Source organism: Pelmatolapia mariae, linkage group LG8 (genome assembly GCF_036321145.2).
Source record: "Pelmatolapia mariae isolate MD_Pm_ZW linkage group LG8, Pm_UMD_F_2, whole genome shotgun sequence".
Lineage (NCBI taxonomy): Eukaryota > Metazoa > Chordata > Actinopteri > Cichliformes > Cichlidae > Pelmatolapia > Pelmatolapia mariae.
In genome coordinates, this window is record NC_086234.1 from 22,722,034 (window position 1) to 22,782,230 (window position 60,197).

The 60,197-nt window shown below is 40.1% G+C and overlaps 5 protein-coding genes across 10 annotated transcripts; 3 read left to right on the plus strand and 2 right to left on the minus strand.

Annotated features, from left to right (window-relative positions):
- Positions 1-211: 211 nt before the first annotated feature.
- On the plus strand, positions 212-17,662 carry gucy2cb (guanylate cyclase 2Cb). The gene is made up of 27 exons (XM_063482141.1): positions 212-413; positions 1,547-1,659; positions 3,617-3,684; positions 3,851-4,066; positions 4,215-4,333; positions 4,984-5,086; positions 6,502-6,616; positions 6,925-7,066; positions 7,520-7,602; positions 7,771-7,879; positions 8,489-8,570; positions 10,274-10,376; positions 10,454-10,510; positions 10,628-10,699; positions 10,826-10,930; positions 11,054-11,140; positions 12,697-12,829; positions 12,920-13,057; positions 13,197-13,273; positions 13,363-13,454; positions 13,604-13,762; positions 16,195-16,387; positions 16,468-16,642; positions 16,754-16,852; positions 17,043-17,137; positions 17,262-17,338; positions 17,422-17,662. Exons 1-27 carry the CDS (start codon positions 212-214, stop codon positions 17,633-17,635), a joined length of 3,228 nt encoding a protein of 1,075 aa, XP_063338211.1. The 3' UTR covers positions 17,636-17,662.
- A 1,698-nt stretch (positions 17,663-19,360) lies between these two features.
- kctd17 (potassium channel tetramerization domain containing 17) lies at positions 19,361-39,792 on the minus strand. Of its 5 annotated transcripts, none has more exons than XM_063481588.1 (7): positions 39,367-39,792; positions 29,138-29,246; positions 27,123-27,214; positions 26,375-26,470; positions 24,641-24,766; positions 24,022-24,163; positions 19,361-22,495 (listed from the first exon to the last, which is right to left on the minus strand). In XM_063481588.1, exons 1-6 carry the CDS (start codon positions 39,721-39,723, stop codon positions 24,062-24,064), a joined length of 882 nt encoding a protein of 293 aa, XP_063337658.1. In that variant the 5' UTR covers positions 39,724-39,792; the 3' UTR covers positions 19,361-22,495; positions 24,022-24,061. The 5 variants fall into 5 exon arrangements, with proteins under 5 accessions (XP_063337658.1, XP_063337656.1, XP_063337657.1 ...); XM_063481586.1 differs by having other exon boundaries at positions 26,327-26,470; XM_063481587.1 differs by having other exon boundaries at positions 26,375-26,473.
- A 612-nt stretch (positions 39,793-40,404) lies between these two features.
- plbd1b (phospholipase B domain containing 1b) lies at positions 40,405-50,518 on the minus strand. 2 transcript variants are annotated; one of them, XM_063481591.1, is made up of 11 exons: positions 49,896-50,518; positions 49,167-49,389; positions 48,837-48,920; positions 47,967-48,108; positions 47,733-47,879; positions 47,237-47,381; positions 44,128-44,328; positions 43,001-43,141; positions 42,732-42,917; positions 42,475-42,581; positions 40,405-41,122 (listed from the first exon to the last, which is right to left on the minus strand). In XM_063481591.1, exons 1-11 carry the CDS (start codon positions 49,999-50,001, stop codon positions 40,946-40,948), a joined length of 1,659 nt encoding a protein of 552 aa, XP_063337661.1. In that variant the 5' UTR covers positions 50,002-50,518; the 3' UTR covers positions 40,405-40,945. The 2 variants fall into 2 exon arrangements, with proteins under 2 accessions (XP_063337661.1, XP_063337660.1); XM_063481590.1 differs by lacking the exon at positions 42,732-42,917.
- A 123-nt stretch (positions 50,519-50,641) lies between these two features.
- Positions 50,642-52,319, plus strand: cby1 (chibby 1, beta catenin antagonist). The gene is made up of 5 exons (XM_063481592.1): positions 50,642-50,752; positions 50,979-51,077; positions 51,226-51,331; positions 51,452-51,564; positions 51,943-52,319. Exons 1-5 carry the CDS (start codon positions 50,747-50,749, stop codon positions 52,021-52,023), a joined length of 405 nt encoding a protein of 134 aa, XP_063337662.1. The 5' UTR covers positions 50,642-50,746; the 3' UTR covers positions 52,024-52,319.
- A 785-nt stretch (positions 52,320-53,104) lies between these two features.
- pdap1a (pdgfa associated protein 1a) lies at positions 53,105-58,354 on the plus strand. Its single transcript, XM_063482142.1, has 6 exons — positions 53,105-53,275; positions 54,191-54,273; positions 54,363-54,437; positions 54,786-54,910; positions 54,998-55,149; positions 55,782-58,354. Exons 1-6 carry the CDS (start codon positions 53,263-53,265, stop codon positions 55,814-55,816), a joined length of 483 nt encoding a protein of 160 aa, XP_063338212.1. The 5' UTR covers positions 53,105-53,262; the 3' UTR covers positions 55,817-58,354.
- The last annotated feature ends 1,843 nt before the right edge of the window (positions 58,355-60,197 follow it).

Sequence of the window (60,197 nt, forward strand, 5' to 3'; positions counted from 1 at the left end):
AAGACTTTCGCACAGGATTTATTTTTTCTTCAAGGCAAACCTTTCAGCAAAGCCTTGGTGGATCAGGCAAAGCTTTATTCAAGGTGATCGTAAGTTAAGAGGGAGTTTTCCAAGTGTTTTGGTGACTTTACTGAACTGGATTCAGGATCGGTGGATACCATGGACTCTCTTTAACGGCTAAAAAACACAAGCACTCACCTGGGAGCTGAGAATGGGCTCGGGAAGCTGGTTACTGTGTTTGTTCATCTTTGGAATTCTTGTGGCATCGTGTCCTGGTGTTGGACAATGTGGGAGTGGGATTACAATCAACGTTATACTGTTGGATGATGAGGACTCTCCCTGGAGCCTCCAGTATGTGGAAGGACAAATACTGAAGGCCATAGAGAAAGATTCAGCCATTAATGCTGCCCAGGGTAATGAAATTAAAAACTAAAACAAACAAACCACATGACAAATCTGCACAAAATCAGACATTTTGATCTCTAGTGCAACAGCACTCTCTATATACAGTATGTATATTGGTACACTCATGTTTATAGATACTGATAATTACACATATGTCACTGGCTATTATTGTTAATTTATATTTACTGCTTTGCATACTGTTGCCAACCTTCAACGCCAGTCCTATTTTCAGATTTTTATGTTGCTTTTCCCAAAAGTAACAATTTTAAAGCTGTTTTAGGAATTATTTAGGGATTTCACTATTAAAGACTAAAAAAGTATACAAGAAAAGTAAAGCTGCTACTGTTAACAGATATTCTTTAGTTAGTTTCATAAACTAGCAGATTAAAGATCGTTTTCCTATTAACTACAAGGAAGCTACCTGCAACGCTTATTAGCTTACTAGCATAAAACGCTTGTTCTACTAAGCTAGGATACTGATCTTATATCAGTTTAGCCTGACTTTTGGTCAACATGACAACAGTACAGTTTGGTGTTAGTTTTGACTCACCCACAGTCTGCAATGATGCCATTATGCAAAAAGTATTTGCTATCGATACCTATTATTTAAGATAATTAAACATAAAAGGGTTTGTTTTTTTTTGGCTAGCAGGATTTTTTTTATCTAGCCAAGTTTTTATTAAGTGGCTGTTAGGAGAGCCCTGGACGGGTTTATTTATAAACATTATCAGTAAAACTTAAACAGAATGTCCCAGTTTATGACACAGGTAATCAAAAGTAGTTGTCTTGTTTGCCAGCTGAAATTTGTTGGTGTTTTTTTATTAGCAACTGTGATTCTTCAGCTGTAGCTAGCTATTTAAGCTAACATGGTTCTGTGTCTTTTACTGTTGTGGAGTGTAAACTTCCAAAATTAATAGATTTTGCATATATGGTAGAATTCAGGGCCTACTTCCAAGCTCTAGTACATCCCTCCCCCCACACACACACACACAGACACACACACACACACACACAGACACACACACATTTTATTTCTCTTTAAAACAAATCTAATATCCACATACACACTGCGGTTCAAAATGGAGAGAAAGTCAAAACTAACATCTGGAACTGTCTTTCTTTCCACACACCCAAGATCCAGCTGTGACTTTTAACCTAACTGCAAATTTCAGTGGGTTTGACACAACCTTATACTGGCACCGAGGCTGCCGGAGCAGTTCATGTGAAGCAGTTGCAGAGCTAAACAGCCTGACGGTAAGTAGCTACAGTTTTACATGAAAAAAATAAATAAATAAATAAAATAAAAATCAGCATGTTGGATGCACATATACATGAGCCTGTGTAACCCTGAGATCTTGCTTCCACAGGACATTCATTTATGGCTTGGATGCAGTTTTTAGTTCGTAGACCTGCTCTCCTCATTAATGCCATAGACACTTTTTTGTGCAAGACCACAAATCAAAACAAGACTATACCAGTCTCAGTAAATCTCTGTAAAAACTTAACAGAATCACTGCTAAGCCAACGAAAACTATTATTTCACTTCCTTTCTGAACTCTTTAAACACCACAGTTTTCCTTCAACTACTGTCAAAGACATGCCTTGCTTGGCCTGCTGGTATTTGCTGTCTACTGCCGAAGTCCCACACGACAGCCAAGCTTGAGTCGACTCCTGCTCCAGTTTGCCCCCATTGCAGGCATGGGACACCTTAAAGCCACAGCCCCTTGCAACTGCCTCAGCTAAGGAGGTTCAGAATATGTGTCACCCCTCACACTCAGAATCCCTTCTAAGCTTTTCCAGAGGTAGGAGCTGAAGATCTCCTGGACTAGGGGCCTCTGCCCGATGCTTCCAGCGTACCTTTACTGTACCACTAGGTAGTTACTTGACAGCTCAACTCACTACCTAGCCAAGACATCTGGTCCAGATGTGATGATGGGATTACAAAATCAAATATCAGTACCGAGTGCACTTATGAATACCCTATGCAGGCCATTTCCCAGCCTTCAGCCCTCCAAGTTTAACTGTTATTAGCATGCAACATAAGAATGTGAATAATGAAAACTCCCAGCTGGAGTCCACAGCTGGGCCATCTTCCTCCCCCCACTCATGCGTTCGGTGCATAAGCGCAAATGGCGGTCAGGACCCGTCCCCCGACTTGAGAGCAATCCTCTTGTCCACTGGGCGAAACCCAAACAAACAGGCACATTGAGGGCATCTCAAAGCTCAGACCGTGCAATGCTCAGAGAAACTGCAAAAAACCCAAGAGCTACAACCAAACACACCTTATTAGCACAAAACCCTCATACTAACTGTCAAACACAGTGGTGGAGGGGTTCTGTTTGGGGCTTGTTTTGCATCCACAGGATCTAGGATCGTTGCAGTCACTGAGTTGACCATGAATTCCTTTTAAGATGTGAGGCCATCTATCCAACAGCTTAAAAATGGTTCATGCAACAATAATCAAAGCACAGCGGCAAATCTACAACATAATTTCTGTGAAATAAAAGGATCTAAGTGCTGCAAAGGCCCAAAGTTCAGCTTGCCTGAAATTCTGTGGCAGGACCATAAGAGAACTGTGCATAAATGAGTGCTTAAAATCTCAATAAGTTAAAGCAACGTTGTAAAGAAGAGTGGGGCAAAATTCCATAAGAATGATGACAAAATCATACAGAAAACTTCAAGGTATTCCTGCTGAAGGCTTGGGTCTCAGTTTAACACAAAGTCTTTCACATGAGTGTATAAGGTCCTATATAAATACCAAGTAATGTCTTATTATGAACCACACCTGACATTTTGCACAGTTCTATGGCGTATTGAGTTTTTCTGAGTAGTGTAGTAAACAGATGTTTGCTTGTTTGTTTTTTGCCTTGGTGCATGCTTCAAGTTTGGAATATGGAGCATGTAAAATGATCCATTTACAAGGCTTTTGGATATGTTGCATCATTTGCAATTTTGTCTGAGCAAGTGTTGTAAAAAAATATTTTAGACTTTGCTACACCCTGATGATTTTATTATGTTATATAGTAAAATAAACCTGCTGTCCCACAGTGAGAACATTTTTCCACAAACTACTTCTAGTGCAAGGAAAACAGGTCGATTTTCCAAGAAACCTGAAAGAAAACAAGGGTTTGGGTCTCAGGAGTTTAAAGATCAGGCAAAATTTGCATAAAATTCTGTCAATTGTTCGCTGTATATGTTTTTATTTTTGCAGGAATCAGGAAATCTGGGATGTGCTGTGCTTGGACCCACGTGCACCTATGTTACTTTCCCAATAGTGGAGTAAGTTCCAAATTTTCCAAGGACATGATTCTGCCAATAAACTTGAAAAAGACACTTCAGATTTTCAAACAGGTTTTGCCTGTGTTGCACTATGCTTATCATTCATCAGTTTATCATAATTAGTCGATACCATTGTCTCCCTGTCTTTTTTATTCTCTTCTTCCAGTAAGGAAGCCGGCATGAGTCTCAGTAGACCCATTTTGTCAGCAGGAAGCTTTGGTCGCTCGTGCGACTACACCTTTAACTTGCAGCGACTCCTGCCACCTGCACGCAAGATCGCTGACTTTGTTACCCACTTCTGGAAAGAAAACAATGAGCTCAAACCTTCATGGAAGGCAGCGTATATTTATAAAAGAACGAACCCCACAGAGGAATGCTTTTGGTGAGTAACCCATCTTTAAAGAGAGACTCATATGTTGTGAGCTATTACAAAATCTGATAAATGATATTTTTAATTATATTCTAGATACATTTTTAAATTAAAATTTCTTTTAATTTAAATTATGCATTATATTCATTTTCATCTTCAGGTATGTAAGTGCAATTGAAGCGACGGTGGAACCGCTTGCCTTAAATATTTCAATAATGCCTCTACGCAGTCCCGCAGAACTGCACAGCGCGCTTACATCACCCAACAGGACATGCAACTGTAAGAATTTGATGTATTTTTTCCTCAAACAAGATCGAAAACCTCTGTTTTCACAGCGAGACATAACAATGGCGTTCAGTTTGCTGGGACAACACACACAGACAGCTAGGATGCTATTTTCCCAAGAGAGCCCAGGGCCAGGTTCTACAAAGCACATTTAATGAAAACTATTGAGTTTGTTAACGCTGTCATCATGAGGGAGACTCTGAATTTTCTGTTTCAGAAGGAGAGCTAGCTCGAGGGCCATAATAGCTTTTCTTTGAACTTCCTGCTGCATATTTTTACGCCACATTACGAAGGGTGAATAAAAAAAAAACACCAACAGTATCAAGCTATGCTTTTACAAGTATGTACTTGTAAAACATTTCTAAGTTTGACTTTTGATAATGACAGCTTTCACGCTTCAAAGAATGACCTTAATTTAACAATTTGTGTCCCAGAGCTTACGGACACACAGCCTCCCCTTTGTTTCATGTTGATGTCACCATAAAAGAGGGCTTTAGGTTTTGGTATTAACTGTGGTTTCAAGGTTGAAGAAGTAATTTAAATGGAAATCAAGTTTGTATTTGAGTCCCAAGGCCAACTAGGCAAAAAAAAGAAGAAAAAAGTAACTATAGGACTGTGCTGTTACAAATACTTCTCTGCTGCAGTGTTCATCATGTGTGGCTCACCAGTGGACCTAGTGGAAATTAAAAATGGCTCTAAGGCTGCAGACAGCAGTGATATCGTCTTCATCCTCATTGATCTTTACAGGTTAGTGCTGTTGAATCATTTCACCTTTGTTCCTCTTTATTCCACTTGTTTTCTTATTTTGTAGTCTTTTTCTCTAACCCCACAGCAGTGATTCACAATCAGAAGTACCTTCCTAACTGGTGAATGGGTACCTGGAGATTGTAAAGTAGTGACTGACTGATTGAGTGATTTCATGGAGTCAGTTACTGTGTGTCATCATAAGATGAGACTAAGTGTGGGAAGAATGAAGAAGCAGACATAGATGGAATAAAAAATTCAATCAGGACAGCTCGAGCCAACATAATATAATTTCCATCATCTATGACTGCTCAACCATCCAATGTACACACTTAAAACGCCTCAGGAGGGGAGAGGAGCAGCAAAGCAGGGAGTGGCAACAAACATGACATTAAGTCACCATGAAAACTGAAAGTTGGGATGGAGCTGGGTTGCAAAATGGCTTGCAGAGGTAGCGGTTATGGTCAGGCTAAAGCTCCTTTGGGATCCAATGTACTATTACTTGATGCCCTGACTAAACACTTGATGTTTTTTGTCAAAAGCCGAACACAGCAGAAGTAGTAAGCCTAATTCAATTTCCGGAAGAAAGATTTTTAAAAATTGGACAAAACTTGCTAAGCTAAATGGCTAACTTAGAAAGCAAAAATGCGCAAAATAGCACAAACTAGGCTAAGTCTATTGAGTTTTCAACAGTATTATTATTGAATGATAATATCCATCTTTATACCATTAAAATTTGGTAAAGCATGGTAAGCAAAGATCTATACCAAGTAAACTGAGTGTATAGAGTAGAAATGAATAACTAAGCAATCAAATGCAGCTAAATTACTGAATATAATAGAATAATATATAATAACTGTGTAGGGTAATTTCCAATAAACCAAGTTCAAAAAGGGAGTCTATGGCTGACGCGTGTTCCTGGTTTCCAAAAGAAATGCTTCCAGTTGCATTTTGATTTGAAGACTGTTTATTTATTACAAACTGAGGATGTAACAATGAACTCCTTCCTAAAAAAGCATGAAAGTTCCAAAATATGGCAGTTATCCAGAAGTACCTGTGCACACGGTCAGAAAACCGTGAGACTCCTAACCTCTCTGTCCATGCTCCTCCCCTTCCCTCTCGCACAGGGTTTCATGCTATTATTGCACTTACATACTTAAAGTGAGAGGTACCCCCTTTAGGTTCCAATCCCAAAACAGTGACTTAAAATTACTTTATGTAAACACATATATTTTCACATTTATTAATCCTGAAAAGATGACTTATGTAATGAATCTATGAATTATAAAACAAACATGAACTCAATCGTAAATAAAAATATAAAGCAGACGTCTGGCGCTTACAAACTGAATGAAACTGAAGGAAATTTCTGCACATGTAGAATTTTTCATCAGACCTCTGCTGATTCCTCTACACAGTGATGTATACTACACCAACACATCGTCGCTGCCAGAAATGAAGAACGTGTTGGTGCTTACCATGCCGAACACCCGAAGCTACAGAATCAACCCAAACCTTAAAGACAACAACACGGTGAGCAAACCAGAAATACACAATGGCTGTTTTTGTTCCGCTCACTCTGAATAATCAACTTGTAGGGTTTTAAGGGAAAATAAGGGATTAACAACACAGGACCATGCCAACTAGAAATGGACCTCTGAAGAGTTAATAATAAATGTTCAATGAAATATCATTAAATAAAGTCTTCACTGAGTATAAAATATATAAAATAATTAATCGCCTGTATAGTGAAGGATGCATCTTAGATCTCCTTCACACAAATCTAAGGGCTATACTGAGAAAGTAGTTTCAACCATCTGTCTCTGTCTGTTCCTCTGCAGATGAACGACTACATGGCTGCATACCATGACGCAGTGCTCTTTATTGGCCAAGTGATGAGAACAATTTCTAAACAAAATAAGTCTCAGCTTCACAGGACGGAATATGTGAATGTAAATTACTTCAGAAACACCAAATTTACTGGTAAGGCAGGTGGAAGATAACAGCGAGGAGGGGGAAGTACTTGCATACAAGCTGCAAGTATCTGTATTAGCAAATACACAAGAATTTACGCAAGTTAGCATTTAATACTTTTTTGGCGGCTGCAGATAGTTGCAGTTAAGCATACTGAGCAAAACTGAAACAAATACTAAAATTAGCTTGTGAAAAGTGGGAAAACACCATCCACCAAAACACTCGTGAGCTGATCTCAGAGCAGACATGGCTACTGTGAGGTCGAACAGATGGAGGCTGTCAACTGCTATCACTTCTTTGTGTTTTCATTGACACAACGAGAGTTGGTATAACAGCCCGCAGCTGTAAGCAGCCGGTTGTGAGTGCAAGTTTGACTGAGAGACGCATTAAAGGTTTACAGCTGACACACATGGTGAAATGAAGTGAACAGAAGTTTAAAAACTTTTGTGTGATTCTGCTCAGGGATTGCTGGGAATTATACGCTGGACGAGTACGGGGACAGAGACGTGGCTTACTCAATCATCTACACCACTACTGACAGCAAGGTATCTTTTTCTCCTGTTTTCTTTTTTGACATTTAGCAGTGAATACATGAAGAAAATACGCTGTGCTTTCAATCAGAATAAAACCTTACTGTGCTGCATCTCTTGCTTTTGGTTTGATGCTGAAATGTGTCTTTTTGTTTTTTTCCTCCCCTCTTGTGTCACATCCAGTACGATATTTTATTCACATTTGACACGGAGCGCAACAAAACCACAGTGGTGGAGGAGGCTCCTAAATTCATCTGGGGGAAAAGACTTCCCAATAACACGCCAGACAGCGGTACATCCAAAGACACACACACACACATACACACGTTTAGCTTTCATCATTGAGTTCAGTGGGCACAACCTCAAAATATGTCTTCACCTTAATATTTTAAAGATTTATATTAAGAGAACTTCCTTTTTTGTCCTCTAGAAAGAAGGCATGTCCACCATAATGATTTAGATCTCCACAACAAGGCCTGATCAGTTTGCATCCGCTCAGTCAGGTCGTTTTCAAAGACTTGCACTAATCCAAGGTTCCGGTGAATTATATGTAAGGCTTCAGCTGTGGTTTAAGCACCTCTCTGTTTTATCTCAATTAGTGTGGATTTGTGTCCCTGTTTTCATTTAATAAGCATTAATGGTAGGTATGCACAGGAGGAAAAGTTATAGCAACCATAAACTGCTCCACATACATCAACTTTTGCATGTTTTATATGAAGTGGTTTTATGGCTCAGTTCTTCTTTTGTTTCCTGTAGATGACCTCCTCACAGCCCTATCTGAGATAAGCTTAAATATTATGGCACTTGAACGCTCGGCCCATGTTTATCTTTTGTCCTCTGTGTGTCAGAAGCATCGGCTTGGAACTGAAGTGGTGCTTCTTTTTTGTCTTTATTACTGTAGGCCCTGCAATTCACAACATCATTGTGATTGTGTTGGCTGTTACTGTGGTCGTAGTGGCCACGATCGCCTTTATTTTCTACAGGTATGCCATAGCACATAGAACATGAGAATAACAGAGAGTTATTAAGTGTGTGGCAGATTTCAATTAAATGTTTGCATTCTCTGTAAAAGGTCATGAATTTACATAAATGATTTTAGCCCCATCATATAATGGCATATATAGTAGTACGGTAGATACACTGCTCCAAAAATTGCAGGAAAACTTTGAAAACACGACAGCTTTTAATGGGAAAAAAAATCACAGTGGATATCTACACTGATAGGGACTTGGTAATGTGTTAGGAGTGAAAAAGTGCCCCATAATTTAATGGAAATGTAATGATCAACCTACAAAGGGCTGAATTCAAAGACACCCCAAAAATCAAATTGAAGAAAAGAAGCAGCAGGCTAGGCCACTTTACTGAAATTTCATTGCAACAACTCAAAATGGTGCTGCATGCACGCCTGACAATGTCAGCAACATGCTCCTGATGAGATAATGGATGGTGTCCTGGGGGACCTACTCCCAGATCTGGACCTGGGTGTCACTGAGCTCCTGACAGCTTCAGATGGGCTGAAACTGAAAGTCCCAAAGGTGTCAGGCAAGTGTGGAGGCCAGACATCGGTATCATCGTCCAGAAACTTCCTGCATACTCTCAGCACATAAGGCCGGGCATTGCTGTGTATTCAGAGGAAGATTTCATCCTGATACCCGATTGCCAGTCAGGGTGCCGTTGTCTGTAGACATCTCTGCGTCCCTCTATGTATAGGCCTCCCCAGTGCATCACTGACCCACCACCAAACCAGTCATGCTGAAGGATGTTACAGACAGCATTGCATTCTCCACGGGTTCTCCAAACCCTTTCACTTCTGTCACATGTGCTCAAATGAACCTGCTCTCATCTGTGCAATGCACAGGGCTCCAGTGGTGGACCTGCCTGTTTTGGTATTCTGTGGGAATGTGAATCAGGCTGCACAGTGCTGGGCAGTGAGCACAGGGCCCACTGGAACACGCTGGGCCCTAAATCAGCTTCATGAAGTCTGTTCTGATTGTCTGGTCAGAGACATTAACACTAGTGTCCTGCTGGAGCTTTGACAGTTCTCATTTTGCACAAAAAAGCAGATAGTGGTCCTGATGATGGGTTAAAGCCTTCTCCGGGCCTGTCCAGAGTAACTGCCTGTGTCCTGAAATCTCCTCTGTGCTCTTGAGACTGTCCCGGGAGACACAGCAAACCTTTTGTAAATGGCACGTATTAATGTGCCAACATGGAGGAGTTGGACTACCTGTGGAGCCTCTGTAGGGTCAAGGTATCACGTCATGCCACCAGCAGTGACACTGACCCCAGAAAAATGCAAAAGTAGTAAAAAAATGGTCAGAAAAGATGAAGAGGGAAGAAAATGTCAGCGACCTCCAACTGAAACTGAACTAACCTCCTCTAAACTGACCAGATTAGTGTCCCAGACGTGTAACTGGCTTGGTGCTACACTCTGATTAAAAGGTGCTACAATTATCTTTTAGAGCTGTGTATATACGGACTTTCAGGTTACATGGAAAACAATCTGAAAGTCTGTATGTACTATACAGGTTACAGCTCTATTACACTCTTTTCATGAAATTCAAAACATGGACTCATGACATGAAATTAAAATTGAAAGCTGCCTTTTATAAACATAGGAGTCAGATGCTTTTCGTGCAACCAACCTTTACCAATAATCTCCTGATGCAGTTTTTCCTTTCCCGCATAGACAGAACAGAAGAGATCGACTGCTCAGGAAGCGCTGGTCCCACATTAACTCTGATCTCATCACGCTGATGGAAAATGATGACATCAACGTCATCTCCCTTAATGTAAGTGAGGTGTAAACACCTCAGTCAAGTCAGCTTTAAGAATGCTGTGACAGCGACCTTCCTCTAACCCCCATTAGATTGAGAGTAAGAAGAAAAAGAAGTTCAAGATCCGCTGCGTGCTCTACGATAAGAAGGTAGATGGACAGCATCCTGCAGTGTTTTCCAAATCAGTCAGCATCTAGTGCTTTTGCACTGATGAAAGTGAGTTAGCAGATGTAATCTGGTTGGTGCTTCTGCAATATTTCTTTCAGATTGTGATCTTGAAGGAGCTGAAGAACTCGGATGGGAACTTTGATAAAACCCAGAAAAGGGAGCTCAATGCGGTAAGACGCACACAAGCAGGTTTTCTGGATTTGATGTCTTATCACACTGAAATTATTTTATTGCCAGCCCTCTTTGTTAATGTTTATCCAAACTCACTAGCACTCCACATTTTTGCCCCCCCGCAGCTACTGCACATCGACTACTACAACCTCACAAAGTTTTACGGCACAGTCAAGTTAGATCATGGTGTCTTTGGCGTGTTTGAGTATGGCGAGCGAGGCTCGCTCAGGGTACGTATAGCAAAACTTTCAATTTGAGTCCATCTTCAGGTCTCAGTTTAAACACAGCCGTCAAGAAGTGTGAAGAATAAGAGTGCATTAATGCAGAACGTGGGCGTCTTTTTCTTTTTCAAGTATGTGCTGAATGACAAGATTTCATACCCAGAGGAGACCTTCATGGACTGGGAGTTCAAGATCTCTGTCATGTACGACATCGCCAAGGTGAGAGAGAAGTGCTCGACTCTGCCCGTGAGCAGAACAATTATCGAACTTAAGCATTTGCAAGCATCACATGCGGTGTGTGGCATGATAAGAGACCACACAAGTGTAGATTGACTCGTGACTCGCCGCCCTGAGCGGAAAAACGGTCACGTGTATCTGCCATAAAGCAGCACCATTCACTAAACACCAGAAATCATTACAGAGTCAAGGACAATGTAATGAATGACAGGATCAGTTTTTGTACTGAGAGCTTGACATAGTTAGTATCAATCTGTCTTAATACATAACTGAAAAATGGTTATGAAACTTAGTGTTACTCAATATTACTCTCCATTCATGCAGTGTGACATAAAAGTTCCCTTAATAACTGGTAATAAACTTTTGTACCTGATGTAAACTGCAATGGGATCACTTCACCTGTTACCGTATAATAAACTGAACCCAGAACTCGTTCATCATCAAAAAGAAAGGAAGGTTCGCTCAATCCTGACACTTATTTCACGTGAGTAATAATCGTTTACTAAAACTTTAGAAGTTCTATCAAAAGCCAAACGGACAAACTGAGTGTAATATGACTGCCAGGATTATACAGCGCTGTGCAAAGGTCCCCTCATGTCTTCATAGTTTGCTTCCAAGGAGCTAGATTTTGTTGCTTTGTTCAAACGGCTCCTGAGCAATAGTTTTGCAGGCTTTCTGAAAATCTTTTAAAGTTTTTATTTAGACATTGGCTGCTTTTTCACTCATTTTTAGTCCAGTAGACTATGCAAGCATAAAAAAGGCTCCTGACTCAAGAGATGAACCAGTGTTGTATCTACACATAAACAACTTTGCAAAGAACCCATTTTTAAACTCTATCTAAGTATAAAGAAAATGGATTTATAGTTTCAATAAGAAGTACATATAGTGAAGAGGCCTCCTTATCTGTAACAACTGTGATCAAAACAAAGCCATTAAAAGACTGTGCCTCTAAAGTTTGATCAGTTTGATCGATGTCACAGTGCGATAAACAGTGATTAATTTTTAACTTGGCAACTTACCAGAAAGACTCAATATTATCCCACTAGTTAATAAATAAATGATTAAACATTTAAAATGTAACATTTAAGTGTTGGTGGGGTTTTTTGTTCTAAGCTTGTTGTTTGATAAGTCAGACCCTGTGAAGGCACAGTAAGCTTTTATATAAGTAGATTTTTACTCACTGAAACGAGGAAAAATATTTTAAAAATTCAATTTCGTCAGGTTTTCTTAACTCATGTTTTTAGTTTAATGTAAACTCCTCATGTTTTGCAAAAACAAACTGTACATAATGGAGGGAAATGGAGATCATTTTTGGATTCAGCACCCTAAAAAACATAACATTTATCAAAAATATCCCATGAGACTGAAAAAATAAATTGTTTTTGCAGACCTGTGTTATGGGAGCTGCTGTTGCACTTGCCTCTGCCTGCCAGCAGAGGTCATTAAACACCAGATTACTCACCGCCTCTTTGATTTTTCATAAATCTCATTACTTCCACCAGTGGAAGGTGTAATGTTGCTCTGAATCCTCTGTGCAGGGCATGTCTTACCTCCATGCCAGTGACATTCAGGTTCACGGTCGCCTCAAATCCACCAACTGTGTGGTGGACAACCGCATGGTGGTGAAGATCACAGACTTTGGCTGCAATGCTTTTCTTAGCCCCTTCCAAGGTGACACCACAATCAAAAATCCTCCTGAAATATCTTTTAGTTCTCTTCTTTACCTGCTAACGTTTGTCTGTCTCCACATCATCCTGTCAGACTTGTGGACAGCTCCGGAGCATCTGAGGAACCAGGGCACGTCTCAGAAAGGAGACGTCTACAGTTTTGCCATCATTGCGCAAGAGATTGTTCTCAGGAAGAACACCTTCTACACGGAATCCTGCTCTGACCGATCAGGTTTCCAACACTCAAATACAATACGTGACAGTTACAGTCATTTTCTTTGCACCACCAAGTTCAGAGTGAAAGAAAGAAGGCCTGTTTGATCCAGAGCTACACTACAATGGCATCTGCGTCTCTGTGTGTTTCTCAACAGAAAAACTGTCCAGGCTCATGTCATCCTACTTCAGACCTGATCTTAACTTTGAGACGGCTTCAGAGAAAGAATTAGAGGTTTTTTTTTCATTCATGTGCCAGCTTTATTTTATTTTCAGTGTCTGTTTTGTCTGTTATGCATTCAAATTGTTCTTTCCTCCTGTAAGGTGTACACGTTGATAAAAAGCTGCTGGGATGAGGACCCAGAAAAAAGACCTGACTTTAAGAAAGTGGAAATTTATCTGGGGAAAATCATCAGGTAATAACGCTCTCTTAATGTTATTGCTGTTTTCAGCTATCAGTGTGCATGTCCTGGTGTAGCCTATATAGTTTCTGGGAACCGGATTACAGATTTCTATATATATCTCCCTCCTCATATCCCTTTTCTTCTCCTCTTCATCACTCCAGTAAAATCCATAATCAGGAAAATGAGAGCTACTTGGATAACATGATCAGACGGCTGCAGATGTATTCCAGAAACCTGGAGTACCTGGTGGAGGAGAGAACGGCCCTCTACAAAGCTGAGAGGGATCGAGCTGACAATCTTAACTTTATGCTGCTGCCTGGGTTTGTTTACACTTAAAGAAGAAATGCACATCATTAGACACTGAGAACAATCAGGACATAGATACTAAATCATTCATGTACTGTTAGAGAATTAGTTTTATTTCTACATTAACAGTGACCAGCACTGAGTTTCAGTGGTTAGCACTGTCACATTAAAGCAAGAAGGTTCACCCCTTGCCTACGTTGGTTTTCTCTACGTTGCTTGGTTTCTTCTCAGAGTTCAAAGACATCCATGGTAAGTTTATTGGTGATTCTAAATTACCTGTAAATGTGAATGGCCGTCTATGTACTATGCCTCCAAAAACAAGTCAAAATTTGAAGAAGAAATATGCTAAACTTGCTAAGTGGCTATAAAAGTTCAGCTAAGCATAAATTGTTAGATTGAATATTTTTAATGGGTAGTATACATTTATAGTTCTATAATTTTAAAAAGTGAATATAAATTTGAGGCTAAACAGCATAAACTATTGGATTAAATAGTTGAAATAGATAAGATAAGTTAGTAGTTACAGTATATAGTTTAAAAAGCTAGCATAAATTAGCAGATAGTTTACAAAGCTAGCATAAATTAGCAGATAGTTTAAAAAGCTAGCATAAATTAGAAGATAGTTTAAAAAGCTAGCATAAATTAATGACAATAAATGATTAGAAAGGTTACTTTAAATTGTTTGATTGAATTGTTAAAATAATTTGTGTAAACTGACGGTTAAAGCGTTTTAAAAGTTAGCATAAACTACTGGATTAAATATTTGAAATAGGTAAATTAGTGGTTAAATAATGTTTTCACAGTCTCCTGCATGGGGTGGGAGATGTTGTCCAACAGGGATGACAGCTTAGCCACCATTCTCCTGTCACTCACCACCTCCACTGGGTCCAGAGGGCATCCTAGAACAGAGCTGGCCCTCCGGATCAGCCTGTTCAGTCTCTTCCTGTCCCCAGAAGAGATGTTGCCGCCCCAGCAGACCACACCATAAAAGATGGCTGAGGCCACCACAGAGTCATAGAAGGTCTTCAGGAGTGGGCCCTCCACTCCAAACGACCTGAGTCTCCGCAGCAGGTACAGCCTGCTCTGTCCTTTCTTATAGAGGGCGTCTGAATTATGAGTCCAGTCTAGTTTATTGTTCAGATAAACACCAAGGTACCTGTAGCTGTCCACAGCCTCAGTGTCCATACCTTGAATGTTTAGTGGTTGCAGCGGAGGATGTTTGTGCCTGCGGAGGTCTACCACCAGCTCCTTGGTTTTTCTGGTGTTGATCTGGAGGTAGATCTGCTGGCACCAGTCCACAAAGCCTTGTGTCAGTTCTCTGTATTCAATGTCGTCCCCATCAGTGATGAGGCCGACTATTGCAGAGTCATCAGAGAACTTCTGCAGGAAGCACTGGGTGGAGTTGTGGGAGAAGTCTGCAGTGTAGATGGTGAAGAGGAACAGAGCCAGAACCGTTCCCTGTGGGGCCCCCGTATTGCAGACGACCCTGTCCGACACACAGCCCTGAGTTCTCACATACTGTGGTTGGTCGGTGAGGTATTCCAGTATCCATGATGTGAGGTGATGGTCCACTCCTGTGTTCTCCAGCTTGTCTTTCAGCACTGAGCACTGACAGCACGTAGCAGCTCCTTCAGTGGCAGGCTGCGTCACCCACAATGTGGGACGGAGAGATTCCGCAGGTCTTTCTTTCCTACTGCTGTCAGACTCCACAACAAAGACTGTGCAGCTGACCAAACATCCACACATGTGCAATAACACTATGTGCAATTCTCTTTTTTGACAACATTGTATTTTATTCTATTCTATTGTGTACAGTATCTTATTCTTATTCTCTTATCCTATTCCAGTGTTTTTTCTTAATTTTTGCTTCTGTAACTTTGCACTGTCCACTTTCTGCTGTAACAAAACAAATTTCCCACGTGTGGGACTAATGAAGGTTATCTTATCTGATCTTATCTTATGTTAAAAAATTAGAATAAATGAATGGCTATAAATGGTTAAAAAGTTACCATACATTGTTGAATAAAATTGTTAAATGAATAGTTAATACAAACTGACTAATAAAAGACCTAGTCTAATAGTAACCCTATTAATTAAAAGCTAAATAGTTTTTAAAAAGCTAACACAAATTAATGGTTAAATAGTTAATAAATTAGCATACATTTGTCACTTTAAATGGTTAGAAATGTTACCTTAATTATTAGTAAATAATTGAAATAATTAGTGTTAATTAATGATCAAAAAGTTGTTGGTTGTAACAAGTAGCATTATTGAACTGTTTAAAATGGATAGTTATCTAAAAATAAAGGATACATGGATGAAATGGATGGATGAACTGTTGGGGAAACTTGGGGGGGCCTTTGGTTTAACCAACTCAAAATCAGAATGAAATCTCAATGGAAAAAATGTCTTTTCTTTATTATCTGTTTCTCTCTGTGGTTAAAAGCCCGGTGGTTAAAAGCCTGAAGGAGACCGGGGCTGTGGAGCCAGAGCTGTACGATGAAGTTACAATATATTTCAGTGACATAGTTGGCTTCACCACTCTGTGCCAGTACAGCACGCCGATGGAAGTTGTGGACATGCTTAACGACATCTACAAGGGGTTTGACAGCATCGTCGACCACCACGATGTGTACAAGGTATTGGCAGGGATGAAACCGAAGAGATTCAGGCACCCAGCAATGAGCACGAACATCATGGTTTCCTTTATTATCCTCAGGTGGAGACAATAGGGGATGCCTACATGGTTGCTTCTGGTCTTCCAAAGAGAAATGGGAACAGGCATGCAGTGGATATTTGCCGCATGGCGCTGGACATCTTGGCATTCATGGGCACCTTCCAGCTCCGACATCTTCCTGGTATTCCTGTGTGGATACGAATCGGTGTACACTCAGGTCTCTTCTTCTTTGTTTTTCATTTTTTTAATTGGTCATTTCGGCAAATCAATTCACCTCCTGCTGATCTTTACACTAATTCTTCTGTCTCCTGGTTGTTTGTGGGTTCAGGTCCCTGTGCGGCGGGCGTTGTGGGAATAAAGATGCCCAGATATTGTTTATTCGGAGACACGGTCAACACAGCATCTCGTATGGAATCTACAGGACACCGTGAGTGGACACATGTAATGAGCAAACTGATTTACACTGACATTTTCTCTAGCCGCTTCCTTTGTTCTCGTTATTTTACATGAATGACTTCCCGTACATTACTCTAGTGCAATTATAGAAGCCAGCAGTCAGCCTAATTAAATAAAGTGACCACAGCCAAGCTCTGTTGTTTTTCTTTTTTATCTCACAGCCCTGCGGATCCATGTCAGTCAGCCTACCATAGATATCCTGGAGAGAACAAACTGCAAGTTTGAGTATGAGATGAGAGGGGAAACATACCTGAAGGTAAAGGTTGGTCTCTTCATTCAATGTAGCAGCATGTCAGCCAAATTAAATTGAGATACAGTGACAAAAATCTTCACTGCGACACTGATGCCAGTGACTGTGATGAATATGTGGGTTTTTTTAGGGTAAAGGCACAGAAACAACTTACTGGTTGACAGGTGAAACTGGTGAAGACTACGATCTTCCTACTCCACCCACAACGTGAGTAAAAAAGAGATAAAATCCTTTCACATGCAGCTCCGCATCTGAGATTCACTCTTTCAACATGGTGCTTTCTCTTCCAGTGAAAACGTCCAGCGGCTTCAGCAGGACCTCGCCCACATGATCTTGACGTGTTTGGAGCGTCGCTCGCGAGGTTCCGTGCGAAGGAAGAAGCTGCCACCAAGTCAGAGCAAGGAGGACACCAGCGACCAGGGGTCAGAGGTCGAGTCTGAGAGCAGCCTTCCCGAGTACCTGCATCTAGCCACTGTGGATAACACACTCAGTACCTTCCTGTAGAGCATGCTGTAACTATTTGCCTGTTATTGCATATAGAGCAGGAAATCAAGCATAGAAAAATGAGGAATTAAGAGTCCTGTGTCTAAAGACCTCAAATATTCACGCATTATTTTCTGCCATCATTTTGGGTGGTTGGAAAATTTGTACTTATGTTATTTTTTACCCACTCAAGTGTCATAGCTGAAAACCAAAACTTTAGATTTGTTCAGTGCAGATTTTTTTCTATAACCAGTTGGGGGGTTTTGTTATCCCCTGTCAAAAGAAAAACGGTCAAAAAGTGCATTTTAGGCCAACTTTGAAGGACAGGTACTCAGCTAAAACAAGATTTAGCAAATTTAAGGATTCATTTTTATCCAAATTTTGATTCCAGGCTCAGCTTCTAGCTCTTTTTCCTTTTATGCCAAAATTATTTTTTGCTACATCTGTATTTTTACACCTGTTAATGTGTAATAATATGGTTCGGAAATGGATCTACATGATCTATAAAATAGTGTGGAAACCCAAACTGAAGTTATGAGGGGTCAAAGACACTTGGAAAAATAAAGAATAAATAAACAAATAAAAGCACAAAATTTCAGCACCAGTTATATCGCAAAAAACAAACAAACCCAAACACAGCTGATGCTCATGTGGTCAGGTGGCAGCGCTTTTGGATTTGATTCACTTACTATGGAATGAGCCAGCCGCAGCACCCTCGCATGCCAGTGCAGATGCTGCTAATGGCCTGTTCAACTAACAAAACACAGGAACACAATAAGAACAGAAGAGGCCGTTTTGCGCACACAGAAATGCAGGATCGCCCTTTTTGTGCATTGTACAGTTTGGAAAAAGTTTTAGAAGTACAGTACAATATAGTTACTGTATTTGCAATATATCCTCTTGTTTTTGTCATTAATGTTCATTGATTGTTTCTGCTGCTTAGCTTAAAACTGAGTTATTCTATTTATGTACAGCGCTTAATGTGTATTTGTTTCCACATTTGTCAGCCAGTAAGTAAATTATAGGTCCCATAAAAATCTATAGACAAAGCTTATAAAAGTCACAACTCAGCACCATCTGCATTTATTACTTCAACCAAATGACTGGCAGTTTTTGACTCTGTATCCATCTCATGTCATGCAGAGGAGGCTGTATTGAGGAAGCTCAGGGAGGAAGATGCTGCCTTTGTTATTGTATAGAGCAGCGGTCCCCAACCTTTTTTGCGCCACGGACCGGTTTAATATCAGACAGTATTTTCTCGGACCGGCCTTTAAGGTTTTTGCAGATAAATACAACAAAATAAAAAATACGACCAAGACAAAAACTGTGGTATCTTGTAAATACAATAATAAATGTGAATTCACTGTGTAATTGTGTAACTTTATTAGCAGTGTCCTCCTAAAATGCGCCGCAACAGAGTAACATCCTCCTCTCTGGTCGCTATGGTAACGTATAGACATTTCTTTCAAAATAAGACAACTACAAAACAAATATAAAGGGCATGAAAATATACAGAAAATGTATTCATAACACAAGGGAAAAGACCCAGGGAAACAGAGTTAACGATAAAAACCCTGAAAACCATCAATTTCACTCCCGAGCCTCAACTCTCGCAGCCTGGTACCAAACGATTCACGGACCGGTGGGCCGGGGGGGGTTGGGGACCACTGGTATAGAAAGGAGTGCACAGTGGGCTCATTGTGATCAGGGCTAAAAACAAAACAAAGACTTTGTACCTTAAACCAAATGTTTATTTTTGTTGACAATGCTGACATTCATTTACATTAAATTAAAGGAAAAAAAGAAAAAAAAAGTACATTTTCCTTTCACTCTGTTGAAGATGTCGTATGTTCAGGTCCTCATGAAGTCCAGTTTTGAAACTATCCAAACACTGATTCCTGAAGCCCGTACGAGTCATGCGTCACACATGGATCCGTTTCATGTTCACAGACAGTAAAGTGGCTCTACGGACAGCAGGTGAAAGAATCTCCAGCATCAGAGAGAAATGTTTTTCCTATCCCGATTTGATGATGACAGATGTTGGTTTTTTTGCACAGACTAATGAAAGAGCGCTGCTGCGTAGACTTTTACACATTACGTACTAATCGTACAGCAAAAATGAAGTGAGGATCAAGCAAAAAACAAACAAGGTACTGTAACAGGACATGCAAAAGGAGGTTTATACATTTAAGTGAACCAAGATGAAAAACTTGGATTCAGTAAACCTGCTGATTATACAGTATGTGCTGTTTGAGATCGTCAGGACAGTCAAACAGAAACGCTATTCTTCAAATAGAAACGAGCAAAAGTAACCCCCCCCCCCCCACGCATCTGAAAACAAACGGCCAAATTCTTCTTACAATGTAACATTCAAAAAGAAAGTCTAAGAATAAATTAGACATCAAAACTTACAAAACAATTAAAAAAAAGGTGGTGCTTTTTATACAAAACATCTTAAACCGGCTTCACCTCATGCATGCAGCTGTTTGGTGTGCACACTTACTCTTTATCTCTACAGGAACACCTCAGTAAATGCATGAGAAGACAATTACAGTAAAAACAAAAAGTGAGATTGTAAACCATCTACTGTAAAATATTAAAAGCAGCCACTTAAAAACGCATGGAATAACAGCTACGATCATGCTGACATGTCTGTTTTGCTGCTTGAACTCAAGGCACTGAATGATCCAAGTTAAAAGCCACAAAGAGAAAAAAAAAGCTGAAGAAATGAAATCTTTTGGTCTTCTCTGTTCTGTCAATATCACTGTTATGAGTATTGTACGCAGTAACTGCAGGCTAACTACACATTTAACATTTACCGTGTTCTGCTAATCCTCCTAATTAGGGATCGGGAGGATCCCACAGGTTGAGGATATGTTTTCTGTTCAGTGCTATAAATGGAAAACAAACATGGAATATTGTATTTACATCCCATTTATTTTTTTTATTTTAAATTGATTTTATTATCAAAATGTTAGGAGAGAGAGAGAGAGAGAGAGAAAAAAAAAAAAGGTTGCCGACCACGATCTTATTTCTCGATTGTCTCAAATTTGTGACCCCTGCAAACTTGTTGGCTGTGTGTTGCTGGTCAGTAGGTGTGCTGCAGGAGCTAAACAGCAGGAGGTGAGACTAAAGCTGCAGGCAGACGATGCTTAACACGGCTGCTGTAGTCTCAGAGGCAGAAATAATCCCTCTGGGCTTGAGTTAAATCTGAGAAGCACACCAAATCTTAATTTGAGGCTGAAAACAGACCGATACATCACTTACTCCACAAATGTACTTATTTATGCATCCAAGAAGTACTGAGTTGCATTTTAATGTTAGCATCTGTTCTAGAAAGTGTTTTCTTATAAGCTACATCATGATGTTGGACTATAGCAGACCTACTCTAAATTCTTATCTACATGCTTTAAAAACCTGCTGTTTTATAACTAATGTATAACCCTTTTGGTTTCACCCTAACATTCACTAAGCGCACCTCCTGAAGTTTAATAAACACCAAATGTGAGTGGTGTATTTGCTGAGTGATGCCTAGAGCTATAAGGACATTGGCCACAGTCTTGTGCATGAGTTCAAATGTGATCTGTGGTGTAGTTCTTGCATGTTCACAGCAGAGGTTGTTAAAAGTCACGTGGCTTTTTTTTTGACATTTTATTTTCAGCCATACACCTGCACTGCAGCAGATCTGCCTGCTGTGAGGCCTTTATTGGAACAAAAACAGGATATGATCACTATTATTACAAAGCTGTGGTATACCAGACTCATCCTTGTCCCCTTCCTCCTCCATGCCTGCTTTTTAAGCCTTTCCTGACTACACCAACGTCTCTAAGTCTGTTGAGGCCAAAGCAGGAACTGGATCCCAGCCATGGCAACAGACTGAAGCAACACTGCTGTTGTGCAAGGTGATGCAGGTATGCATCAGCACAAACAAGGGATATATGTGTATGCGTGCGCGTGTGTGTGTCTGTGGGCGACAATGTAGAGCAGTTTGTGTTTTCACCAGTGCAGCGTGTGCACCTTTGTAATGTCCAGAAAGTGTAAAATTGTCCCCACAAGCACATTTTTTGACCTACTTCAGTTACACAGTCCAAACCAAGAAGTGGCTATGCTAACACACAAACACACACCCTCCTGAATGACTGAGAGCAACAAATTAGTGGACTTTGAGTTGAGCTTGTGAAGATTTAATTACTTGAGTACGCTTGAAGTCATCTCTAAATAAGGCTGATATGGGTGATTTAACACACTTTTGCTCTGTGGGGTCCAGCAGCTGCTGGCAGGTTTTCTTCACAAACAAGGTGATTTTTTTTTGTCATGAGAAAACCTCGTACACAACTATGAAATACTGTCAGGACTTCAGCAGAGTCGGTGGTCAAAGACTGGGCAACGATTGCGTAAATCACTGGGATAGCTGCTTCATTAGGAAATATAATGATGCAAATCCTGTGCAGCACAGATGGGACAGCTCCTCACAGGTTAACCAACACGAGGCCAATTCTCTCCTGTCATATTAAGAATGAGCACCTTGGTTCAGCCAGATCCAATATGGCTCTTTGGTCATGATTTACTAAGCTGCACTACTGCCCTTGGCAATATAACATTTGCACAGACACAATACATGAGCATGTCTGTAAATTAAGGTGATTTCACTTTTTTCTTTTTTTAAGATGGTATTGCTCCATTGCGTTAACAGTGATATTAGACATTTTTGGACGTTTGCTAATGCTAACTAGCATTTTGTCAATGAAGTGGCAACAATGCTACGTATTGTGATGACTGTCCACGGACAAAAACACACAAATGCCATGTACAGAACATGACAAGCATAGGAAAAATAAATTCTCGTGATTTCTACATCCGGGACCCGTGGATCTGAAAAAGCTGCAAAATGAAAGACAAAAAAACAAAACAAAAACAAAAACAGACATTAGAGATTGGAAAAGTGCAGAGATAAAATCTACAGTCACTGCAAACAATCTAAGCTATGGTTTTGGCTGCGATGATGGCAATGATGATGAATATGTTGAGCAACTGAGAATAAGTGACTTAACTATCACGCATAATGACTGGAAACAACAACAAAACAAACACAGCCATCTTTGCTACTTACTACATACAAGTGTGTGTTTTCTGCTTTGATATTTACTGAATTTTAAATTGTGCATTGTGCAAATGTTAATTACACATGTGTGTGACTTTACACCGACACTGTATATGTATGTGCACAGACTGGGAAGGACATCTGAAGACTATTGCTGCACTGAAAGGTCAGAGATATTCCATGTCACAGCATTGACAATGAGAGCCCATAGAGACGCAGCTCTCAATCGATACATGTGAGGCTGTGTGGGGAAAGTGACATTTCCAACCAAGCGCCAATTAGCAAAATTCATCACATTCTCTCACACACATGCATTTTATCGAAATCTGTTTTCCATTTAATCACAGTGACAAATAACTGTATATAAAAGATGGTCTTGGTATCTTGATCACAGCTGTTTTTTTTCCTCTGAACAAGAACTGGTCATATTTGTGTCAAATTATCAGCTCACCACTGTGATTGGTGATCGAGTGCTAACACATAAACTAATAAATAACAATAAACTAATAACAATAATTATTATAATACTGGTTATTTTAAATGTTATACACAAAACATCAGTGCATGAATTAAAAAATACTGACACAGGGCTACATAACTTGACCTCTGACCCTGACCTCACTGACATTCGAACTCATCTGACATATTTACTAGTATTAATTTGAAAATCCTGCATCGCCTCAAGTTATCGTGTTCACCCCATCAGCCTTTTTACAGTTAAGGGGTAAACTGGCAGAGAAAGAGGAAATCGCTTCGTTCTTGTAGTTAGCTGCAGGGACACTACTGGCATGTTACTTTAAGAGCACATTTTGCATGCTGGTATAACAAGCATATCTGTAAATATAGGACCAATAGCAATTGAGCAATGGTGTACATAACTTATAATTATCCTAAAAATATAATACAAGTTAACTGGTCCTGTGCTCATGTTGGTTATGAGCACAAGGCCTCCATCCTAGTCAAAGTAAGAGTTTATTTTTGTTGTTTATGGTCCAAATCGTGATTAGCGATTATGCATGTTTTTTTATGTGTTACAATCATTGCAACCTTACAGTTTTCAACCAGTAATCTAAATGCAACATTCACTTTGACCAAATGCAGTTGTGCATTTGGTCATTTTAACATGGGACTGACTCAATGAAGAAAGAGCTTCAGACTGAAACAGAAAGGCAACTTTAAGGCCATACTCAATGCTGTGCCATGAAACCTCTTCTATATTTCTCATAGACATCACAGACATATAGACACACACACACTAAAATCCACTACATCTACCCACTAGCACATCTTTTGCACAGTTCCTCACCCAGTCAGGCATCTCTTTGGAACAAAGAAACATGACTCCCTCATTCTCTAAGCCACTCATTTGGTGTGGTATCTCTCCCCCCCTCTTCCTCCTCCTCCTCCTCCTCCTCCTTCGCCGCTTCCTCCTCCTGCATCTCTGCGGGCTTCATTCAGCATGAAGGAAGGAGGAGAAAATACAAAAGGGGGAAAGAAAAAAAACGCGACAGAAAAATGACAAAAATGAGCACATGGATGAGTGTCAGTGAGTGGACAGGGAGAGGCTGAGAGGTAAAAAACAGACACAGATATATATTAATATATCCACATGAAGGAGGAAGAACCAATACAGTAATGATTGAGAACTGCAGGAATGAGAGGCAGAGCTGTGTGAATGATGGAGTGAATGTGTTTGTGAATGACATTTTGAGGGGAGTGACATTTGGAGCTTTGAGTGGAGAGGCGCAGGATCAAAGCACACTCATATCACCTTTAATGAGTCAAGAGACCTCTACTCTTTCACACATCCCGCAACAAAGCAGAAATACACACATACGAACACAGCTAACACACAGTTTAGCAGCTTCTCCCCATAGTGTATTTTGAAATATACTTGTGTGTTTATGCAAAATATCGAGACTCACCTTGGTTTTGTGACTCTGCTCTGTTCCCAGCCCAGACCCGGCCGTGTGGAGCTCCTTCGATACGACGCACAGGAATTCAGCCTGATCCTCTGTTCCATAGCTGTACGACGAGCCGATGTTCACCATCTAGAAAGAAAGAGACGCAGATGCAGAGAGATATACAGAGCAGAGAGGGACAGAAACAAAGACACACAGTGAGTATCATGGGGACTTCCAGCGCAGGAGACAGAAAGTGGAGATCCCATACTACAGCTAAGGAAGGGTTCTTTTGCTCATGCATGGCTGGGGGACGGGGGAGGACGCAGCAGTAGATTCAAGCGTTGTGTACTTGTGGAAACAGCAAAACAACTGCGGGTCAGCTCTGCTGAAAAATATATGAAAATCATAGCTGTGCAGCATGCAGGGGAGCCAAGTGCTAAAGCAGAGGAGTGGGGGAGGGACACAGGGTCTGTGTGCAATTTTTAGCCTACAGTGTTGTAAAGGCTGGCCAGTTTAACGCCATGAAGTCTAGAATTATTAAACATAATAACAGGTCGACTCTGGAGATGTGGCCAATAACAGACTGACATTACAACAGACAAGAAGGCGTGTTTATTTGACAGAACTGGTTATCCAAAATCAGTATCATCATTTTAAAACTAAAAGTTTACGATTACTTTAAGATTACAGGTTCTGGGACTAACTCACACGGACTCACTAGATTAAAGGGGCTGTTTAATGGCTCAGTCATGCTAGAGTACAAATTAAATGGCAACCTCCTTGCAAACAGGCGACAAAAAAGGTTGCCCAGTGACTGCATCGAATTCAGCGACAAAATGTAAGTTGGTGTGGGGACTAAGGGTTGTCTGGTCCCCATAGGTGTCTTTAAACAGTCGTTGACTGCAATCGTGCTCAGATGTTTGCAAATAACTGCTGTCTAATTTATAAAAGGCAGACAGATTGCCAAAACATTGCAATCAGTCTGTTGGTCTGAACTGATGAGTGCAACTTAGTTCTGATGAGTCTATTTGCCAGACGGGGACTTAACTAAACTTGATGTAATTTGGTTATTCCTACATTAATGCGATGTTGCCGAGTGCCTATCATCCTGCAGTTAACCTCTTGTCCTGGAGCAACTACGCTTCCATTTATGGAGGAACTTCTGAATTTCTTTTTGAATCTGTGTGGTTCTGGTTGGACTCTGAATGCAAGTAGTTACTATGAATTTCTATTTATTGTGGATTTCTGTATGCACAGCAATAGCTTTGCAGGAGTTGGACACAAATTTGTGATTTCCACTGATTTGTCACAGTTATTTGCCATATTATCACAAACGGATGACACATAATTGCCAACTTCAACCTATTCAATCACAAATTCACAGCAGACTGATAGAAGGTTGACTTTGAAAGAAGTATTTGGAGACCTGGTTCCCCAGCTTCCAAGCAACCATTTCAAACTCAACAAGATTGCCAGTTCATGGCACATGGATGTAATTATTTTGCATGTGCTGTTGTCTCCAACCACTTTTTTCTCTAGTGTCACTGTAACATTAGGCCAGCAAATCAAGAACTAGACTAAGGGCATAATCTAGGATTTAATGGAAAGTTCAGATTGGGAATGCAAACAGCAAGGCTCGGGTCAGGACCGAGGGGTTAGACCAAGGGTCACGGTTAAAGGGTCAGCAGCAGCGTGAGTCCAACCCACAGTCCAGAGCAGTCCGGTGCGGGGCTTTCTGCAGGCGCGCACGCTGACCTGCTCAAACTTCCAGCCGTCCGACATCGTGGAGACCATCTGGGTCAGCTCCTCCTCCTGGCACTGCAAAACTCGGTAGACATGCTTGGGGGGCACCTGCTGGAATAAAAGGGTGAGAGAGGAAAGAGTTGACGATGCAGGAAATGAATGAAAAGGAAGGTGCAACCATTTCCAGAGATACAAAAAGGGAAGTAAATACTGACACTGCTAGATTGAATTCTATGAATTTTCCAATAAGGTGCAGTCATTTCATATTGCATAACATTCAATGCTCTGGATTACCAAATCCTATTTGGGCAGTTTAAAAGCCAGCACCACTATTTTCATATTTCTGCACAATATTTAACCCCGCTAGGCAAACACGAGCAGTGAGTCCAGTAAAGAACAGTAGGATAAAGGGAGAGTGGGAGTATGTTTGAGAGGGCAGAAGGATTATATAAAAGTGAGTCCAACCATCCCGAGAAAAACAAAGAAAGAAGAGAGAAGGCTGATGTACAGCAGTGGCCTCTTTATAGAAGCACCCGGGGGAACAAAATCATTAATAAAGGCTGAAGCACTGAAACGCTCAAACGTCTATATCCTATGACCCCAAACAATACTGCAATATTTAGCACAGGACATGTCAGAACAGCTAAATACAATAAATATTATATGTTTCAAGAGTAATAATACAATCAACATAAATGTGATATACTGTGTTTTATAGTTGGAAGCTCAGTGATTCACTGTTGACAGGTTGTGCGTTTACCTGTGTGGCTTTGGAGTCTCTCTCTACGATCCTCTCTTTAATCAGTTTGATGAGCGGGGTGATGTTGTAAAATTCGGCCTCCTCCAGGACACCTGGTCACAGAAGAAACACTCAACTCAGCTGCTGTGTGACACTGTAGTGCAACATTTCCACGCCAGATGACCTCAGCTGCACCCTAATCATGTTGCAAACCAGTTCAAGTAAACAGAATATTCTTTAAATATTATTGTTTAATATTCAGCTAAACATCATTCATATTTCAACCACTGTATACTCCTTTAAGCTAACAATTTTTAATTCTACTTTTGTCCTTTATAGAACATATATTTAACCACATCAGTCTACTATTGATTATTAGTCCTGGCCATCTGTTAACCATTACTGTCAACTAGGGCTGGGCCATATTATACCGTTCACGGTAATACCGGTACAATGTTAGGCAACGATAAGAAAATGAAATATCGCGATAGAATATGGGTAAAACGCGCATGCGCAGTTCCTTTGTTTTCATACGCACATGGCCGATTGTTGAGTGAAACGGATGAACCAGAATTGGTTTGTAAAAATGGTGCAACTTCAGTGATGTGGAATTGGTTTGGCGTTTGTCCCTCAGATACACAACAAAGCACATTTTTTTGTAGAACATGCAAGCGGGCCGTCGTTATTGCCGTATTTGTCGGACTAAGGTGCTCGTAAATCTGGGAGTAATCTGGATCCTAAACTCCGTCTGCTTCAGGTCCCAAAGTCAAACGAACACTGCTGCATCACAGAGTTAAAAACTGTCTAAATTCTTTCATCTTTAATAAAACGATCAACATTGCTGCTTTACCAGGTGTAACTATGAAGTTTAACATCCAGGCATCCATGAAAACAGAATTTATTACATTTAACGGAGTTAGAAGTTAGCAGCATGTTCTGACTGAGAGATTTCTGAAAAAATTCAAACGTACAGCTCTGCTGTGACTTCCGACATAAATGAACACAGGAAACTAAACAGCAGTGACGTTTGTAGGGTTACTGAAGTTGGGCTAGGTGGTATATAATGATGCTACGTGATCGCTAGCGACACAGCTATGTTAGCATAACATAAACAGTGAAGCTGGAGGATGAACGCTAACACTTTTCCACTCGATAAAAGTTAACGTGAAGGTTCCTGATGGTTAGAGACAAATGCAATCGCATGGCAGGATGCTGTAAACGGACCAAACTTCAGTCAGGAGAACTGAGATAATCCATCCACAATATGAGGTTAGTCATTAATATACTGCAACAACATGGGAATAGAGCAGCTGTGATAGAATACAGCATTAATGAGTCAATGGTACAGAAGTGGAGGAAGCAAGAAGAATGAGTTGAGTAGTTTGATTTATCTGACTGCTTTGTTTTGCTTAATGTGCCTTATAATCCCGTGCACCTTATGGTCCGAAAAATACGTATTTGACTTTTTTATTTGGCACACTGCAGTTTAATGTTGCAAAGCACCTCTTTTTAACTTCAGTGGATATTACACATGGTTATGCTCAGGATATGTCAGCCCATTTCTACTGGAAATGCTTTTTGGTTAAACTTTCAGGAAGGAATTTGCATTTGCACTGTTAAATCTTTATATAGCTTTAATGCACATAAAAACAGCTTTTTGTTTAAGTGAAAATGAATGGATGGTGTTTTTTTTGCGCTAGTAAAGTTGTGGAGTTGTATTTTGTCTCGCATCAATTATATCGTCAGTTATATTGTTATCGCAAATTTTCAAATATATATCGTGATAAATATTTTTGGCCATATCACCCTGCTCTGCTGTCAACCGTTTCTTAATTATTCATTAACTGATTTTAGCTACCTCAGTAGGAGACTTATACATTCTTCAGACATACCAAATCTTCATATAAAGTGCACAAATTCAATTAAAATCACAAAAGCAAAAGAAAGGCATCAGGGAAAAATTGCATCATACTGCAACAAACGTGCTAGTATTATTCTTATTTCTACTGGCAAGCAAATAAGACAATCATGCAGACCTTCTTCAGCGAGCTCCTTGTTGTAGACCAGTTTGCCATGCCGCAAGTAGTTGAGGATGGGGCCAAAGTAGGTAGGATCCCTATCAATTACATAAGCTCCAGTCTCATCCTGTTACAGAAAAGAGTCAGAGACAGACAGAGGATAGTCCATTATACCATTACTGCATTTTTACAACCTTCATAACACATTTCCTCATGTTATGAAGTGCGGAGTTTTTATTTTTTTCTGAAGTAGAGTGGTATTCAGTGCATGTGATTCTGTCAGAAGCAATGTAGATGGTGACATGTTGCTCAAGAACTGTCTGCAGTCACTCTTCTGTTTTTTGCTTGTGTTTTACTACCATTCACACTTGTGCTTCTTTCTTTATTCACCTCTTCTCTTGGTTTCACTTCGTGTGTGCATGTGTCTGTTGCACTGTGCGCTCCACTGTGTGTTTAGCCTGAGACTGAAAACTGAACTTTTCAGATTTACTCTTGTAACAACAGCTGTTTTTACATGGGAACTAGTGCTGGGCGATATGACGATATATATCGTGTGGACGATAGAAAAGTGTCTATCGTGCCATTTGTCTTCTATCGTTTCTATCGTTTCTAACCCGAATTTTACAGATTATTACATAAAATATATCATTAACCCTTTACAACCGGTCGGAGCAGGCACACTCCGTTTTCCCTAACTATTTTTAAATCCCTGTAGAACTGGAATCACGTAAGGTAGCGCAATAATGTTTTTTTTGCATATGAAGCCGTAGGAGTTGTACTTACATCTTATTCCATTAGCTTGCCCTAGGTCACAGTTTTCTTCCACATATAGCTTTGCAAAAATTGCATAAAAAGCACTTCCAGCAACAAAAACATAATATTCCAGACTTGCAGCAACAAAAACATAATATTCCAGAAACAGGCTTTGCCGATCCGATCAGCTGTTCATAGCTTCCTAGGTTGGAATATAAGTCAGCGCAACTATCGCATGTCTGCCATTACCTGTCCGAAACCGGAAGTGACGTCATTTTCGCGGAAAATGTAGTTTTTTAAGCTTCAAAGCCTATGTTGGTGTTTTTAAAAGTCATGTTTGACTTTATGTTTTTCTGTATCGTTTCCGGGATGCTTAGAAGTCAAATTACACTGTTGGAAATAGTTTATTTTGATGCACATGCTGTGTTTTTGCAAATTTGCATTTATTTATTTTCATTTTTCCTGTAGTATATAAAAATTAGTGTATCTCAAACATAAAACTATGAACACACTCAAAATAAATTTCTCGTGGTTGGAAACTATTTTGTGCAACTTTTTTGTATTTACAGTTTTGAGGGATAAGCCTCTTAAATTTCTCTAACTAGAAATATATGTAAAAAAAAAAAGATTTTCAATTTTTTTGTAGTTTATTGCACTTTTTTGCAATTTATGTAGTTTCTATGGACTTAATGCATACATATTATTAAAATTTGGGCTATAACGGTTGTATTGATGTATAGCAACTTGAAATGCTCCCACAAATGGCACTACAGCATGTAAAATGTAAAGATAAGCTCTGGCGGACTTGGTTCTATCGTAGGTCTTAAAGGGTTAAATAGCCTGTGGCAAATATATTAGTGTTGTCTTCTCACTATACATACTCTGAACTTTATGCAAGAGAAAATAAAGTATAAAAAAATGATATTTTTTGCAAAGAAACTCTGTCTTGTGGTTTTGCAACATGGTACTGCTTTACGTGCACCCGGATTTGCGACATGCTTTACGGTAACTCAAAACAAAGACTGCACCCTCTCCACTCGCTGTTTAAAGACTGCATACTTTCCAGATGACCACAGGTCAGGTGGTATATCGTGATATATATCGTTATCGTGATATAAAATAATTCATATCGTGATAAATATTTTTTCCATATCGCCCAGCACTAATGGGAACAAAACAAAACAAAAAAAACCTACTGGTTACTGGAAGTCAGCGTAAACTGTGTGCTCATGTGTGTCAACAGCCTACTTCACTTGCACCTCCAGGCTACATGTGCCAAGCTTGCCTGGCTGTTATGTCATGACTCTTATCCCTACACATATACACTCATCCTCCCCGTGCTCTTCCCCATGATGAATGCTTGAAGCACATCGCCCTTTAGAGTAGACTTCACAAAAGAGCCATTGCTGGAAAAGTTCAAAAACCTGCCATTAGGAGATATACAGGCAAAGGCATATAAATTGGGGGGGAAAGGGGCGGGACTTGTTGGAAATAATATGATTTTCAAATGCCGAATTCCTCAGCCCAATAAACATAAACCATTATCTCTTGATAAGAGACAGAGTGCATCAGAGTTAGCTTTTCTACAGATTTAACCATATACCAGCATTTGGCTGGTGCTATATACAGAGCTATTCTCGGTCTCCATATATAGACTGAAAGGACAGTTAATGCAGTAAGTCAATGAGCAGGAAGATATCCAGCTAGATAATGAGAACATGCTCCTGTCACATGACTGATTCTTTTTCTGACTGCCTGCTCAAGCAGTAACAATCTTGGCCTGTAGCAACATCTTGTGCAGATGGATGTTAGCGCTTTTATTTGCGAGTTCTGCATGCACATGCACAACACAGCCCACTATAAGAGTAAGTTATATGGTCAGCAATATTATTGCTGCTACTACTACTACTACAACTACAACAACAAACAAACAACCCTCAGAAACAGCAGCACTGCTGGTTAAGCTCTAGCTCTTTTATAGTAGCATTTGCTGAAAACGGATTGTGAGGACTGTAAACACCAGTGCACTCCTCAGAGCACTCTGTAGGATGGAAGGATAGCTAGGTGAGGATGGATTAGATGAAAAATAAAGGGGGTAGGAGGACAACAGAAGATCAGTAGAGGACAAAAGATTAAAAATGCTATGAAAAACAAACAAACAAACAAGAAAAACACCCTGGTTTGGAAATAGGAGGTAAAGGAAATTTCTTTGTATTAAAGAAGGTTCAAAGAAACAGGTGGACACTGTCACAGACATGGGAGAATAAGACATATGGGCTTTACACATTTGTGTGTGTGAGCAAGAAAGCATGGAGAGATCAGAGTTGAAGACCAAGAGGCACCGTGTATAAACTGAGCGCATGTTAGGAGAGTATGCGTTTGTACTGAAAAACAGTGATTAGAGCGTGAAAGAGCTGAGACTGCAGCTCCGAGCATAAACAGAGGTACATACAGACACACTCAACATCCTAAATGAGCAGAGCTGCAGTGGAGGACAAACTGACGCCTCATCGACGTGACTTGACTTGACAGTGTGGCCATAACAACACGAGGGGAAAGCTTTCTGAATTGTGTCACAGCCATCACTTTAGTCTTCCTGTCTTTCTCCATCTGCTATTCGTTGATTTTTAGTATTATTACTCTTACTATACAGGTGATATAGATATATCTCTCTCTCTCTCTCTGTCTATCTACTGACTGGATGCCAAACTAAAGCACCAGCACCTCAGAGAAAAACAAATTAGCACATTTCCCTTTGCACTTCATTTACAACCAAAAACGTTGTGTACATAAGAACCAAACAAGCAAAATAAATCCAGTCATGACTATCAGTCCATGCTAATGTAAATTACACTGAATTGCCTGGGTGTGCTATTTTTCATTGGCTGAGCAAAACAGGCATTTTAGTTTAGCTTTCAGACATTTGATCCTTATGTCTTAAGTATTTATAGCAATTGTTTATTACAGTTGCATAACGCATTATGAAAAACTAGAATGATTTTCTCTTTACTTCACCTCATGTTCTGCTCCACTCTGTGTGTATTAGTTTCACCATGTTACACACAGTGAAACAGTAAGCAGAGGATCACAGCAGAAACAATAGCAGGGACTCTCTCACTGAGCTAAAATGAGTATGAATAAAGTACAGAAATAACAAAATTTTAAAAATGGCCTTTTTTGTGAGAGGTCACTTTCTCAGTTTCATTATTGTGGGAAGTCCAACAGACTCAAAAGGGAGGGAATCAACAGTTACAACATTTAGGTACTCACTAGTTGGTGAGTTAATGGTTTACACAACATTTGTTCAGGGAAATAAGATGCGACTCTACAACACTTCCCTGTAGCGGTAAGGACGTCCAGTAGCCCATCGCCTATAATCAAACAAAACCCCATTCACCTTTTAAAACATGCGCACAACAATTACCTCCTACCTAGGGATGGGTACCGGTATCCGGTGCCATTATGGCAAGGCGAAGCGGTCAAAAGTCTGGCTGTACTTCACATCAAAAGATGCAAACTCAGCAGCCTGCAACAAGTGCTTTAAGGTGATACTGTGAAAAGGAGGTAACACCTCGAATCTGATGAAACACCTGGCGACGCATAGCGTTTTTTTTTTAAAGCCGAGAAATGCACCGTATTTGATAGCTTGCTGCAAGACCAAGCACCGAGCACATACTGCGGGTGTGGTGCCTGTTATCAGACCCGGAGTTAGCAACATCCCCCAAGAACCCGAAGAGTAGAGTCCTGGCCCCTAGCCCTGCCAGTGTAGCAGAAATGATGACGGATGATGATGGCAGCAGCAGCCGTTCTTCTCTGCGTGAGTGGCTTAATGTTGTTCGTGTGTAATTTACGTTGAGTAGGCTAACCACGTTATTAAATGAATGCACGTAAGGTGAACTAGCAAACACCGTCGTAGTTACATGCGGCTGTCTTCTTGTTTAATAGAGTGATACCATATATGCCCTATAGCTGCAGAAAAGGCTAACATTGTTATCTTTTTACAAAAAAAAAAACAGCTAAACATGAGAGGTTTTAGGACAACGTTTGTGTTTTCCATTGTTTAAGCACGGGTTCCAACCAAAGGAGGTATGTTGTATCAACAGAAAAGGCTAACTTGGTTATCATTTTGCAGAAAAAAAAGAGACTTCTAAAAATAAAAACATAAGAGGTTTTTGGACAAAGTTTGTGTTCTCCATTCTTTAAGCACCGGTTCGAGCACCATTTAAGCACCGGCACCGTTTCAAAAGTACCGGTTTGGCACCGGTATTGGATAAAACCTAAACGATACCCATCCCTACTCCTACCTATATCTCAGTGTTAAAAATACTGAAAGGTTTATTTTTCCAACAAATTGTGACCTAATGCATTTATCAGGTATGCCAGGCTCTCAGTGCATCTCAGTATATGCTGGCATACAGAGTCTCACAGCAAGTCCAGTTTCTTTTTCTACACTGTACTCCTTGTATTGCTGCTATAATATCTGTGCAGTTGAAACTATTAAGTATAACTAAGTATTATTATTACTATTAGTAATCCTCAGTCTTGGTGAAAATAAGAGATAACACATTCCTTTTTAGCCTGTCTATGAAATTCTGATATGAATGGGGGCAGGAGTTGTGATAAAACTCTAGAAATAAGTGTGATTTCTAATTACGGATCAGCCTAGTTTATGGTCTGTGGGATCACAGATGGCCTAGCTAAACTACTGACTTCTCAAGTGCCAGTGACACTTTTCGTGTGGGAGGCATGAAATAAGCTTGGTCGCATGTGCTTTATTTTTGCAAACTTTCCCAAACAGCAACTACACATTTGTAAGCATGTAAAACACTGCCCCATCCTGTAGTTCTGACTTATTTTACCTCTATATGTATCAATCTAATTATACAAATAAGTTTAAGGAAACAGGAATAGCAAAGAAAGTTGTGAAATCCTGCCATGGGATATGGTTAAAACACCCACCAACCTCTTACTGTGTTACTCAGCCTTCAATTTGTGCATTTTCAAGTTTACAAGTTTAAACAACTCTGAAGCAAAAACCTTGCCTCTAGCATTTTTGAGAGGCTGTGTTGACACTGTGGGATGAGACGGGTTTTGTGGACAATTAAAGTTAATTAAAAAAAAATTCATGCGTATGTGCAAATAATCCCTAAACCACAGAACCTCTCTGCGTTGTTATGGCCCACAACCAGTCATCCTGTTGTATGTGTTCCTCTTTAGCGAAATGGTGTAATTGGCTTGGGATGGTGCAAGATCATCCACACTGATAAAGGAGGGGAGCCCTGGGTTTGGTTGGGTGAGGAGGTAGAGCATTTTAAGTGCCAGTAATCTCATTAAAACAGTCGCACGGAGACAGATTGTAAGCGTCTATGTGGAGGTTTAAAAAAAAAAAAAAAAAAAAAAGACAGACAGGAACTCCTAAGTGCAGACATGCAAACGTCTGAGAGGGAGGGGTGGGAGGATTGTCCAGCACCTCAAAATCAGCTCCTCTCTTGAGCAAAAGAAGAAACACAGGCTGAAGTGCTTTTAACTGATTTGGATTTACAACGTTCTGTGTGGTAACTAACTCGTTCTGGCTCGTTTCAGTTTGATGTTGGCCAGTTAACAAAGTATGCTGACACACAAAAAAAATGGTGAGGCAGCGCTCGAAGGATACCCGGTGTTGCTCCAAACTGTAGAAGTGTGATATTTGCAGTCAGCTGATGAGATGACGTGACCTAGTTTTAGCAGGCAGTGTCTGTTTGTTTGGTCTCCAATATCAACTTTCACGTCTTAAGAAGTTTGACAAGCTGAGAGGAACAAAGCGCACTCACTGTTAAACACTTCCTTTAAAAAGAAAGACGCAGATTTTGTTTTAGAGGAGGCTAAATTGAGCCAGATATTTTCAGACCAACTGTGCACCAAATCTGCTCCCTCTTTCATGCAGTCAGCTGTTAAGATCAGTGCATTACTGATTCACAAGGTCCTTCAATTTGTCCTGCATTTAATTCTGGGAATAATAGCACAAATAATTACTGGTTACTCAAACTCTTTTTTATTTTTAGGCTACTAGAGTTGAGCCCTTAATCTTCCAAGAATTACAGTTTCTTTCCTGACTTTGAAAATTAAGAATTCCTGGGTATAAGACAAAAACATTTCTTGTTATCACTGCAGTATTAACTTAAATAATGGATTAAGTAAACAAGGACTCAGGACAGACAACAGATGATACGTTTCTAGGATCTGGCAAAGCCTTTATAATACCCCGAAACACATCTCTCTGTTAAGTCCATCTATAGAGCACTATGTTTTGCTGTATAAACATTAAACAATGACTCAGATCGTTACGCCACCGTGCTCCTCTTGCTCCCAACTCCCAGTTCACTGAGGATTCAGAGTCTCACTGACAGCTCAGTTCCTGTTTTTGAGCTGATAGCAAATGGGTAGTAATCAGAAGAAAAAGAAGTTTACTTAAGTATTCTTCTCCGTGGTTTGAGATTCAGGAGTTTGTGATACAATGCATAAATTACAGGGCACGAGCAAAAATAAAAAATAATAAAAAAAAGCATGAATGCAAAACACAGAGTGAGTCAGCTACCAAGAGCGAGAACGCAGAGAGGACAAGAAAATAATACAGGGAGGTAGAAAATAATGAGGAGGAAGGAGGGTGTTGGTGTGCGTCTGAATATTTGTGAGACACACAAAGAGAGATTACATGTGTGTCATCAGGCAGTGCGGAGAAAGCTCCTGTCAGGTCACAGCTGAAGGTCACACAGGAATATTCTTTCCATAGCGCCCAGAGGTGCAGCAGGGGAACAGTCATCACTGCTGCGCACCACAATCCCACTCAATCCTCTGCGATTCTTATTTCTGGATCTGTCGCATATTCAGTTTGTAACCTGCTTCAGTGACTGCACATGTAATAATAATAATAATAATAATAATAATAATAATGATAACGGCATAAGCGATGTGGCAAATCATCAAGCCACATCTTGATCTTAAAGGGAGGCTCAATTCTAATCCTAAGCATGACTTGATGCCGTTTTCCCCGCTGGTTTAGTATTTGTGTCACAGTTTGGGACTGAGGTGAATACCACATGTAGTCGTACACTATGAGCAGCCACTAAAGATTCAAACACCAGCCTAAAATTCCCCTGCTCTCCCGCATTTCCTATTTTTCCTGTAACAGTCACAAAAAAAAGAAAAAAGGAAAAAAATCTTAAAATAAACCTTTCTAAAGGTCAGGAATTGACTGGCAGGTGCACAATGTTCTAAACTGAAACATGACATGTACTTTTAGAAGGGTGAATTTCTTTCTATTTTGGTCCACTGCTGTTCCTGACTAAAAAGTCAATTCAGTCGGGACCACTATAATCAAAAGGAGATCGCCACTTCCAGCTGCAGTAATTTGTATTTGATAGCATGGCTCTGCCCTTACGCCATGTGCATACATGGAAAGCTGGAGTGGAGGCAAGAAGAGCAGCAAGATCTCAGCACAGAACAGAGCTGGCAAAAACCCCGCTAAATACTCATTTAGTCTGATACGGCATGAAAGGAGAAGCTGGGCAGAAGGCGGATTGCATAATGGCTTGCAGGTGCCCCACAGCTGCAAGGGGGGTTAAAACAGGTTAGGCCCCAGTCATATAGGCTTAGATACCAGTTGGCGATCCCCAGTTACGGTCTGGTATACTAGGTTACTGAGGGAAAATATACATTCCCCAGCTGGTTGATGAATGGTTGCTCACAGCAGCTACTCAGTGGTTAATTGGCGAGGGTCTGCAGACAAATCAGCATCTTCCATAAAAACTACGAGCAACTGCAGCAATCTGCTATCACCCAAAAGAGCCGCAAGGAGGGTTGTTTTTTTTTTATGAATCAAAACTAAGCACAAAGTCAGGAATGACCCTTAATGACTAATCTAAGAATATATTAAAATATATATCTATATCTATATCTATATATCTATATATCTATATATCTATATATATATATATTAGCCCCAGGATTGTTGTAATTTGTCTGAAATGTTATGTATTGGTTCACAAAATAAATAAATAAAAATTCAAGGAGTGCTACAACAAATTATTGATTTACAGATTGACCTACACAATTAAACATCAAATCATTTAAAAAGTGAGAAAGAACCTACGTAGTTTCCTATAGTCTATGGTGATGTGGTGACAAAGTATTTGCAACAAGAAAAACCAAACAAACGCTTATCGATCTGTCAGCCGATTAACTGAATATTTGCAACCCTACTTTTAAATTGCTAATTTGAATAACTAATTAATATCTCTGGAGTGCTCTGCTGGCCCATGAGTTTAATACATTCACCATGTAATTGTATCATCACAGGTTTGTGTTCAGTCAAGGTCTTTTATTAATCGTTACCACCTGCTTCATTTCCTGCCAGCTCTCTGCTGTGCTACCTAATGTACTGTAGTATAAAATTACACACCAATGATCAGACAACTCCTCACCCCCTCCTATTTACTCCAGAAACGCTAAAATTTTGGCAACATGGAGGTATTCACCTGCCTGCAGCATTGTATCAGTTTACAGTGGGCTGTGGTTCACGAGGAGGACCCCCCCCCCCCTCCCTTTGTCATACCCATGCATATCAAAGTCCATGCAGCATAATAGAAATCTGCATCATTCATGAGTCTTTCAAGTCCTTTCAGTCTACATGTGACAGCCAGACTCTCCCTCTCTCTTGCTCTCCCCATAAGATGCCAGCTGTACAGCTACCAACTGTGTGGCTCCCTGCAGAAGAGGAGGCACGTGTTCATCCATCTGACCCAGGCAACATTCACACCATGAAATGATGCACAGGCACATGAAGAAAAGCAGGAGAATGGAAGTGCTTCAGACTGCACGTATATCTCCTGGTTAGTGGGCTGCTCCATGCCGATTTGGAGCTGCAGGCGTGCATTTCCGGGAGAGGACAGAGATGCAAGTTTTAGGGAAATCAGTACTCATGTTGGAGTGATATCATGGGAGACAATTCCGTACTTTATGGAAACAGATGCACACGCATTTTATAGAAAAAAAAAATCGCCATTTTAGACCAAAGCAGTAAGCCCGTTAAGATAAATCGAACCAATCGTGTGTTAACAGATGCCTCAACGATCTATGCTGTTGTTAACTTCAAACCGCTGCAGATAGCAGGAGTGTTATCAAGAGATCAAAAACCGCACCAGTGTCTCTGTTCTTAACAAATAAAACTGCGTGCCACAACACGAATGTTGTGCAACGTCTATTGTAATGTACTGTCACCATATTTGTTTGCATAGAAATCTGATATATGGCACAATGTCACTTGCCAGTACCCAGAATACTAAATAGCGTCTGAGACAAAGTAACTATCAAACTTAAATGCTCACAGGACTTTGAAACCATCACAAAGACAATAAGTGGAGGAGGTGCAGTCCCAGCTCACCCGCTGCTGTGACAAAGTAATAGTTATGTTTCGCCCGGAGCGAAGCACCGTTCAGCGGGGATTAAAGCGTCCTTACCGTGTCCGAGTGCAGGTCCTGCTGCTGGCACAGCCGGTACAGGAACGAAGTTTGCTCCTTGAGGAGCGTCTGCCGCGTCGTGAGGAACACCGTACCGCCAACGTTGAGCCGAACCCACTTCCCGTTGTTCCCCCCGTTAGGGTTGATAACCGAGCCGTTACCGATGCTCTGCGACGCCGTCCCGCCGGATTCTGTCGAGCTGGCGGTGGCAGAGGTCGCGCTCTCTCCCGCCTCGCTGTCTTTGTTGTTATTGTTGTTGTTGTTATTGTTGTTGCTGTTGTGGTGGTGGCAGCCGTGGTGTGTCGGCAGTGCAGCGGCGTCCGCCGGTTCCCGCTGGTCCTCTGCCGTCGTTGCCATTTAGGAAAAAAAGCAGTTGGACACAGACCAGATATGAGCGCGGTGGACCCCGGACTGTTGCCTCGGCTTTTTCTCTCAGCTATCCAACCGAGCATGCTCCGCCCCCAGAGTGCCCACTCAAAGCAAGCTGGTTAAGTTACAGGAAGTTAACCACACTATGTCCCAGAGACACTTTCAAAGTAAAAGCTGTAATGGCTGCTACAGAAGAAAATCTTTTCTAATCAAGTTTTAAAAATGTTAAATTTTATCAAGGCAAAAAACAACAACAACAACAAAAAAAACTGTCTAGGCTGTCTAGGTTTATACTTCGCTTTTGTCATCTTACACTAATTGAGTGATGAATTTAACCTTCCCTTAGAGACTTTCAGTCTAGTGGTAAAAACATATTAGGAACTGACAAGTAGGTAAGAGTGGTTGAGAAATCTTATTTGTTATGCAGTCAAATGTTGCTTAAAATTGTTACTCGAGTTTATTCATTTTTCCCATAGATGCTATACATGGCAGTCAAATGTAATTATCATAACTGAGTATTTTTCTCTTTTTTGTCACCCAGATCAGAAACGTGAACCTTTTGTGAATATTTTATTTTGAAAATAACATCTTTTCCTTTCATATTTTGCACAAAAACAGTTGTTCTAGTTTTTGCGAATTTTATTTCTGTTTATATAGACAAAATGCACCACAGGTTATAATTTAATTTAGTATAATTAATATTAATGCAAACTTAGATAATTTTCTTCCACAATGTGCAAACCTGAGTAGATACTGCATAGAATTGAACTCAAAAACAAAAACACTGTAATTATAATAAATATAAAATGAACAGGATTTTCCTGATGGTTTAAATCCAAACGTTTGTGGAAACTTTACACAGAGTGTTAAAATAGCGCAAACAAGCCCACAATCCTTATGCCAGTTCAGAGTACTCTGTCACTAATAGATAGATGCTGTGAAATAAGACCAACACAACACTACATCACAAACACCTCACTGCATCTAGTGGCATCTAGTTCAGTATACTTCATTTTGATCATTTTTAGTTGTTGTTTGTTTTAAAATGGATTATTAAATTATTAATAAAAAACCACCAATGTTGGCAAAATAATCAAGTTTTTTACTCTCTGTTTAGCTGCACCAACAGGATTTTCAGTGTTGTGACGCAGGATTTGTGAATTTGAACACAGCTGCACATGGACGCATGGCATCTTCCAGGTCTGTGCTCTTATGGCTTGTCCAGCATGGGCCTCATGGTGATAAAGGGAAAGTTGTATGTGTGGGGGAGTCCCTGATGAATCGTGAAGTTAAAGGACTGCCATGAAAATGGGCGCAGACCCCCCTGGGTAGTGGGGCCATTTATTGTCTCGGCGACCAGCTGGAGGGCCATCTGGTAGTCCGTCACCTATACCGTGACACAGAAATGAGGAGGGAACAGGAACATGTGAAAGAAAGGTAATTTAATGCTTCTAATCAAATGTTGTTGCTTCATTTGAAATACTGGCTTCAACCACTGCACAATTTAACTTAAACTGAACTGAACAGAAATCTACAAATAATTAATGTGAATGAATCTTATAAACTGGGGAGAGTGTTTTCATATTTTGCCAGCAGCAAATATATTTTTTCACTTAATCTAGGAAATATCTAACAGACAGATTAACAACAGTGTTTGCACACACATTTACAAATGCTAGAGGTGATAACCTGGCCTTTATTCTAATACCACCAGGTGATATGACTAATATCACCTGGTGGCATATCTTGTTTGGGGCATCGGGCATCTATATTTGGACACTAGATTTACATATCGGTTTTATCGTCGCCATATTAGCACTGTGGATCACAGACAGTAGTCTAAATAAAAGATAGACTCACTGATTTGTGCAAGGCATTTCAGTTGTTTGTGAGCATAATTGGCCTAGACTGATTGACAAGGTGCAAGGTTTGTAATTCACTGTGATATAAAAATTAATGCTAGCTTTAGCAAGTAAAAAACGATTGGTTTAAAAAAAAAAAAGGTTCTTACTGGATGAGCTCATCTGCAGAATGTTTTTTATTACAAACAAATACCGAACAGCTGATGGGCAGATCAAACTGAGAATTTGAGGGCAATGCTCAATATTGTGGTAACAACTTGTCAATCATAGGTTAGACACGCCCTGAAACACACCCTGATATACTCCCTGTTTTACTCTAATGTACAGAATCAACATCTTGCTCTATTAAAAACAACCCACGCCTAGCAACTGAGACCATAAACATATTCATAACATATAAAACATTAACTCCTGCTGGTCATTAAAAAGAATGTGAGGTTTTTCCAAACTCAAGATGACTTCCATCTTATGTATATAGTCTAACTTGAAGGCTAATTAGCTCACTGACATTAACATTTAGCTTAAAGCACCACTTTGCCTGAAGCCCTGGCTCTTACAGTAAGTTGCAAATCTACAGAGTCTTTCTAAACAAACACAACATATACTGGAAACAGTAAAGTGTAATTAAATGTTGAGAGTGTAACTGAAATAGTTAAACAAATAACAAAAAGAGTAAAGAGAAAAACTGCAGCTTTAAAAAAACAGGGAATATAAAGGGCATGTGACAGCGGTGACTCATTAACCAAAGGTTATATCGGCAGACAAAAACACAACCAAAACACATGCTTTACTTTGTATTTTGTTTTTATCCTCACACTGTGACACGCGTAACAGATCTCAGAGCTGATTCTGGCCTAATGTGCTGGTGTCCTCTGACCTTAGTGTCGTAGCAGCCCCCTGGCCGTGGCCTCCTTGGTCTCAGGTCGTTACGGCAGCAGATGGTTTTGCAGGGATGGCCCTTTGAGTAGGGATCTTTCTTGTAGTCTGAAACAGAAGCAGCCTGACGTTTAGTCATGCTGCTTTCACTTTGACGGGAACAAAAATATCCTGGGCTATTTGTGTTTTCTGTGAAGTGCTTTGAGCTCCAGAGCGGACATACAGCGCGAGGAACAATAACTCTGTTGTTTCACCTACTGTTGTATCTCATCATGCGTTTGAGGGAGCTGAGGTCGGACACCTTGGCTTGGTCCCTGCGGAGGATTTTGGCTCGGGGACAGAGATCATAGGAGAAGTCTTCCCCGTATCTTTTCCACATCACACTGTACCCACTCAGGTTGTAAATTTCAGCATGAAATGGTATATTGTATGACGGCCAATAACCTGTTAAATGGAGCACACTGGAGGCGGAGGTCTCTCAGAAATCAACAACAGCAGTAATCACACAGATACAGGTGGTTTCTTACCTCTGCGTAACGCCCGAGTCTGATCGGAGTGCATGACTTTGCTAGGAATCTGCTCTACAACAGTCAGAGCTCCATCCCTGATGCTTTTACTCAGAGAAATCCTGCTCAGGTCCACCACCATGTACTGGCTGTTATATGTGCCTGAAATACAAAGGAAATACAGATCCACTCCTTCCTGTGCCATGGACACTTGGATTTTGTGTGTCAACAAATATTGGAGGGATTATGTGAGATGTGGTACAACTTTGGAAATCCCTCAGCTTGGGAAAAAAAACCTTAAAATGCCTTTAAAAAATCAGAAATCACTGGTTGAGTTAAAGATACTTATTCCATTTGCTAATAAATACAAGTTAAGCATGTTGTGAGTTGCAGATGATCTCATCATAACACCGTTTGTTTTCTCCAACTTTATCAAATGACCCCCCCCCCCAAGCTTTACTACAAAAGCTTTATTTACCTTTACTCACTACAAGACCAATACTGAAGTCATGTAGTCGGTCTAGCTCATGTTGCTGCATGTTAGCTATCCTACTGTTAGCTTACATGTACAGTCTTGCATGCACCTGAGGGATTTGGATCTAGAGAGGGAAGCACATAAACTTTTGGCTTATTAGATACATATTTGCACATGCCATATAAACCTAAAACATAACCCGATCTGAATGAAATGACATCACGGTCTGCAGGTCACTGCAATAGCTTGGCAGGATGGTGAATTTGAGCGCCAATTCTGCTGTTTGTTAAAGAGCTGTCAGTCTCAAGAACACCCTGTCCTGTTCTCTCCTCTGCCCTCCATAGCAACGTGACGTGAAAGATCAAAGCAGCCTTCCCAATTAACACACACAAGCATTGTGTAATTGAGAAGGACGGTGTGTTTGAGAGACTGCTAAATCTCTATGGACATGTGTCCTGTGAATTTTTGCATTGCCAGGATTACATCTGAAAGCCAGAAGGCAGGGCAATAACAGCATGCATTAGTGTGAATTAGTGGCTCCATATTCTTAATTATGTTATTTTTAAAAAGTGATTTGATGGCTGTTTTTCCATATTTGTGGCTTACTTTGGTTTTGAATAAAGCCTCAAAACTCAACCACCGCTTGCCTTAATTGACATCACTGAAATCTCACCTGAGTTGTATCTGGAGAAAACCTGCGCCCACTTCTCTCCGGTGTGCGCCAGACTGTTAGCCAGTCGGACCCTCTGCCAGGCCAGCAGGCTGTGAGGGCTGAGCTGAGAGAACAGAGAGGCATTGAAGACGCCGATGGAGGTCTGAGTCATCAGCAGGCCGCTCCCAAGGAGGTAGAAGTCATCCAGAGACATCAGGAAGCCTGGAGGAGGAGAACACGCAGCAGGTTTCTTTTTGACAGTCAGCAAAGGAGTGGGGGTGGGTTGGGGGTCATTTGATAAAGTTGGGGCAAACAAACAGTGTTGTGATGAGATCATCTGCAACTCACAACATGCTTAACTTGTATTTATTAGCAAATGGAATAAGTATCTTTAACTCAACCAGTGATTTCTGATTTTTTTAAAGGCATTTTAAGGTTCTTTTAAGGTATTACAGTAATATTAATTTGTTATTAAAATATATAAAGTCAAGTGAAACAATCCTGCTTTTTATGATTACTTGTCTTGTTATTTTTATTTATATAGCACATATAAAAAGGGAACAGAGCTTTTAGTTGCTCCTTCACATGTGTGGACCTCTGATTATGTGCTAATGAACTCTGGAAGGAGATGCAGGCTCCTGTTGTGCAATAATAAATATTAATTTGCCAGTTAAGCTGATAAATGAACAGCTCGTGTGGGACAGACAGATAAGCAGAGAGGTTTTGCTGTAACTGCATTTTTAAAATCATTCATCTGTTAATTTATGCTGAGGTCTGTGTTTATTAAAGTGTGGCTTAATCCAAGGTGATTTTCTCCTATCATGACAATAAAGTAATCTTGCCTTGTCTCAAATAACTGCATGCTTCCTGAAACGATTTGCACACAGCAATAAAAATGATGTCCCAGTTTCTTTTAGCAAGTCTTTAGCATCTTTTAGCTCAGACGTTTTCAGTTTTCTGGTCTGCAACTTTATTGTTTTGATTCACTCAGGAAGCTATTTTTAGCATATAAAATCTGAAAACCCAGTATACAGTATAATATCTGGACTCAACAACAGCCACACAGTGTTTGTGACCAGCTGGTGAACATGGGTCATCAGTCAGCCCATAAAGTACTACATTTTGTATTTCCCTCAGCATTTAGCTCTGATGAATTGGTGGTGCATTAAAGTATTTATATTTAATGCACCACGTGCATTCTAATATTACTCTGTATCCACTTGATACGTAACTGTATGCTAACATGTTTCCCACTGTGGTCATACGTTAGTGCTGTGCTGATCACCAACAAATGTGAGCACTTCAATAAAAGCATTATTTTATAGAGTTTGTGTGTGCTCCTATAATGCCACAATTTCTCCCAGTAGTGGATGTCACAGCAAATGTGCAATGCTAAAAGAAACTGCAAAATACCCAAGTGATACATCACAAACTCTACAGGCCTGAGTTACCATGTTAAATATTAACATTAAGCACAGTGCAATTAGCAAAAGACTGAACAAGCATTTCCAAGAAAGAGCCTCTTCTCTCCAAAAAGAACACTGGAGCACGCCTCAATCTGCAAAATTGTAGCTAAATAAGTCACAAAACCTCTGGACCAAGAAGACCACAAGACCGTAGTGTGCAGCGCTACATTTGCTGAAAACCAAACACAGCATATCAGCACAAACACCTCATACCAACTGTCAACACTGCGGTGGAGGCGTGATGATCTGAGACCTTTGTGGTCACCGAGTCAAGCAAGAACTCCTCTGTGTGCCAAAGTGTTCTAGAGTCAAACGTGACGACATCTGTCCGATAGCTAAAGTTTGGCTCAAATTGGTTCGTGCAACATGTCAACAATCCCATGCACAGCAACAAATCTACAACAGAATGGCTAAAAAAAGAAAAGAATGAAAGCTCATAGACCCAGTCAAAGTTCAGACCTCATCCTGACTGAATGCTGTGGCTGGACCTCAGGAGAACGCCCCCAAACCTCAATACACTGAAGAACCTTGTAAAGAACAGTAGATTGAAGTTCCTTCACAGTGATGTGAGAGTCTTTTAAAGTCATAAAGAAAACAATTATTTCAAGTTATTGCTGTTAAAGGTGCTTTTCATGGCACTCCATGCTATGCTGTGAAAACTTTATTTTCATGTGACTTTATGACTTTTGTTAAAGATATGAATATCATGCTCATGAATCGCAAGTACCAGAAGTGTTATCAGCATTCCTTTTCCGATTGCGTGTATTATAATTATTTCAAGTTTCAACTTGTCATACTACTTTTATGATAACACCAGGTAGAATTACTCTATACTACTTTGTATTCTATACATGAAAAGGAAAAATAATAAGCTCGTCTGAAAACACCTCCAACTCCTGCACTAGAAGTACAACTGCCTCTTCTGCTGGAGGTGTTATTAACAATAAAAGCCAGATGTCTTTGAATATTTCCACCACTGAGACTGCCCAGCATCTTTTCTTGTTCTCATGGTGCTGACCTGCAGTGCATGATAAATCCTCAGTACTGTTAGAGGGGAAGCAGCTTAGGAAGGCCGCAGGGGGTACACATCACCTCTGCTGACCCCATTGTATTTCATCTCTTTGTTTCAATATAGTGAGGTGATATCCTTGGCCTGATGCTCTCTAAATATAGTGCTTTAAAACCACTTGTGTCCTGATAGCACTGTAGTCCACAAGAGGATTTTTTATGGCCTGGTCCACTTGACAAATCTTTGGCCACAAAATTTCTCAGTCTCCTCTAACTCTACACCGAGGGGAGTGTAGCTCCGTTCGAGCATGTGCATAAACACATGCGGGATTCAGTGTTTTCTTATTACTGCCTAAGCTGCATGCTTTGCAGGAGAATTGTGTCGAGTAGGAAATGTTCATTGGGGATTTGGGTTAATTCCTAGATGTCAGTGTTCATATTTTCCCTTGTGGATCAAGGATAAGAAGTTCACCTCACCTCGGAGCTTTTGCAAGAAAGAAGTGAAGTCTGTTCTTTGAAAAAACCCCTTCTTCTGCAAATTGATCTTTTTTTCCAAAGTTACTCGAGACACATTGATTATTTGAGTATATTTATGAATATAAGTGTGCGGTTGTGCGGCTCTTATACTGTATGTGATATAGTGGGAGTGTGTGTACCAGGGTAGCTGCTGAATGACATCTTTCCAGTGGCTACGTGTGTGTCAGACACCTTGAAGTCCCAGTGTTTATAGATACGCATGGTGGCTGCATAAGTATACCAGCTAGAGTGGCCGACTAGCAGGTTCTCAAAGCCTGGAAGAACCTGAGACACAGAGAAGAGAGAGAGAGAGAGAGAGAGAGAGAGAGAGAGAAACATCTATATTTTTAAAAGAAACAAGATATAATCACTGAATCATAAAAGAAAGAGTTTAATGTGGATGCAACTTTATTAAGATACATTAAAGAGGTCTTAAAAAATCCAGTAGCACACATCCATTTGAACTTTGTTCCATAGATTGGTGTACGTGAAAGAGGAAATAAGCCCCTTGCAATAGCCTTTTACACTCATCTAAAAGAAGAAAATCCTGCTCACAGAGGCCAATAAAAGCAGTTAGGTTTGTGTTGAGGTTTTCCCAAGGGCTCCCTCACATGAGCCAAATGAGCTTGGCCTAACCTTTATGAGAGCTGTGCAGTGGCCCATTCCAGGCATCCTGAAAGCGCCGGACCCTGTGGAGGAGTTGGAGCGAGGTGTCAAAGCTGGGACAAGATCCAAGAGGTCACCGACACCATTTAGAAACTGGACCGTGAACGCTGATAGAGGCTGCGCAGGAGGGAAAGAGCAAGTGGCAAGAGATCCATGAAATGACTGTGACAACTCTCTCACAACCACAAACACACACATACACACCTCCCTGTGTTTGCTTTTGGCCCACAGTGCAGCTCCTGCATGGAGTCCATCCAGCTGAGCCAGGATCAGTCCCATATGCTTCCACAAGGGGTCACTGTTTCTCCTGAGCTTCACCTGCTCTCTGGCCCACTGGTCTTGTTTGCTGGGGTTTATTCAAATTTTAGAATCAACGTTTGTCTCTTGATGGTGCAGTTTTACATCACTCTAACAATCAATAGGTGCATAAATATAATTTGTAAATTCTGTATAGACAGTTGACAGTTATGAGGCACTATCACAGAATGTATATATAAGATGGATGTAGACGTCCGCTGCCTAAAAGAGTCTTGTAAAGTTTTCAACTAAGCTTTGCGATCTTTGGTGTTTTGCTGTCTTGAACCCAGGTGTGGCGGTAAAGGTGTGAATATGACAGAGAACTGACGCATACCACTGCATGCTTTAAATTTACACAGCTGTGAATGAGAAAGTATTTGACTTTCATAACAATGACCACATCACCAGAATTTATCAAGTAAGACTTAAGACTGAGCCCATAAACTTAGTGTTTCCTGAGGTCACAGATTAAGTGAGCATTAAGATAATTTCCCTAGACTTCTACACAGTCTTTTTGCCAACAGGAGAGTCACCTCCTGCAGGCTATTAAAAGCAGAGAAGGGTTGAATCACTTACCTTACAGATTGACTTTTGAAACCTTGAAGCTACACCCATCTTTTATATACACTCTGTGCACAATACTGGTTAATCAAGCCTCTGAAAAAGCATCTTAAAGGCAATGGAAAACAAAGAGAAACGCTTATAAATCCAGTATTAGACATGGGATTACTCTTAGCTTAACCCATGGCTTTGATTTGATATAATTTAACACTGTACCTCAAAAAGTTTTTCAAGGGCTCCAGAACCTTTTCATCCTTGATCAGCTGAGGGTACATGTTGGAGTAATGACTGAACATCTGTCTGCAACGGAAGGAGAATAAGCAGTGAGGGATTAGCCCACATAAAAATAGTCCACATGTTACAGCCAGAGCTAGCAGCTACACCTAATAAGAAATGTAATCAAAGTGTAACGATATATTAACTGAAGTTGACCTGTATCTGCATTAGGTGTCGGACTGCATTGCTGCCACATAATTGGCTCACTTGAAAATTGCATTTATAGTGCTTAGTGTATTTTCATGCTTGCACTTAGCCTGTGCTGCTCACCCAGCAGTGAGGTAACCTTCCAGGTAGCCAGCCAAGAAGAAAGTGGTCTCATCTTCCTGAGTGATTCCTCCATAGCCTGCATTGATCTCCAGGATGCCCCATCCTGAGAGGAGCAGAGTGTCGTTGAAGTACCCATAGGCTTCCCCCTCCGTCTCCATCAACCCCTCCTTCAGGATCACACTTTTCTGGGCAGCATCCCAGTGCACAGTGGCCTCTTGGAGTTCTACCATTGTAGAAGGATGGGTTACATGCTTGAGGTTAGATAACACACATTATGTAAGATAATGTCATGACACCAATAGAATAATTACAACAGCTTTCTCATGTGTTGCTATTTTCTGTCAAGTTAATATTACCTGCATATTAATATTATAAGGACACTAAAACAATGTTGTATTCGTGTCCTTGCTTGAATATACAAGCATTTTTTTCAACTTACATTTGTTAACATAAGTGTTACAAAAACATTTAAAAAAAAGAAAACGTGCTTAAATGCATTTAAATGGCTATGGTATTTCGAGTTACATGTTCAAATCATGTTACATTTTAAAACTGTTCAATTTAGCCTGGAGAGAACAAAGTAACGGTCCATTAAAGAAAAGCTATATAAGACATAACCATACGCCTTCTTTTATAGCGGTAAAGATATTTATTTTGTGTTTAGCGGAGTTATAGGGATATAAAATTGGTTCCCGCCGTGTACAGACACGCCACAGTAAGGTTACTCACGGTAAGTTTGGAGCTTGACGTTCGCTCTTCTGAATACATCCGTGGATTTTACGGATACAGCTAAAGTGCTCAGCAGTACGCAGAGTGCCATTCTGCGTGTATCCATGTCAGCCGTGGAAGTCTGTGTTGTATCTGCCTCTCGCCTAGTTAGACACGCATATTCTTCAAACGTATTAGGATTTATATGTGAAGATTTTCTTCTACAGACAACGAAGCACTTAAATGGTGTCTAAGGTGCTTGTACGACAGCGAAAAGAAGAACACCCCAGATGGGACTCGAACCCACAATCCCTGGCTTAGGAGGCCAGTGCCTTATCCATTAGGCCACTGGGGCCGTGTACAAAGTGAGGCGGGGCCAGTGTACTTCAACCACAGCCGTAACCTACTGATAGTGTTTGTATTATCTGTACTTTTTGTACATTATCATTATCTGCATTGTGCTGTTCATAATAGTCAATTTAATGTATGGAGTTATTTTTTTTTAATTATATGAGCTCATCCGAATAAAATATTAAAGCGTCGTACCCCAAAGACGGTAAACGATCACCATAGTGACGTTCCGTTACACGGGTTGTTCCATTATCATTCAGAAACAGGAAGATCTTACGAAATTCTAACCAGTAGGTATTAAAATGTGAATACGATACCCCCACAAAAAGGTGTAAAACGATGGATTAAATTTTAGTTTCTTTAAAGGTATTATGGTGGACATTTTTTCCCAAATAGTTTGTGCTAAAGTCGTGTAATGTTTCAGGATTGCCTACTTTGGACAAATGGAAAATTCGCACTTGCGCAGTGGCAAGCATGTTCTGCCAGAAACGGATACAGATCAACTTAAATAAATACTCTGTATGGAGGTAAATATGTTAGCTGTATATTTAAATTGAAACAGCATTACCTAAATAATCTGAGAGGCAGGAGATAGTTTCATTAAATTGTGAGATATAAGTGATTCACGCAGCTAGCCAGCTAGCATTAATTTGGTCGTGCACCGCTAACGACGGTAAACACAGTGAGAAGCTAGGTGAAGCTAGCGTTATCTTAAAAATAGTAATTCCCATTCGGGTGTCGTCTCTGATACAGGACCTTAAAAGATCTCTGAGGATGCCTCTGTTTGGAAACCCATTTAGTCCTAAAAAGGTTCCTCCACGCAAATCCGCCTCCTTGTCCAGCCTCCACACGGTGAGTTAATGAATTTTAGCATCATTCACACACTGGAAACACTAGTTGTAGATTACGTTTAGGGGGGGTGGGGGGGGGCGTTAATCTGCATAACATCCTGAGAGATAGCATTCACCGTTATTTATACCTTTTTATCTTTTTTTTTTAGTTGGATCGTTCAACTCGAGAAATAGAGCTGGGCCTTGAGTATGGACCTCCTGTGATGAATATTGGAGGTCAGGTATTGAAATTTGAAGAGGGACAGTGGATAACAGGTAATGGGTTTTCTGAATAATTACCTTTTAGTTCTGTGTGTGTGTGTGTGTGTGTGTTATTATCAACGTGTGGCCAACACAGCATAAACTCTGTTTTTTTTTTCTCCTTTGTGAAACCAGAATCTGGTGGAAATGTGTCTAGTAGGGAAGTTCAGCGGCTTAAGAAAAAAAATATCCAGCTGGAGGAGGAGAATAACGTATTAAAACTAAAGATTGAACTTCTCCTGGATATGGTAAGACCAATTGTCATTACATTGTGAGTAATATTATGGATGCAATATGAGGCTCTGAGGTAGGAAAGGGTTTTTTTTTTTGCCTCCTCTGTAAAGCTGTTATAACTGCATAATACTGCTTTTTTATAGGCTGCATATTATATTTAAGTTATAAATGTAATTACCAGTTCATTCAAGTATATAACCCTTACTTTTTCTCTTTTTTTTGACTTTTATTTATATCTTATGAACTTTTATTATATAGTTCCTAAGTACAGCACTTTGTTTCAGCTGTGGTTGTTTTAAAGTGCTTTATAAATAAAGGTGATGATGATGATGACGATAACCCGGTTTGTCGCAAAATGAGTAAAATAGTGATCTTTAATCTTTTCCTTCAAGTTAACGGAGACTACCGTAGAGTATCACCTGATGGAGAAAGAAGTGGAAGAAGTCAAGACTCAACATCGAAGGAAAAAATGACAGATCTGATCTAGTGCCACCATTGAATAAAGTGTTTTCTTCCAAGTAAATCTTTTTGTATCATAGATAACAGGAAAAAAGTAAAAATATCATCCATTTTCCTCACAATGAGGATTCTTGTGTGTTACATTTCACTCTTTATTTTCCACTTACTGTATGTGTTCTGTTTTTAATTTGTTGAATTATTTCACCTTAAAAACCTTCTTTGTTCAATACACAGCCTATTTTCTACACTTTGTACATCTGTATGTGATGTAAAACCTGCTTTTTAATTTAATTTTTTTCTATTTTCTCTTTGGATTAAAAGTAAATTCCATTGACAAAAGGCATTTCTTTCTTTTTGTTTGACTTTCGGTTTTTAGAAAATAACATTTGTGAATTGTTGGATTCATAGCAGCTCTAAAAATATACAGTAAAACATTAGAAAGAAAAAATTAAGAAAAGTAAGGTTTCATTCACTATTTCAGCTTTTCATTCAGCCCCACATAGTATAAGAGCAAAAACCTATATACAGTATGCCTTCCATATACTTACTGAGTAACTTTTGGGTGGTCAGAATTATTTATAAGTATTTTTAATACATAGCATACAGGGCTTCACTTTTTGTACATTGTTTTTTTTTTTTTTTTTAAATTTAGCTAACAAAGAGAATAAAAACATGCTTTTGAAACAGGCTCAAACCCGTGAAAGGAAATCACAAACTCCGAGGCTGTATCTGTATCTTGAATGTCAGCATTCCCAACCGACCAATAAAGCTTGATTTATGCGTGAATTATGTTATGTTGTTCAGTCATAGGCGTTTATTGAGCACTGTATAAAAGTTTTATTTACTACAGTCATAGGTAGAGAAAATAAAGACAATGCCAAAACGATCAGTTTATCTAACAAAATGCAGTTCTAAAAACTTGAATTCAAATAATCAAATATATGATTGTGATTTTATTTATTTATGCATTATTATATTATTAAACAGATAAGCGTTACATGCCACTTTTATGAATGATTAAGTCTCTTTATCCAATTGGTCAATGCACCTTTCAGTCAAATGCGCAGTGCTGCTCAAAGTCCCAAGTGCGCATGCGTACGTCTCCGCGAGCGAAAGAGGCGTCTGCCAATAGCGGGAGAGACGAAGTACTTTTTATTCTTTTCATCTAGCACTTTAAATCACCGGCGTTTCGAGTGAACTGTTGTATTATTCTTTGACGTTGTGGTGGACTTTTATAGAACTCACCTATAACAATGCCTCGTGGTGGTAAGTATTAAAACGAAAATTCACATAATGTGCCTCTTTTTGCGAGTACATTTTAGCTAGCGGATCATTAGCCCTTTGAATTCACACATGCTTAGCATGTTTAGCATGCTACATAGTTAGCATAATGTAATTTGCCGGTAAGAACGGTTTATTAAAGGCACTGGAGACGTACCGATATCAAATTATTTATTTGTACTCACGTGAGCTCAGATGACGACTTGGTGTTAACTTAAACCTCAATAGTCTTTTTTTGTTTTGTTTTTTGGTTGCTTGCTTTCACCCGCTAATACCATGCGCAGAGAAGAACGCATCCGGGTCAGTTTACACACATAATCAGTTATTGAAATTTCTATTTGGAGGTTGTCTTCGTACCAGTTTACCATCACAAATATATGGTCAAACTATTCGGGGTTTTTTTCTTTGTCTTTGTCGGTACATCCTTCTAACAGTCATCGGCCGTTAGATTTGCCGGTGAGGGGAGCTGGCCCTCTATAAACGTCAGTGTGACTCATCGGCGCTCACAGTATCTTCTCTTCACGCAGCAGGCTGTGTGGATTTCTGAAGTCAGGTTGTGAATTGTGTCATCAGCCAAAGATAGCTCTGGGCACTTGTTCTCAAATATATGGCTACATGGTGAGAGAGGACCAGTATTTTCATAGTTGTTTCTACCCAGTGATTAACTTTGCAGGTTACTTATAAGTTATCAACTCCCCCCCCCCCCCCCCCCCCCCCCCGCCGCCTCAAATTGCTGATTGTATTGTCAGAATGTTAATTCTGTTCATCTGGATGCAGCATTTTCAGTGGGAGCACGTTTTCGTCACTTATTCAAGTGACTTGTTTAATGGAGGAGAGTATACATATGTTGCTGATAGATGCAGTCTTTTTGCTACTGACAGCTTAAAAATTGTCTTGCAGGGAAAAAGGGCCACAAGGGCCGCGGGAAGCAGTTCAGCAACCCTGAAGAGATTGATCGTCAGATGAAAGCCCAGCGAGAGATGGTGAGTGAAAGTTGTTGTTTTTTTTTTTTTTGTAACAAATACGTGATTACCTTAAAAGACATAGTATGACTGTATGTCTATTTTAACAGGAAGAAAATGGTGGTGCAGAGAAAGAGGGCTCTTCAGAGTCTGAGGAGGAGAGCAGCAGCGATGACGAGTCTGAGGTGAATGGGTTACTAATTTGTCAGTGGGTGAATGTGTGTTTATTTATCTGTGTGTTTGTGTGAGAACCTGAAAATGCATCTTTTTTTGTTTTTCACTGAATGCTTACTGTCAACAGCACCGTTTAGACAATTATTCCTTTTCCTTAGTCATCTGAACTGACCAACAATCACACACAGATATGTTGTACACATTTGGCACCACACCATAAATAACATGATGGACCAAGAAATGTCTTTATAGGAAAACAACTACACCCAAATGATTCATTACATCTACAGCTGTACACGCTTCTTAAAGCTAGTTTGTGTAGAGATTGGTGTTACAAAGGTTTTTCTTTCTTTATGTAGGTTAGAAAGAGGAGTGGAGTGGAGGGGCTTATTGAGATTGAGAATCCCAATCGTGTCGCTCAGAAGAGCAAAAAGGTAGCTGAAATAGACGTCAGCGCTCCCAGAGAGCTTTCTCGCAGGGAGAGGTGGGTGTCAAACAAAAGATGTTTTGGTTTGTGCTTCATACCTTTTCAAGGGGACTAAATATTACTATCTTAATGTATCTTTTTCAGGGAAGAGATAGAAAAGCAGAAATCAAAAGAGCGCTACATGAAACTTCATCTTGAGGGTAAGACTGAGCAGGCCAGAGCTGATCTCGCCAGACTGGCTATCATCAAGAAACAGAGGGAGGAGGCTGCCAGGAAGCGAGAAGAACTCAGGAAAGGTAAGAATAGTGAAAATTGTGCAGTGTGGAGAAAGTATACACCTTGCTGCTCATTTAAATAGCTGCTTTAAAAAATATGTTGTTTCTGAAAATGTGCATGAGTGCACAGAACCACAGATTTATCCAAGATTTATTTCAAACTACATCTCTGTAACATCTCTAAAAGTTTGTAGATAACAATCTATCTGTCTGGAGCAGAGTGACTGCATCATGCTTGTTTCTGTGGCTTTTATATCGTGAGTAATGGAGCACTTTGCGTCCTCAGTGAGTTGAGCTGCAACACAAAAGCTCCAGAACATGATTCAACATACCCTCTCTGGCTTGGGGCTGTAAGAGGATTTGAGATTTGTTTGTACAGGGGAAAAAAAAAAACCTTTCTGTGTAGACAAAGTGTTGTACTGCCAGAGAATACAAATGCATTTTTCTGAAATGAGACAGGGCAGGAACTTCTAAGAAAGCGCCAGGATGTCAGATGTTTGCAAGGCTTGCTGCTTTAGTGTGCCGTTCTCATAATTACAATAACCAGCAGGAGACTTTATGACTCAGATTGTTTGGATGGGTTTTATGGAAATGTTTAGTACTTTGAAACTCAAAGCTTTGCACTGTTTTCTTTTTTTGTCATTTTTCATCAGAGAAAGAAGCGGAAGAAGCCAAAGCAAAGCGCTAGTCCTCCACCTGAAAGCTTCGCCATGTACTTCACTCTCAGAGGGATGGAGGGAGAAGCAGAGGAGAACGGGGAGGGGACCATTATGGGTAGTGTCAGATCAGGACTGCTCTTAAACTCCTGTACCTCATTTTAAATCAGAAGTTCGTGGGGCTTCCACGGCAAGAGAAAACAGGTGGAACAAAACAAGATGAAGAGAAATGGAACATTTGGAATGCCTCCAGTTTTCTTTAAAACTCCTTCAAGGTTCCAGAGGAAACAATCGCAGGTTTTCCAAGTGCTTCACAGCCTCTTCATTGTTCCACACCTACCAGGTTTTTAATTCAAAAGCTGCTGAAGTTATTTGCATTCCTTTTGATTTGTGCATTTTTTTTAAACAAGATTACCTAATAGAAGTTTACTGGTCATGTAAAATTGAGCATGCATGAGGATTTCTTTGGTGCTTTACTTTTTCTCCAGTTTTAACTGTTTTGTAAGAACGCAAATCAGCGACAGGAGAAGGAAAGAACATTATTAAACACATGAACTGATATAGGAAATACACTCTGGACTTTACTACTTTGTTCTAGGTTTAAAATGGTATGCTGCAGCTCAGTTATCAGAAATCAGTTGAGTTGATATTTTGCATAAACTTTTTCTCATTCTTCTCACTCCATTAGAGCAAAATCAAAATTTCCAGACACTGTTGTCCCATTTTTTTTTTTTCAGTTTGCCATTGATATGAAAACAGATTTTTAATTGGAAATTTACAGAGTGGAAATAATTGGCTGTTGTCTCCACCACAGCAAGGCATTATATCGTTATTTGGCTTGTCTTATGTCCCGTGATTGTTTTCAGTACTTTCTTACCTTCTATCAACTTACTGTTCATGTTTCTTGGCCTTAGACCACCAGGAACAGCCCATGAAATTCCTTTAAAAAATTGCTTTTTCTTTGGGGGGGGGGGGTGATGTACCTGTATTTAAAAGTTTAATCTAAAACATCCTCAGTATTTTTGGCCTTACGCTGTTTCTAGTGACAGCTTCTGTATTTCTGTAGCAGAGTGTGTCTTTTGTCGCCTTGTTAAAGTTTACATGACACCAGCTCACTGTTTTTTCTTCTGTAAGTAAAGTGCTACAGTTAACATACACATACTTTCTTAGGTACATTACCAGTCAGCAGTAATGCACTTATATACATAAGCACCACTAAAAACAGCTTCCAGATGGTGGCCCGGCTCCTCTCACAGAGCAAAAAAACCCCGAATGTTATTAACTTCACAAAGAGGATTTTCTGCAGGGCAGCTTAATTGTTTAGACTTAACAGGTGAACATAATAAATTGGTCATTATGTGGTGCGTTGGAAATTGTCTTGAACAGAATTATGGTGTTTGCTACGATGTTCACTGGACAAACTGTTGAAACCATGAGGTGTAAGAGATGTTTTCCCTCATGTATTTGAAGTGATTTGAAACAATAAACTGATCAGCTGGGTTGCTGCATCTAATTTAAACTGCAAGCATTGGACTGTTTCATCTGCTCACCTAACACGGTAAAACATGTTGTTCTGATAAACGGATTAATTTGGATTGGCCTGAAAGTTATAGCGCACTTGTGCCAGATGCCAAACTACAGTCAGGTCCATAAATATTGGGACATCGACACAATTCTAACATTTTTGGCTCTATACACAACCACAATGGATTCCAAATGAAACGAACAAGATGTGCTTTAACTGCAGAGTGTCAGCTTTTATTTGAGGGTATTTACATCCAAATCAGGTGAACAGTATAGGAATTATGACAGTTTGTATATGTGCCTCCCACTTCTTAAGGGACCAAAAGTAATGGGACAGTTGGCTTCTCAGCTGTTCCATGGCCAGGTGTGTGTTATTCCCTCATTACCCCAATTACAATGAACAAATAAAAGGTCCAGAGTTCATTTCAAGTGTGCTGTTTGCTTTTTGAACCTGTTGCTGTCAACTGCCAGGATGAGATCCAAAGAGCTGTCACTACCAGTGAAGCAAGCCATCATTAGGCTGAAAAAAACAAAAACCCATCAGAGAGATTGCAAAAACATCAGGCGTGGCCAAAACAACTGTTTAGAACAGGGGTGTCGAAGTCCAGGCAGGTTTTAGATCTCACCCTGGCTCAACACACCTGAATCAAATGATTAGTTCATTAGCAGGCATCTGGAGAACTTCAAGACATGTTGAGGAGGTCATTTAGCCATTTGAATCAGCTGTGATGGATCAAGGACACATCTAAAACCTGCAGGACACCGGCCCTCGAGGCCTGGACTTCGACACCTGTGGTTTAGAACATTCCCAAAAAGAAGGAACGCACTGGTGAGCTCAGCAACACCAAAAGACTAGGAAGACCACAGAACACAACTGTGGTGGATGACCAAAGAATCCTTTCCCTGGTGAAGAAAACACCCTTCACAACAGTTGGCCAGATCAAGAACACTCTCTAGGAGGCAGGTGTATGTGCGTCAGAGTCAACAATCAAGAGAAGACTCCACCAGTGTGAATACAGAGGGTTCACCACAAGATGTAAACCTTTGGTGAGCCCCAAAAACAGGCAGGCCAGATTAGAGTTTGCCAAACGACATCTGAAAAAGCCGTCGCAGTTCTGGAACAACATCCTATGGACAGATGAGACCAACATCAACTTGTACCAGAGTGATGGGAAGAGAAGAGTATGGAGAAGGAAAGGAACTGCTCATGATCCTAAGCATACCACCTCATCAGTGAAGCATTGTGGTGGAAGTGTCATGGCGTGGGCATGTATGGCTGCCAGTGGAACTGGTTCTCTTGTATTTATTGATGATGTGACTGCTGACAAAAGCAGCACAATGAATTCTGAAGTGTTTCGGGCAATATTATCTGCTCATATTCAGACAAATGCTTCAAAACTCATTGGACGGCGCTTCACAGTGCAGGTGGACAACAACCCAAAGCATACTGCAAAAGCAACCAAAGAGTTTTTGAAGGGAAAGAAGGGGACTGTTTTGCAATGGCCAAGTCAATCACCTGACCTGAATCCGATTGAGCATGTATTTCACTTGCTGAAGACAAAACTGAAGGGAAAATACCCCAAGAACAAGCAGGAACTGAAGACTGTTGCAGTAGAGGCCTGGCAGAGCATCACCAGGGATGAGACCCGGCGTCTGGTGATGTCTATGTGTTCCAGACTTCAGGCTGTGATTGACTGTAAAGGATTTGCAACCAAGTATTAAAAAATGAATGTTTGATTTATGGTTCTTATTCTGTCCCATTACTTTTGGTCCCTCAAGAAGTGGGAGGCACATTTGCAAACTGTTGTAATTCCTACACCGTTCACCTGATTTGGATGTAAATACCCTGAAATAAAAGCTGACACTCTGCAGTTAAAGCATGTCTTGTTCGTTTCATTTGGAATCCATTGTGGTGGTGTATGGAGCCAAAAATGTTAGAATTGTGTCGATGTCGCAATATTTATGGACCTGACTGTATGTCCAGTTCCGTACAAACGTCTCAAGCCACTCCTAATTCAAAACGTATATATGATAATAGGTAAATGGGTGCAGTGATTAAATATAATGTGCAAAAATAAATGCAGTAAATGAGGCAAAAACAGTTTATACAATTCTAATGAGCTTGAAAATCAGTATTTGGGATGAGTGCCTTTATTCTTCAATACATCCTGAACTCTCAGGCACCTTTCTTGTCATTTCTTTAAGTAGTCTTCAGGAATAGTTCTCCAGGTTTCTTGAAGGACATTCAAAGGTCTTCTTTGTTCTGCTCTTTGTCAAGATGATCCCACACTACATCAATAATGTTGAGGTCTGGACTCTGGGATGACCAATCCGTGGCTGATAGTGCTCCGTTGTCTGTGTGTTTGGGATCATTGTCATACTGAAAAATGAAGCTGTTACCAATCAGACACTTTCTGTATGGTATTGCATCATGAATCAAAATCAAATGGTGCTTTTTTGCATCAAGAATTCCATCAATTTTGACAGGATCCTCAAAATCACTGGCTTAAATGCAACCCCGAACCACAACAGAGCATCCACCATGTTTTTCAGATGACTTTAGACGCTCACTGTACTTCTCTTGAGTTATATTTTACTGTATTATACCTGTTAAACTGTGTTATCTTTGGTATTTTTCATGGCTTCAGCTAAAGAATTGGAAAAAAATTTTCTTTAATTTTTTTCCTGATAGGCTGTTAGTAACAAAATACCTAAAGATACAACTTAAATATCATACTTCATATGCAGACACAACACTAGTTAATTCTTTGAGCTGAGTTACTACTCAAGGTCTCCTTAAAGCATGACCAAAAAAACAAAAAAGTTTGAGGTGGGGCGAGGGGTTGCTCAAAAAGTTTGCGCAGTGCTGTATGAAACCCACAGTGTTGC

What these genes read in the sequence shown, in the direction of transcription:
- gucy2cb (XM_063482141.1), top strand. Translation starts at nt 212, where the DNA reads ATGGGCTCGGGAAGCTGGTTACTGTGTTTGTTCATCTTTGGAATTCTT. An exon ending in GTTACTTTCCCAATAGTGGA is followed by an intron (nt 3,685 to 3,850) that starts GTAAGTTCCAAA and finishes CTCTTCTTCCAG; the next exon opens with TAAGGAAGCCGGCATGAGTC. An exon ending in CCCACAGAGGAATGCTTTTG is followed by an intron (nt 4,067 to 4,214) that starts GTGAGTAACCCA and finishes TTTCATCTTCAG; the next exon opens with GTATGTAAGTGCAATTGAAG.
- kctd17 (XM_063481585.1), bottom strand. Translation starts at nt 39,723, where the DNA reads ATGGCAACGACGGCAGAGGACCAGCGGGAACCGGCGGACGCCGCTGCA. An exon ending in GAGACTCCAAAGCCACACAG is followed by an intron (nt 26,474 to 27,122) that starts GTAAACGCACAA and finishes CTTTTATTCCAG; the next exon opens with CAGGTGCCCCCCAAGCATGT. An exon ending in GCACCGGACTGCTCTGGACT is followed by an intron (nt 24,767 to 26,326) that starts GTGGGTTGGACT and finishes CTTTCTTTCTAG; the next exon opens with ATGGTGAACATCGGCTCGTC.
- plbd1b (XM_063481591.1), bottom strand. Translation starts at nt 50,001, where the DNA reads ATGGATACACGCAGAATGGCACTCTGCGTACTGCTGAGCACTTTAGCT. An exon ending in GAAGGTTACCTCACTGCTGG is followed by an intron (nt 48,921 to 49,166) that starts GTGAGCAGCACA and finishes CTTCCGTTGCAG; the next exon opens with ACAGATGTTCAGTCATTACT. An exon ending in ACGCATGATGAGATACAACA is followed by an intron (nt 42,582 to 42,731) that starts GTAGGTGAAACA and finishes CTTCTGTTTCAG; the next exon opens with ACTACAAGAAAGATCCCTAC.
- cby1 (XM_063481592.1), top strand. An exon ending in CCTTGTCCAGCCTCCACACG is followed by an intron (nt 51,078 to 51,225) that starts GTGAGTTAATGA and finishes TTTTTTTTTTAG; the next exon opens with TTGGATCGTTCAACTCGAGA. An exon ending in TTGAACTTCTCCTGGATATG is followed by an intron (nt 51,565 to 51,942) that starts GTAAGACCAATT and finishes TTTTCCTTCAAG; the next exon opens with TTAACGGAGACTACCGTAGA.
- pdap1a (XM_063482142.1), top strand. An exon ending in TGAAAGCCCAGCGAGAGATG is followed by an intron (nt 54,274 to 54,362) that starts GTGAGTGAAAGT and finishes CTATTTTAACAG; the next exon opens with GAAGAAAATGGTGGTGCAGA. An exon ending in GAGCTTTCTCGCAGGGAGAG is followed by an intron (nt 54,911 to 54,997) that starts GTGGGTGTCAAA and finishes TATCTTTTTCAG; the next exon opens with GGAAGAGATAGAAAAGCAGA.